Source organism: Spermophilus citellus, assembly GCF_964194105.1.
Source record: "Spermophilus citellus genome assembly, chromosome: 9".
Lineage (NCBI taxonomy): Eukaryota > Metazoa > Chordata > Mammalia > Rodentia > Sciuridae > Spermophilus > Spermophilus citellus.
Genome location: NC_138191.1, coordinates 42514825 through 42575772, shown reverse-complemented (window position 1 = coordinate 42575772; position 60948 = coordinate 42514825). Strand labels below are relative to the sequence as shown.

At 41.0% G+C, this 60948-nt stretch overlaps 2 pseudogenes across 2 annotated transcripts; both read left to right on the top strand.

Annotated features, from left to right (window-relative positions):
- Positions 1–5639: 5639 nt before the first annotated feature.
- Positions 5640–40413, top strand: LOC308656778 (protein FAM50A-like; annotated as a pseudogene). Its single transcript has 6 exons — positions 5640–5652; positions 6545–6606; positions 6638–6838; positions 6929–7042; positions 7169–7301; positions 39349–40413. The product of its transcript is annotated as a protein FAM50A-like (transcript).
- Positions 40414–52328: 11915 nt separating this feature from the next.
- LOC308656052 (pantothenate kinase 2, mitochondrial-like) lies at positions 52329–52762 on the top strand (annotated as a pseudogene). Its single transcript has one exon. The product of its transcript is annotated as a pantothenate kinase 2, mitochondrial-like (transcript).
- The last annotated feature ends 8186 nt before the right edge of the window (positions 52763–60948 follow it).

Here is a 60948-nt window from a genome sequence, read left to right as displayed (position 1 = left end):
TTTCTCAATATTTCAGTACAACTGAAGTGGCACCCTCTTTCTCCACAGCAAAGCCCTCTTCACCATGGCTGATTTTAGGACTGTCAGCAAAAGAGTCCACTGTAGATAAACTTCCTATTTTCATGTCGCCCTGTTTACTTGGCCACTGGCCGAGAAGATACCAGCACTCACCCTTACAAACGCATCCAGTTATAGTACTTTAAGAAATGTGCAAACAAAACCTCTAGCCTTGAGCTGGGATTCACAGAGATGTCTACATTTTTAAGATAAGTTACAATTGGGCTCCATGGTTGTCAGCTGGCAGGGGGAGGAAAGAAAGGGGAGAAAAAGCTCTCCCCTTCTCAGGTGCTGTCCTTGAAGAGTTAACTTACCCAGAACAGTGAAAGAAAAAGCTGCTTTTATGTGAACTTCTGCAGACTGTGAACTTCTGAGCCCCTCCCCTTACATGCTGGGTATAAAACTCTGAAACTCCCTGAACTCGGGGTTCAAGGGATTGATTGATTACAGCAAAGGCTGTACACTCTGAACCTGGCTGCAGCCAAATAAAACTGTTTCCTGCTGTCTTCGGTGCCTTGCCTCATTTGTCCCTACAACACAACTAAAAATACAATCAACCAAATTAGTGAGCAACAAGACTCAGTGTAAAGCAACTAAGCTATTCCTACCTGTCTTTCCCTGAGAGCTGTCACTCCAGTGACTAGAAAGGCTCTGTGGACCAGCCAAACCATTGATATCACTGCCCAGTATGGTAGCCACCAGACACGTTGCCAGTTATATTTAAAGTAATTAAAAGTAAGGGAACTAAGAAACAAATTCATCAGGACTAAAACAGATATCTCTTCAGTTATCTGCACATCCAAAAGGTGAAACAAGTCCACATTTTCATTGACAGATGAATGGATAAACAAAATGTGGTATGTATACACAGTGGAATATTATTTGGTCTTAATTAACTCCAGTGCATTCTGCAAAATGGATCAACTTTGAGTACAGTATATTAAGTGAAATAATCTAGTCACAAAGGACAAATATTACATGATTCTCCTTATATGAGGAACACACAATCATTGTTTAGTCCAAAGTTTTATGTACACAAGATGGAAAATTCTGAGGCTGGGGTTGTGGCTCAGCAGTAGAGTACTCACCTAGTAAAGTTCAAGTGCTTCCAAAGTAATTTCAAGTCCAAACTCTAATTAACTGGACACCATGAAAGACAAAAATCAAAATGGGTAGAAAAAGAAAAAAATTGATGGTCTAAAATGATGCTGTCAATATGCTGCCAACTGGTCAGATATGGTAAAAGAGCACTGGAAATGAGAGTACATCTCATCTAAATTGAGATGTGTTATAAATAAAAATAGATACCAGATTTCAAAGAAGAAGAGCTGCTATACAAGTAAATAAATAAATAAATAAATAAAATACCTCATAAAATACTAGATATTCGAAATGCTAAATAATATATTAAAATTCACTTCACCTAATTTTCAAATTTTATGTTGCTATAGAAACATTAATATGAAGGTAACATTGTATTTCTACAGAGGTTAGAGGCTAAATAGAGAAAAGAACCCTTAACGAGAAAAATCTACGAATATCCACAATAAAAGAGCATAATATAATCATTTAAAAAATGTTATCAAAGGAATAGAAAATCAGTCTTCTTGAATGGAGTAATTTACATTATTCAAGAAGAAAAAGACAAGGAAATGTCTTAGAAAGGTTTTGAAGAAAAAAAGAACAATACAGGAAAGGTAAAGGAACTAGAGAACATGTATGCTTGCCAAGCAAGTACAAGGTCCTGAATTTTTCATTCTCAGGACTACAAAAAACAAATTTGTAAATATTTATATGTGTGTTGTGTATGTGCATACACACACACGTCTCCAAACAAGAGCTTCAACTACAAATTACAAAGACAGAGGGTGGGTGGGGAAATAGGCAATAATAATCAAGAAAAGTTCCAATAACTAAAGTGCTCACAACTGACAGAGCTCATGGAGTGGCCAGAATACTAGATGGAAATATATCCACATCAAAGTACATCATTATAAAATCTTAGAATAATTGGGGGGCAATATTTATATGAAATATAAAATATTTTTGCTCTTTGCATTTGATGGTAGGTTTAGAATAAAAATTTAACCTGTTGAAGGTATAATTTTAACACTTCACAGATGTCATGTGAAGTAAATTGGGACAGATCTACTAAATGCCTACTGTTTTCCAGAGCTTGACACAGTCTTGCCATTTTTGCCTTGTTGCCACTGACTCGATAGATTCCCTTTAAGAGAAAAGAAAAACAGTATGCAATATTTTACTTCAGTACAAAGGGCTAAATACAGATATCTAAACAGAGTTGATGGATCTACTTCAATTTTTATTAGTATTTAAAAAAATACAAGTTGAAGTCAAATAAATAAACATTTTCCAAATAAATATGAATGAATTCAGTTATTACAAAGGGAGAGGGCTGATTTTCTTAAAGTCTCTTTTTTCATTAAAACAAATCAAAAAGGCATTTATGTTTTTAGAGTTTTAAGAGTTAACAACATACTTCTATACACAAGGCTGTCTTTTCAATCTCTGTAGCACACATTTTTATTATGAAAGGAATGCCATCTGGCTCCTTTTTGGCAATGCATGAGAATTCCGCTCCAAATAAGTGAGTTTTCCCCCAAATTATCCGATGTCCGCAAACAATGGCTAACTTTACCATGCATTTTTTTATGGCAGACAAGATGACACTCTAAGAAAATGATATTTGAAAACTGATTGACTCACCTTAAAATTATTCTCAACTAAGCAAAGTACAGGCTGACTAATAACGACAAAAATAGGTTAAAAAGTACTACTTGTGGTTTGTGAATTACATTTAACAGCAAAACCAAGTGGAAAACTAGAAATAAACTGTGGGACTTTATTAAAAATCTACAGGCAGAGTCAGTTGTGATGGCATAGCCTATGATTCCAGCTACTTGAGGGGTTGAAACAGGAAGATCACAAGTTGAAGGCCAGCCCAATCTAGCAAGACCCTATTTCAAAACACAATTTTAAGAAAGGGGTACAGTGCTTGCCTGGCATGTGTAAGACCCTGAATTTAGTTCCCAGGAGTACAAACAACAAATTTATATATATTTATATGCACACACACATCTGCATATAAGTAAGGTCATAACAAAAAAGTATATAGCAAAATAAAAAATTGTGATTCCAAAAAGATCTTATCTCTTCGCATTTAACACCTCGAATATGACAATGCGTTCACAGCATCTACATCTTGCAGGAAATCTCCATTTTCTGAACTTATGGGTGGCAGCTGCTTTTGCCATTACTGGTTGCTGAAATGTTCCAAGGGAACTGGGTCCTTACAACAGAAATGTTAGTATATAAGAAGGGTAAAATGACAAAAAACAACAACAACAACAACAACAAAAAAACAACCATATACCACATGATATTGTACTTGGAATAATTTTTAGACTTTGCAATTTTTATATATTACAAAAAGCTATTATTTTGCATTTCTAACAATTTAGACCCTAACTTGGCATCCTAAGGCCATGGTTGAAAAAAGGTGAATGGAAACAGAAGGGCAGTAATAAGGGAAGGACAGAGAAGAGGTAGGATAGAGATGCAACAGAGGGGGCTCTCAGAAAGAAAGGCAAGAAGGGTGCCCCTGCACCTTTAGGCCCCCTTCCCCACCCAAAGTAGTCATCAACCAAGGTAAAGTGTGTAAAGAAAAAGTACAAAGGGAACAGCACTTGTTAGTTTCTTTACCTAGGTACTCATCAGAATGAAATTTCAGGAAATGTCACAACACTTATAAAAGAGATCCCAGTGGGAAACACAAACCTGAAGACCCCAAAACCAAGAAGGAAAAGTCAAGTTAACCTCTATCCTTCTGGTCGGCAGCTGCCAAAGCGTGGTCCTCCAGCTCCAACTGCTCACCAAGGACCACAGTGTACTGGTTCCCATAGTACCCGCTCCTGACGTCTACCCCTCGTGGGCGCCCATCCTAAGGTTCCAGCCTCCTGGAGGACCCCCCCCCCCCCCGCAGCCGCCTCCCCTCCGGGACCACCGCGGGACCCCCTGGCCGCCCTGACCCTGGATGGCAATGGCCACCAGCCATCTCTGCGCTCCGGAATCCAGACCAGCGCCCAAACGACCACCGCCATCCCACACTCATCCAGGCTCTCCCTCTAGCGTCCAAGACACAGACTCCAGCCCAAATCGCAGCCAGAGAGGGCCAGAGCTCTCTGCCTCCATCCCCCACGCATGGCCCTTGGATGCCCTGTGAAGCCACCTGCAAGAACACCCTGGCCACAGATGCTCCATCTCCACCGCACACCACCAAGGCCCCCAGAAACCAGCTATTGGCCAGCACTATTGCTGGCATTGCGCAATCCATCATTGAGTGTGTCAAACAGATCTGCCTGGTCATGTTGGATTCCCCCCCCCCCCCCCAAAGGCGTGACCAACCCGTACTGGCCCAAGCTGTCAAGTTCTCCATTCATCTTTGCAAGTGGTCAGGACAGATACAGCACAGGCAGCGACAGTGCAAGATTTCCCCACACCACCCCATCCATGTGCCTCAACCCTGACCTGGAGGGACCACCATTCAAGGACAGAATGCCATTCCACAGCCAGATTTGACCAAGCTGTAAGAGTCTCATTTTCCTATGACGCATGGCAACACTGGATTCAGTGCAGGTTTGGATGCATCTGCTCAGACTACTTCTCATGAACTCACCATTCCAAAGGATTTGATTGGCTGCATAACCACCATTCCAAAGGAATTGATTGGCTGCACGTCAAGGCGCCAAAATCAATGAGATCGTCAGATGTCTGGGGCACAGATCAAAATTGCCAACCCAGTGGAAGATCTACTGTTAGGCAGTTTACCATCCCTGGATCTGCTGCCAGCATTAGCCTGGCTCAGTATCTAATCAACCTCAGGATTTCCTCGGAGAGGGTGGCATGGGGAGCAACTAGAGCAATGCAGATTCATCCATAATCCATTTCTGCTGTTCACCGCCACCCATGATCCATCTGTGTAGTTTCTGAACAGTCAGTGATTCCAGGTTTTAAATAGTTTGTAAATTTTCAGTTTGTACACACTTTATCATCCACTCGTGATTTTTTAATTAAAGCGTTTTAATTCCTTTCTCTGTTCAGCTGTTAATGCTGAGATCCATATTTAGTTTCATAGGCTTCTTCTTTTTTTGTTGTTGTTTTATTTTTGGCTCAGGATTTTTTTCTGTTTGTCATGGAAATGTAAGAGTGGACTATTTATACATTTTGGTTTAGTTCTGTAATGTCAGGAATTTTTCAAAAAAATTAAAAGATGGACTGGAGCTTTTTCTTTGTGGCTAGAAACTGGATGCCACAGTGATTCATGTGGGTTTTATTCCTATTGACTTCCTGTTATTTTTGTACCTTTTATCCCTTACAGGACCCTGATTGGGTTTTGAATAGAAGATTTTATTGCAATTAAGATTTTTTTCCTGTTCACCACTCCCATGTTTTTATTCACCCTCGATCCTTTCTTCCTACATCCCTGTATTTAGTTGCCCCTTGTGAAATCTTATGCTCAGATTGAGGATTAGACTTTGCTAGGACTTAACTGTAGAATAGGTATGCAGTTCCATGGTTGGAGGGGGCACACATACATATACATGGAAGCAGTTGACCTGTATCTGGGATTCAACTTCATGGGAATATTTGTTCTTGTTCAAGCTTGCATATTTTAAATGAAAACTTAAGTCTCTTGTTTAAAAAGAAAAGAAAAGAAAAGAAAATCTCGAAGGTATCCATGACATTTCCCTCTCCCTCATCTTATACATACAAACCACCACCAATCAAGTTTTCTCTCCACATGTCTCTTGAATCCATCCCATTCTCTCCATACTCACTACCACACCACCAGTCTCCAAACTACCATCATCTTTTGCTTAGATTGCTGTAGTAAACTATTATGAACTCTTTTTATTTTTTCCATGCTTTAACCAAAATGAACCTTTTTTGTCCAATAACTATGTTTATTGTTTTTATATTTTTTTAAAAAAACTTATTACAAGAGTAATGTGTAGGGCATTTTAAGAAATTAGGAAATTCAGAGAATAAAAACATGAAAAATAGTACCCACCCTCCCAAAGGTCACCAAAGTTGAACGCCTTAGTATACATCCTTTTAGGTCTTTCCCTGTGCTTCTGGGCATAGTTTTTACCAAAAGGCCATATTTTGATAATCAGGTTTTGTTAGCTGCTTTGAGGAGTATTGCTTCTACTTTTCCATGAAAATAGGTTTCCTTTGCTAATACTCATTTCCTATTCAAATGTCTGTTTCCTAAGAACAGAGGGATCCAACCTCTCTGCACCCGTTCTGTCCCTTAGCCTCCTCTGATCTTGTCCCCCATGGAGCCACCTTGAGACATGCTGCCCTCCCATAGCTCTACTAAGCTGTGGTTGACACTCCTGCCCACATTATGTCTGAAGGGCAGCAACAGTGGGCGTAACCCTTGTCCCTTCTGCCCCTGCTCCAGGTTATCCACAGGAGCTGAAGGTCTACTACAGCTACAGCCAGATTAGCCACAAGCACAAGTCCGTAGTCCCAGCTGCCACCCCTGCCCTGCAAGGAGGCCAAGGCCCCGGGCTTCGCCCTGCCCGAGCTGGAGCACAACCTGCAGCTGCTCAACGACCTCACGAAGCAGGAGATCATCCAGAACGACCAGCAGCTGCAGTATAAGCAGGACATGGTGGTGAACCTGTCCCACAAGCTGGAGAAGATGACCGAGGTCCTGGAGCACGGGAAGCGCATCATCTCCAGCCTGAGCAGGGTGCTGGAGATGGTGGAGGAGTGCGAGGAACACATGCAGCCCAGCTGCCTCAACCCCCTCACCCTGGACAAATGCGCCCCCGTCTTCTAGACCCTGCAGGACAAGTACTATGAGGAGTACCGCACGTCGGACCACGTGGACCTGGCCGTGGCTATGGTCTACCCGCTCTTGAAGGACTACTTCAAGGAGTGGGATCCCCTCAAGGTGAGCTGGGGAGCTGCAGCCCGTCCTGGCTGGGGTACATTCTGCCGAGGAGGGGCAGGGCGGGAGGGCCAGCTGATGCCCACTTCTCCTCAGGACTGCACTTAAGGCACAGAAATCATCTCCAAGTGGAAGAGCCTCCTGGAGAACAACCAGATCCTGTCCCACGACAATCAGGACCTCTCCGCAGATGCCTTTCACAGGTACCTGGCGGGCGCTGGGCTCCTGGCCTGGTGGTCACTGGAGGCAGGGGACAGAGGAGGTGCTCTCTGTGTTAACCTGTTGTGCACTGGTTCTGCTCTGGGAATTTAAACCACTCTCCAGTTGCTCAGCCTGGTTGTTAAGTGTCTGTTCAGGGCCACCCACATGCCTGGTGCTGGGCCTTGCCTGGAGGACTGCAGCCAGCTCTGGTCCATGGTGCAGCCCACTGGATAGAAAAGAAAACCTCGAAGGCATCCATGACATTTCCCTCTCCCTCATCTTACACATACAAACCACCAGCAATCAAGTTTTCTCTCCACATGTCTCTTGAATCCATCCCATTTTCTCCACACTACCAGTCTCCAAAACACCATCATCTTTGCCTAGATTGCTGTAGTAAACTATTACCAACTCTTTTTATTTTTTCCATGCCTTAACCAGAATGAACTTTTAATAATGCAAAACATTGTTACTCTCCCACTTCAGTAATTACCATTAGGCTTAAAGACAGTATGATCCAGCCTCTGTCCCCTCTCCACACCTCACTCAGACCACTCACTTTCTGTACTCCAGCCATACAAGCTACTTTTCCCTTTCTCAAGTGTCCCTTGCATGTCTCTTCAGACAAATGGCACATGGTTTTCCTTTTGCCTGAATGTTATTCCTTGCATCTTTGCCTTTTTAATCCCACCTCAACATTCCTTTCCCAATTCAAGCAGTGCTTCCCCAAGAAAGACCCCTCCCTTACAGCCTGTAGAAAACTCTGCCTTTGTAGCACTTATCATAGTTTATAACTAAACATCTGTGTAGAGAAATTTAATTAGTATTTATCTTCCCTACTAGAAATCAATTCCATGACAGCAGGGACCAATGTCTCTTTTTGTTTACCTGATCACCATATGTCTGCCACATTGCACAGTGCCTAGCAACATAAATTCTTAAACTCTAGCTAGCATTTTTCTCTCTAACTCTTCTATCAGAATCCTTAAATTGAGTCAAAATTAGTAGAGAACTGAAAAAGTATCCTCTGTTTTACTCTAACCATCTCTATCCTTCTCCCACCCCACTCACAAATTAAATAATCCCTCTAAAATCTAGAAAAGTTCCCTTGAAAATTTAGAAAATATTTACCTGGCCATAGAATTTCTTAAAGAATGTTCTATATGCATTTTTTATCAGAAGCTATACATTCACTCCAATTTCTATAATTTTGTAAAGGTATATGAAACATGATTATTTTCTTCTAGTGGTAAACCTACTTTGATCATTGATTTTCTTTCCTCAAATTATTTTGAATATTATAAATGTCAGAAAGAAAAGCACAATGAACATTTGTATACTTACCTCCTAGATTAAAAATGGGACATTTTGCCATACTTAATTTATGTTTCTTCCTCTTGCCAACCTATACACATATGTAAATATGTATCTGAGACATCTCTTCCTGTCACTCTTAAGTACCCCAACATCTCCTAAAAGTAAGAACATAGCTTACACCTTCAAAATGTCATAATTACATCTTATAAAATTAAAATTCTCAAATTCTCAAATGTCCAAAAAATGCCACTTAGCTTTTTCCTTTTTTCCTGGCAAAATACTAAATATATTTATAAGTAATCTTAACAAACAAATGAAAGAGAAACAGGTGCAGAGGGGAAGTGGGAAAAGATGGGAGGGGAGATCTAAAAGTTCCAATCCTTCACATAAGACATAAGGCATCTCTGATGGCAGCACTGAAGCAGTCAGCTGTGCCAGGTGGACTGTCTTGGTTTGCAATAAACCAATTATGTCCCAACAGGAGCCTCAAAGCTTTGATCCTCACTGGTCCAGGGAATCCAGGTGGGATTTTGACTATTGCTGCTGTTGCTCATTGTGTTCTTGGCTGGTATGTGAAATACTGCAACTTTAAGGAGTGCTGGTTATTTATCTGGTGATGTACATGTGCATTTGAGAAGAGGAACTGGACAGAATCCCATAAGGGGTTGTCAGCTTGGGAAGCTGGATGATTTAGGAAGTCCCAGAGGATGATCCTATTATCATGTAACTAATGATAATCTGGAATTCATAAAACTGAAGTCAGAAAACTCTTCCAGAATGTTCCATAAGGGTCTGTAGACAGTCTCTGTAGGAGCATTGGGGGCCCAAAGCAGCCACAAGTCCCTAAAATTTAATTTTTCAACCAGAGTCCACACAGACTATCCTCTTGCTATCAAATCAAATATAATGCACCAATTCCTCATGGTCTTCTAACACTCTTAAACAGGCACCATGTCCTAAGTCCCATAATCTGATAGTGTTGTTCAACAAGCCACTCACTGCCAGCCTGTCTCTGTACTGCAAACAGACAATGTCTCATTTGTGTCCATTTAGAGCTGACAAATTCACACCCTTATAGTTGTGTCCAGATGCAGAAATAATGTACTTCTCATTAAAGTCTACAACACTGATAGCAGCTCGGTTCCAAACAGCAGCCTCTGGAAGGTAATAACATTAAAGGAAGCTAATGAATGGAGTGATCTTTGGAGCAGGTCCCGTGATGCTATTCAAGTGCAGAACTGCTTCACAATGGTAAATCAATGTTTAGCATTTCACCTGTATTTACATTCCATACCCTGACCCTGGAATCTGATGATCCAGATACCAACACCCTCTCATCATACTGGAAGCATGGGACATAACCTGTGAGCTGTGAAGATTCACTTGATCTTCAAGTGAATGTGTATTTATCCATATCTTGATTGTGTTGTCTCAAAGGCTGCTTATTATTTTCTACTTGTCAGATTGTAACAGACTGTAAGAGTTGGGAGGAGCATTCCAATCAGAAGGTTTGTTTCTGATAAATACTGTCCCCACCCTCTTTATTTTGCTAGGCCTCTCCACAAAGAATCTGTCCTAACCATTGTCTTGATGAGCTTCTTTCAAAACATGCCATCCAACATTACTCAGTACCATTCTTTGAACACAAGTTCAGCAGCACAAAGTGACGTGGCATCCCAATCTGACAATGTTCTCAGCAATATGATCCAATCCTGAAGCTAGCAGAGCAGTTATGAAATCCCTTTGCAGCACTTGTTTAAGATATCAGTTTATGTGCCCACATTGGTAAAGACACATTTGAGATATAAGATGTTGCACAAACTCAATTTAATCAGACTCGGACCACTGCTCAAAATATTTGACCACAATTCCTTTTCCTTTCCATAGGTTGCTGAGTTTCCATTGCTTAGGGAAACCATACTGGAAGTGTCACTGGCAAGTTTTGGCCACATAATTTTCAGCCTTCAAAGCAGTGCTTGCTAGACAAACTGTTTCTTGGATTAAGCAGAGTGGCACAACTGTTGTAAGTCTTTTGAGGTAGAAGCAGTGAACAAAAAAAAAATTCAAAGAATTCATCAAGAGTGTCCTTTATTTCTAAGTTAATTCTTCTCTGGTATTACTTCCTGTGGGGAGTTGCTATTCTTACAGTCTTCTCTCTCTGTGGAATTCATAAACTTGAACACTTCTCCTACATCAATGTCTGGGCTAGGTCCATAATTGCTGGGACCACTGAGTCTGCCCTCCACCAGTCCACCCCTTAGTGCTAGGCCACAGCCAACACAGTGAGGGAAAATGTAATTTTATTTTAATTTTGTGATCATTAACAATACAAAGGATTAAAAAATGGCATTCATATAATAGAATAATACACAACAAAGAAAAAGACTGCATGCAACAACACAGATGACTCCTCCAGGAGAATGCATAGTTCTCAAGAACAGGCAAACTTGTTTATCAATGGTGATAAAAACCACAATAATATATAGCTAGGATTGGGGGCATTGATGGAGGAGCACAAAGCAACATTCTGGAGTGCTGGAAATGACTGTCTTCATATACTTAATGTTACATGATGAGAGTATATATTTGTAAAAATTCTTACAATTAACTTCCATTATATAGATAATTTTTTGTAATATTTATTATCTTATTGAGCTGTTTTAAAGTAAAATAGACTGAATGTATCTCATGTTGCAAAAAATCTAGTCATTTTGATTTTCTTAGTGATCATAGCATACTTTATTTGAGTGCTTTTAAGTGAATAAACTCATTGGGTCTCAAGTTGCAAAAAAATTTATTCATCATGATGGAAATAATCACAATCTTATAAATGCTAGTTCAAGAATAGACTGGGCTAGGGGCTGGGATTATGTCTCAGCGATAGAGCACTTGCCTCACATGTGTGAGGCCCTGGGTTGTATCCTTAGCACCACATAAACACAAATTAATGAATAAAGCTATATTGGACTACTCCAATGTAAAGTCACTTGTGTCCTCCAAGGCACTATGTTCCATCTTTCTGTATTATAAAGTTTAAACTTGATTTGAAATAATTAGCACCATTAACACTCAACTGACAAGAACTTCATAATTTCATATTTTCCAGAAACCAAGCACTGATAGAAATGAGGAAGATCCCAAGACACTCTCCAGAAAAGAAAGTAAAAAGAAATCTCTAAACTAGGTAGAGGTTTTGACATGGTCATCCTCACAAAAACTCACTTGAACCTGCATGAGAGTTCTTACTAGGAACAGTAGGTAGCTGAAAAATTGACCACAAAAATTAGACAGGGCACTACATCCCATCAGTGTCACCAACTCAGAGTTCTCTGCATATGTGTTTAACCAAATGTCTTTAAAACCTAACAGAGAACAAAATGATAATACACTTAAACAACAATTACAAGATGAGCCAAAATAATAGAATAATTTACATAATTTCTTATGCAGGCATAAACTCCTGTCTTCTGTGTTATATCATAGCAAAGATCATAAGACATAGAATGCAGTACTCCAAAGTAGTAAGACCTACTGGATATATATTTAGGACACACCAATTTTGAGCAACTTAATGAAAAGTTTATATATAATAATTTTCATGATCATTTAATAATAATTTTAATCTAAAAATGTTAGACATAGCCAGTGACTTCTTTTATGGCCAAATTGTGTCCTCTCAAAATTCTTATATTGAAGCCCTAATATCCAGCACCTCAGAATGTAACTATATTTGGAGGCAAGGATTTTAAAAGAGGTAATTAACCTAAAATGAGCTCTTTTAAATTTTTTTTAGTTGTTGGCAGACCTTTATTTATTTACTTATTTTATTTATATGCAGTGCTGAGAATCAAACCCACAGTCTCACACATGCTAGGCAAGTGCTCTACCACTGAGCCACCACTCCAGCCCTAAAATGAGCTCTCTTAGGGTGAGTTCTCATGCAATATGACTGGTTTCCTCATAACAGGAAATTTGAATAGAGATATGCATGCATACAGAGGAAAAGCCATGTGAGGACAGAGAAGGTGACAGTCTGCAAGCAAAGGAAACAACTCTCAGAAGAAACACATCTGCTAGCGCCTTGACCTTAGAATTCGTTCCTACAGAACCATGAGAAGTTCTGCTGTTTAAACCATCTACAATGAGCATTTTGCTATGGCAGGCCTAGCAAACACATACATTGCTTTTAAGGATTTCTTCATTCAATATTTCCCAAACTTGACTAATTGTCAAATTCACTTGGGATTTTACTTAACTTTGAACTGCAAGTCAGGGACTAGAAAATAGACTTTAATCATTTAAGGAAAGCATAAAAGTGAGGAAATAAAGTATAGATAATAAAATATATTTCATATCCTTTAGAAATACATGAATGAGAAATTCATAATGTTATCCAGAATGGCTGCATTGTTTTACATTTCCACCAGTATTTCCACCAGCAATAGTAGTCGCTAGTGATAGAACAGTTAAAAAGAAGATTTGTGTTTTGCTATATTTAGTTGTTGTTTTATGTTGAAAATAGACCTGAAGGTGATTGCCAAACTGAGATAAGAGAACACTGATGGATCAAAGACCTGGATCAAGAGTCAAGGTAGAACAACAAGCCTCAGCAAAAGGAAAGTTATCTCTGACACATAATTGAAAATAATGATGATATTTCACATAATATAGAGAGCTTTCCATAGGCTTGGGAAGATCTGACCATTTTACACATATTAATTATATTCATAAAACCTCCATGACATAATAATTCTATTATTATCCTATAATTCCCTTGTCTATTTTTTCTCTCTTTATCATGTTGGCATAACAGAAAAACCTGTTTAAAATCAGCTCTGCTTTCTCTATGCCTGCTCCCATTCAGCTAAACATGGCTGAAAAAAATCCAGACCCAAGCTTATTGGTTTCATTTAAAATTTGATTATCACATCTTAAGTAGACTTTCATTTTTCCCTGGAATTATATCACATTCCCTTACTCTCCCAGCATATCAAGACCATTATTTCATACTTTCTCTATTTTCGTAAAATTAACATCAGATGATCCTAAAGTTCACATTCAAGGAAGCCAGAATAGCCAAATAATCCTGAGAAAAGAACAAGATTGGAAGACTCACGCTTCCTGATTTCAAAATATAACTACCAAGCTCAGGAATCAAGGAAGAATGGTGCTGGCCTAAGAACAGAAATACAAATCAATGGAATAGACTCAAGAGTCCAGAAATAAACCCTTACATTTATGATCGATTTATTTTTGGCAAAAGGGAGAGAAAACAGTCTTCTCAACAAATGGTGTTGGAACAACTGAGTATTCACTTGCAAAGAATGAAACTGAACTCCCGCTTATCACCATATTCAAAAATTAATTCAAAAAAGATTATAAACCTAAATGTAAGAACTCTTAACTATCAGAGTCTTATAAGAAAACATAGAAATTAATCCTCTGTGACCTTAGTTGTTTCTTAGATATGACACCAAAAACACATGTAAAAAAAGAAAAATAGATAAATTGGACTTTATCCAAATTAAAATCATTTGTTTCAAAGGACACCATAGAGAAAGTAAAGAAAAAAGAAGCAGAAATGGAAGGGAGAGAACATTTTAAACAATCTTATATAAGATTTGTATCTAATATGTACAAAAATCTTACAACCCAGCACTTAAAAGACACACCAATTAAACTAGTATCATCTAAAATAACTATACTCAAATATATAGTAACAAGTGTTTTATAGGATATGGATGTAAATTCAGGTGACCTCTTTGGAAAACAGTCTGACCTTTTTTTCAAAAGGCTGTGGTTGTAGCTCACTGGTAGAATGCTTGCCTCAAATGTGTGAGGCCCTGGGTGCGATCCTCAGCACCACATAAATAAATAAATAAATAAAAATAAAGATGTTGAGTCTTCCTACAACTAAAAAAATATTTTAAAAAAGGCTAAAAAGTTAAACTTAGAATTATCAATTGACACAGCAATTCTGCTTCTAGACGTATAGCCAAAGAAAGAAAACATGTTCCACCAAAAACCTGTTCTTATATTTCATAGCACTATTATTCATAGTAGCCAGAAGGCAAATAGCCCAAATGTTCATCAACTGATTAATGAAAAAGTGCTATATTCATGTGATAAAATTTTGTGAATTATACTTCAATAAAGCTGTTACTTTGAAAAAAAAAACTTGTCCTATATGACACTTCTCTGCTCAAAACCCTCTAACAGCTTCCCATTTTACCTAGGGTAAAAATTAAATGCCTTTCTATGATGGACAAGGCCCTGCTACATCAAGCCTCCCACTTGATCTCTTACCCCATCCCCTATAGTCCCTTCGGGCTCTCTTCATTCCTGCTGCATATGCTCTCACCCTGAATGTTCTCCTTGTAGATACATGCATGTCTTGATCCTCACTTCCTTCACACCTTCAAAAGTCAGCTTCTAAAAGATCCTCCTGAACCATCCTCTAAAATTTCAAGTCTCTAGTACTATCCATCCTCCTTCAGTGCCTTGTTTTTTTCTCCATAGCTCTTATCATTAACATGTTTCAAATGGTTATCATTTGTCTCCAAATAAAATAATACAAGATTCCCAAGGGCAATGTCTGTTTTGTTGTTGTTGTTTTATTTTATTTTATTTTATTTTGTATTTTGTTTGGTGCACCTAAAACAGAGCCTGGTGCTTGCAACAATAACTATTTAATGAATGAATAAATCCCCGCTTTTAAGGTGAGATAAACCAAGCCCAGAGAAGTTAAACTAAATGTTGCCATAGAAACTCCAGCAGTCTGAATCCCTCATTCTAAAGTAGAGTACATGATGCTACCCACTACCCCAATCACTAGTAAAAATCAAAATGTCTGCCGCAGTGGGAGGTACTCAGGATTACCAAAAAGGGAGGAAGCTGGATAAGGAAGGCCATGCTCAATAGTTATCAGAATCAGCTAGAGAGAATTATGAACTCTAGACCCTACCAACATAGAAAATAGGTCATTATCATTTTGCATCCCTTCGCACTCCAAAATAAGATGACGTTCATCCCTTACTTTTCTGTTTTTTTTTTTTAGAATCAAGTGGTTATAATTGATTTGTAGTAGATAGTCATTATTATGCACAAGGAAACTCAGAACAAAAGTGACAACAAGTCAAACAGACTTCTGATGATAGAAAGAAAGCAAGTCAATGTCATTTAATATCTCTGGTGATCTGGCCAACTAGAAATGGAGTTAAAAGTCCAGATCTCTAAGTGTATGGTATTGAAAGACAGCAATAGATAGAGTCACCAAGGGGGAGCAGTGATGTGCAGGGAGAGAAGAAAGGCTGAGATCAACACTTTTAGGAAATTAGCATATATTCCTGAGGAAGAGAGAAAACAGGAAAATAGACTATGAAAATCTTATTTTTGATTAACTCTGACTTAAATGTATGATTTGGTAAAAGTTTATAACTTGTATTATGTTTTCAGACCAAATAATTCTAATGTCACTCCATCATGGAAACCCACTCACCTCATTAGCCGTAATGTCTACACCTGCATATGGTATGACAGCAAGAAGACTAGTTACAGGGCCTCTGTAGAAGCCTCCAGATTTTTCAAGCTTCCAACTATTCCTGGCACAATCCAACATCCCAGAGTACTGTCCAGTTTTACCTATGGTCAAATTAGTATTTAAACCTGAATGTGATAGAAAATAATGTTATAAGGTCACTGATCAACTATCCAACCCAGAGCATTCTGTGCTAAATTAAATTTAAATTGTGTACTATAAGAGTTCATTTATTATTAAAGGATGTAAAAGAAAATAGCATTTTAGGTCAAGCTATATTTTCAATGGCAGTGTATCTAAATATTTCCTACTGTTTCTAAGGATATTTGAGCTTCACATAAAAATATTTTACAAGTATAGTACTTAAAATCTTTTACCAAATTTCTGAGTTGAACTTTGCATAAAATAGTGCCTGTCTGAATTCAATTATATTTCTTCTAACTAAATAATGTAAGGGTATAGCTACAGGTACTGACCCAAAGACCCCCCAAAAAAAAGAACCCAAAAGAAAGAACCAAAAAGACGCTATTATAACCCCCATATCATAGTTGGCTTTTACACACACACACACACACACACACACACACACACACACACACACACCCCTTGTGAATGGCCACGGACATTGAGGTATTTTGTTTTAATGCTTGCCTTAAAAGTCAATGAACATTTTTATTCAATCAATATTTTCAAAACTGAACTTCTTTCTCAATCTGCTCTACCTGCAGTCTTATCCATCTTAATTTAGTATAACTTTATCAAAGAATATAATAGAAGAGAGAGAAAAAGAGAAATTGCTCTTTCCTAGATAAAAAGAGTCAATACTGTAATTCTGGTTTCTTCCAAAATCCTACCTTGATTTTTTTCAGCAGGGAATGGGGAGCACAATTTTAAGTTCCTTTGGAAGGAAAATGTGAAAAACAAAAACAGCAACAGAAATGCCTGCTTAGATGTCATGGCTCTGGAGATACATCTCTAGCAATTGGTCTTCCCTACTCTGTATAATTACTGCTAATGATAAAAGCATATTCTGAGTTTCCTTGTGAGGAGTTCACTGAAAAATCTCAGATATAATTTTCATTAAAGACATCAATTAAATCATATTTTTTTCTATAGTACTTACCTCCAAGGGGTAAATAAAAGACAGTGATGTAGCACCCAAACATGCAGAAAAAAGTTTCTCAGCAATGTCAAACATGACTCCTTCCCTAAAAAGAAACATCTTATACTGCATAAACAAAAGGTCAAAACTGTATCAGTATTCAGAAATCTCAAAGACCATAAAATTTATTCACTATCAATATATACCTGGATATTTATAGTTAAAAACTATAATGCACATCGCCCAGTACCTATATAAAATTATATACATTCAATAAGAGTTACAAATCTTAACAGTAGAAACTTCATTTTATAGCTTTTTTTTTTTACCTAGAATGTGATCTTGTTATACAGCAGACATTTAATAAGTGTTTATTATGGTTAGGAATTCATTTAATAAGAATAGAAACCATTCAGATGGAAACTGACAATCTTATGCAATAAGTTCTGATAACAACTGTGTCCATTTTTTTTTTCTTTTTCTGGTTCTGGGAAAGAAACCCATGGCCTCATAATATACTAGGCAAAGTGCTTTGCCACTGAGCTACATTCCCAGCCCTACTGTGTCAAATTTTAATGAGGCACCACTGACCTGGATTCCCATCTGCCAAGCCCTGTAGCCAGCCTACGAGTCCCTGCCTAGAAGAAGCAGCAGAGCAGTGGAGCAGCAGAGTGGCAGCCCAGGTAGGTTGCAGGAAGGGTGGCAAACACAGCCTTCAACCCCATGGACCTCCCTCCCCCACATAGGCCCAGTGAGCCAAGGTGCTCTGACCTATCATCCTTCTCCCACCAGGCCTGGTATGGAGGACTGCTGCAGAAGCCAGCTCCACACAGTGCTGCAACCCCCATCCCATGACCTCGACCTCCACTTCCTGACCTGTGAAGAGAAAATGGAAGTGGGGCAGATCTGAATGGAAGTTGGATTCAAGAATTGACCAATAACATTAGTAGGTTTCTAAACCCTAATTAGCATAAATGTGGACCAATAACATTGCTACTTTTTCCAATCTCTAATTAGTATAAGTTTGGACCAATAACAGTGACCCAAATTCTATACAAACCCTTAAATTAGCAGTCAGATGGAGAAAACCTGCTGTCGGGTCCCCTCTCATATTGCCAGAATTCTGTTCCTGTTTCTATTCTTCAATAAATCCTGCTCTTACAGGCGGTCATCCGGTCTGTGGATTTCATTCTTTGAATTCAGGAGACAAGAACCCAGAAAGAAGGAGAAATTGATGGCGAGCTGCTGGGGTCTGCTGCAACCCTGGAGGGAACAGCCCACCATTAAGAGCTGCAACACTTCTCACCTGCATAGGCCTGCAACCTATGGGCAGAGGTTAGAAAAACTCCAGACTCACCTGCCAGTAGAGGCAGAAAATCATTTCATTTCAAAAGTCTGGTTTCACCATAACATGATAAATAAAACAGGTTTCTTGGTTTGCTCACTTAGTATTCCAGGACAAATTACCTAACTTTTCTTTCCTCCTCCTCTACCTCCTCCTCTTTCTTTCTGATTTCCTGTGGCTATAACACAGAGGCACTCTATACTAAGCTATGTACTCATCCCTTTTTAATTTTTATTTTGATACAGGGTCTCACTTATGTTGCCCAGGATGGCCCTGAAACCATGATCCTCCTACCTCATTCTCCCAAGTAGCTAGGATTATAGGTGTGCACCACTACACCTGGCAAATTACTTAATATTTCTGTAATTCAGTTTCTTCACCTGGAAAATGAAGGCAAATGTCTTCGCTATTCTGGTCACTAGTACACTAGCAGTTCCTATTTTCTGAAACTATTGTGAAGATTGATTGCAATAATACTTTATGTGTAAGTGCTTACCACATAGAAACTGAAGAAGTGGTAATTATTATTAAACCTTTACTGATCAATTTTTCCTTACAGAATTAAATTTCAGCAGAATACTTCCTTGGCCTCTGGGGTCTTTATTTTAACTTCTTGTTCCAATCAGTGCATCCTATCATTCAGACATAGTGATTAGTTCAAGGATGGACATCTGACATAGTCTGGACCATTAAGACCCAAGGAAATTTGGGTGGGACATTTCTTAAAAGTCTTTGGAGGTACAGGGGCATATGTAGCTCAGTGGTAAAGTGCTTGCCTAGCCTGCTCAAAGCCCTGGGTTCCAACCCCAGCACTCAGAAAGAAAAAAGATAAAGGAAAGTCTTCCTGGAGAACTATAAGAAGTCAGCTGTCTTCTGCTTCACATGAACAAGGACACATAAATCCCTGGAAGCTTCCTGCTGACATTTTTCAACCACAAAGGGGAAAAATTGGGAGGATAAGACAGGCAGTCAATGCCAGAGAGCAGATAGGAGGCAATGGAGTCTTTGGTGACACTCTTGAACCCCTAAACCAAGTCTCATCAAATGTCTTCCTCATTTAGAGGCCTTCCAACAATATCAGGAAATTATTTCCTTTATGATGTAAGCCACTTTCTGTAACCTGAATATTTCTTTCTGATAAAGGCACTTCAAACTCAACAGGCTCCAAATTGGATACACAAATTCCCCACTTTCTCCAAGATAGAAAAAAAGAAAGAAAGATAGATAGATAGATAGATAGACAGATAGATAGATATTGTGATCTTTTTAAGTGATAACAAAAATAAAAAGTACATACATTGTTAATGGTGCCCTGTGGAGGGATGTGTCTTCCCAGATCTTCCTTATTACAATAAACAGACAAATAGTCACTGATGAACAAACTAGAAATTTCCCTTTCTAGCTTACATTCCAAAACAAAATATATATATATTGCATAATATAGATAAACCTTATCTTCTCTATTCCCTAAATATATTCAATCTTTCCACTGATCTATTTCCACTGGCCTCACTGTCATCTCCCTCCTGGGCTCCTTCATACCACCCTAATTTACCTCCTTGCATACACCTTGCCCCTTCCTTACTTTGCCTGCCCACCTCTTCAATGTCATTTTTTAACCACTCTCTCCACTCTAGCCACACTGCATTTCTTTCAGTATCTCAAACATACCTTGTTTTATTTATTTTTTTTAATTTCAGAGCTTTGGACATGTTTCTCCCTCTACCTGGAACATTCCATTTTCTGAGTTTTAATGAAATTTTCCACTTATTCTTTGGCTTTTCATGTAAACATAACCTCCTCAAGGAAGCTTTCCCTCAACAAGTTTGGGTCCCTCTGTATCCTCCTCAGACAGTATCCTGTACTATGCTGAATGTAATACTAGGACCACCATTTACTGAGTGCTTCCTATATGTCAGGCCACTTGACAGAGAGTTTCCACATTTTGTGGATGAGACAACTGAAGTTCAGAGTGTGGAAACTTTTCCAAGGGCATGTAGTTAGAACATGCCAAGCTAAAATTAAAATACAAATCTGTTGTCTCTAAAGTTTTTACTCTGCCCACTTCATTTTATCTCCCTTGATTCACTGATATTCCTGTAGAATTCAGTGAACTTTAGTATACTCTTGTAAAGTTTCTCTGTAAAGTCTCAAATTACCTAAACTTATATTTAGTAAATATTGACCAAAAAGAAGGTCTTTTAAAAACAGTATTATAAGAAAATAACCCCCAAAAAACAAAGGCCGAAAAGTTTCTCTGATAAGCAGATGCTGATCCATAATGGGGGGTGGGGGTGTGGAAGGAAGAATGAAGGAACTTTGGATTGGGCAGAGGGGTGTGAGAAGAGGGGAGGGGAGGGAGTTTGGAGGTGGGAAGGATGGTGGAATGAGATATTATTACCCTATATACATGTATGATTACACTACCAGTGTGACGCTACACCATATACAGCCACAGGAATGTGAAGTGCTCCATTTGTGTACAATGCGTCCAAATGCATTCTACTGTCAAGTATAACTAATTAGAATAATTTTTTTACAAAATAAAATAATGATGTTATAATAATGACATTATAATAATATTACCATATAGCCATTAACAACTTTCCTTTTGTTTTATAATAATATGATTCTTTAAAAAATACAATGTAATCACTTTTCTTTGTTAATGAATGTCTGGGGCATATGGCTTTACCTATTCATATGACCAGACCTTAACAGCTGTCTCAGGAGCAATCTTGAGAACTTCATACCATTTCCTCTCCACAAAGAAATGACGCCATCCTCTTTCACCATCACTATTAAATGGCTCACCATCTTCACATTCTTTGTTTCTACACTCTGGGCCTTTGAAAGGAAAAGAAGAACTCTAAAGAATCACAATACGATTTGAAGAACTTTGAGAGTCTAAAAAGTGTTGCATGTTTCATCTGTAGGGAAAGCCTTGCTATTCTGTTCTGGTGATCAGACACCTTAGGAAACATGTATATTTTGTTTAATTCTGCAGTTTCCAAAGACATGTTAGATTAGGGACACTGCCCAACATGCCATAAATGTGACTGCGATATAAACTAGAGGATTGCATAGAGGCTACAATACCAGTAAATGGCCTTATGAAAATAACTTTTGTAGTGTACTGGTGGGTAGTGGGCTGCCACAATCTCTGAAGAAAAATGGATACCTAGAATTTGCCTGTCAGAGTGCAAATGTCACCATTATGGGTGCATCTCCCCTGTCTTAGTCTTTAAGAAAATGAGAAAATAGCTAACAAGTGGCTGTGAGACCTTTAACAAGTGTGATCAGTATGGTCTGTGTGAGCAGAGGAAAAAAGATGGAATCTAACTAAATCTGTGACCAACAGACCAGGGCACATATTGGAAAAAAGATATTCAGTTTAGCTTTGAGAGAGTGACAGAGAATGTGCTCTATACATTGAACACATTGAGCATTACAGAAGAAAAATCAATCCCAGAACAATGTGATCCAGCATGTGAGCGAAGACAGCAGGAGAAGAAAACAAATTAAATATAGTCCAGAAAGAGAAGACGCAAAACTGGTTTTTAAATAAGAGGTATTGAAAAGCTATTTGTTAAAAGGCGCTAGGATTCAGGCCCTCTGTCACCAGGCCCTAGAGCACCTCAGCAACCGTGACTGGGCTGCTGAAGAGGAAGTTTGACCAGCTGGAGGAGGACTCCTCCTCATTCTGCTCCTCCACCTCCTCAGACTGTGTCTCTCCTTCCTGCTCCCCAAGCTCTTCAGTCTCAGGTGAACAGAGCCCCTGGGGTCACATGCCTCTAGCTGAATGGGATTTCTGTGGTTCCCAAAGTTTTACCCTTCGGTCCGTTTTGAAGCCAGCTCCTTGGGATTGCCCAGGCCATGTTGCCTTCACTGGGATCACTATCTTCTACTTCCCATGATGCCAGGGCTTCCCCAGTGTGCCCAGCCGTGGTGGCTGTGCTCTGGGCATGGCCTCTCGCCACAGCGCCTGCGCCACTTCTCCTTGTGTGAGTTTGTTCAGGAACAAGTCCAGGCCTGGTGTGAGACATTCCTCCAGTGTTTGAAAGAGGAGAAGCTGGAGATGCTGTGATGGAAGCTTTTGGCCTCTGGAGTACCTGAGGGGGAGGCAGGCCTGCCACTTAAAGTGGATGCCATCATTGATGCCTCTGTGGAAGAGGACTTGGCAGTGGCTGTGGCAGGCGGCCGGTTGGAAGAAGTGAACTTCCTACAACCCCACCCAGCTCAGGGAGGAGTACTCTGTTGTGGACTGCGGGTGTGCAAAGGATCCACCTCAAGTAGAAACAGGAAGTGCAGGCGCTGCACCAATCCCGTGAGAACTGCAATAGGGTCTGTGACCCTGAGACCTGCAGCTGCAGCTTGGCGGGTATCAAGTGCCAGATGGACCACACAGGGTTCCCCTGTGGCTGCTGTAAGGAGGCTGTGAGAACCCCAAAGGCCTTGAGGAATTTAATCAGGCGCATGTGCAAACCCATTTCATCCACACACTCACTAGACCTATGGGTGGCTAGATCCTCTGGACTGTGAAGACTGTAATTTATTTCCATAATTTATTTGGAGTCTGAAGCAGCTTTAGCTGTGCCTTTTTGGCTGGTAGGTAGTGCTGGGGGCAGGGTCCCTTTTGTCCTGCATCCTGTCCTGCCTGGGCTTTGGTGTGTACCAGGTGTGGATGCAAGCCCTGTGATCTATTAATTGCCGGGTTCAGAGATGGCTGTGTAAGCAGGCGCTGGGCTGCCAGTTGTGACCAAAACCCCTTTATGCCTGTCCCACCCAGCCCCTCTGCTTCTTGCCCTCTGATCTACTTTCTCCCCTCCAAAAGGAAGTGGCCTCCATTCCCAGCCCATAATATAGGAGGGGGATACTAGATGCCCAGAAAGGGCAAGGGGCTTGCCTTGGTATGAACATCCCCCTGCAGGGCTTTGGAGCACTGCCCTCCATCTCAGCCCACCATATACCCTGAGGCCAGTTGCTAAGGGGTGGCTCCTTAGGGCTTTTATGCCCTTTGCTGATGTTGAATTATGAATTTTGAATTTTACATCAACTTTTATATTGTCCCAGTGTCAGAACTATAATTTATTCATTTCTCTGTGTGTCTTTGCCAAGAAATCTAGGCTCTGGGCTTGCCCCTTTACCTAGGCAGCCTTGCCATCCTGTGCTATGGGAACACATTGTACATGAGCTGACAGGTACCAATAAAGAGGCTCTATTTAAAAAATAAAAAAGCTATTTGTTTCTAGGGGCTAGAGCAGGCCACCAAATCTTGCACTCTGACATTTGGATACTTAGTGATTGTGGAGGAAATCAGCAAAATCCCTGCAATATATATGTGAGAGGAAAGGAGGAAAAACTGACTAAAATATGAAGAACAAAAAACTAAGAACCAAAATGAAAATATCTTGCCTTGTCCATTGTAGCTAAAAGACAATCACCAATTCTATATTGAAGACAAAAAGGTGTTTAAACTCAGAATGAAATACATGTTTTGTATTGCAACAATAATAAGTGTGTTTGATTTAATTATATAATAAATCTACATAGGGGAGCCAATATACAAAGCCAGTATACAATTAACATTCAAAACCAATATTCAACAAAAGAACTTGTAGTACATAATCATTGAGTGAAGCTCTTGCATACACACTGCCTATTGCACTAGTTTCTCTAGCCCCAGGAAGTTTCAGGGGGTTCCACATTGAAGGAGTCCCTGCTTGGGTGGCCAGTAACCAGTCTACATACTTCCTTCCTGCCCAGTTATCTTCTCATGTCATTGCTGGATCTGTATTCAGAACAGATCTAAACCAAGACAGGGGAGATGCACCCATGATGGTGACATTTGGACTCTGACAGGCAAATTCTAGGTATCCATTTTTCTTCAGAGACTGTGACAGCCCACCACCCACCAGTACACTACAAAAGTTATTTTCATAAGGCCATTTACTGGTATTGTAGCCTCTGTGCTAGCCTCTAATTTATATGGATTACTAAAAATTTTTAAAATCGCTCCTCCTATTGAGTGAATTCAAAACATAATTTAAGTGACATTCTTTGAGTGACATTAAAAGGTATGTCAATTAACCACCAAAGCATAACAACTACCCTACAATATTTAGTGGCTTGAAACAACCATTTTATTTGCTTGTGATTCTATGGATTAGCAATGTGGACTAGGCTGAGCTAGACAGTTTTGCTATTTTTTCCTGTGGTGATCTTTTTATGTGACTATCATTTGGCCTCGTGATATATAAAAGAAAAACTGACAGCCATAAGAAAAGGCAAGTTCTAGAAGGTATCTATAACTTGACCTTGGTGGCTCAGCCTCAATGTGAGAAGTCTGAGAAATGTGATGGAAAGAAGAACCTTGATCCTGCCACACAGAGAGGGAAAGAGAAACTGGCAAAGGAAACAATGAGACTACAAAAACATCTGTGGAATATTCAAGAACATAACCCACAGGGAATTTATTCAGGCATTTCTTGGGACTCTTTGCCTCATAAGGGAGAAAACATAAACAGGATGTTATGTTTTAGATATGAGGTGTACCCCAAAAGCTAATGTGTGAGATAATGCAAGAAAGTTTAGAGGTTAAATGCTTGGGTTATGAGAGCCTTCACCTAATTTGTGCATTCATCTTCTGATAGGGATTAACTGGGTGCTAACAGTAAGAAGGTAGGGTGTAGCTGAAGGAGTTGGGTCCTTGGCCTTTGGACTTTATATTGTCCTTGGTGAGCAGAGCTCTTTCTGTGCCTCTTGGTGCCCTGTCCTGAGCTGCTTTCCTGCACACTTTTGCCATGATGTTCCGCCTTACCTTGGTCACAGAGCAATGGAACTGGCTGTGAATGGACTAAGACCTCTGAAACCATGAGCTCCACATAAACTTTTCCTCCTCTAAAATTGTTCTTTTCAGGTCTTTTGGTCACAGCAGAAAAAAAAAAAAAGCTGACCAAAACACAGGATGTGCATACTTCTTATATATATATAAAACTTTTGTGGGAAAAACATATCTATACTCTATAGAAAATCCATATCAGCTTCCTAAAATATCCAGTGCTTCATTATTAACTATGAAAGCATGACAAAGAATCATTGTTTATCTAGGGAAGAGGGGGATTACAACATAAAAAAACTGAGATAAACAGAATTACTAATTCCAGAAAAAATAATTACAATTCGGGAAACTACAATTAATTAAAACACAACAATATAAAGTGGCCTCTAGTATACCTAAAAGAATTGAGATGCTAATGAACATGAAGGTAGAGGAAAGCAAATTCATTCTATCTTCTTGAGCTGGGACATCTTTGTCTTCATGCTGTCAGAACTTCATGTCTCAGGACTCAGAGACTTAGACCAGTAGACTCACACCTCAGCCCAATTCTCCAGTCTTTGGTCATGGACTGAGAGTTGAACCATGGTCCTCAGGCCTGTGGATTTGGACACTAGCAGGTCTCCTAGTTCTCCAGTTTGCAGACAGTACATCACAGAACTTCTTAGCCTCTATAATCACATGAGCCAATTCCCATTATAAATCAATCACCCCCTTCTCTCATTCAATAAGTTATAGGACTGAACACAGGTGACAAAATATGCACAGTGAAAAAAATAAGACTTGAGCCCCTTTCCCCTGCTTCGAATTCAGAATATCTGCAACCAAGCACACTTGCTTCATCTCTATTTCTGTAAAAATTAGAGAGAAATGTGTTCCTCAGTGGCTCAAAAAGGTAAAAGTAGGTAGTGGTTGTTGCTAGAGGCCCATAATTTCTGCCTTAAGTACAGCAATGGAAAGAGTGGAAACCCTCCTCACCCCCTGCCACAGCTATATCACGAGATCCATAGAAAGTAGGCCCCAAGGCACAGGCAATCAATTTAAGGCATGGCCTACTTCAAAGGGACCACAACCAATTACAGGTTCCTGGGAGAGAACAAAGGGTTAGTTTAACTCCTGGACCAGCCTCTGTTTCTTCAGGTCACAATTTTTGATTCTCTCCATGAATCAAAGATGGTGTAGGTCCATCACCCACCTTCAATAAAAGGGGAGACTTTCTAATTTTGCCCCTCCCTAGAACACTAGTGCTAGATTATTAGACTGTGTTCAATGATTTGTTTACATATCAATCTCCATCCATAAAAATTGTGCATGCATAAAAAAACAGTATATTATTAGGTTTTTGTAACCTCAAGATGAGTTCAACACCTGGCAGCTACTGAATAAATGAATCCAGATAACTGGCAATAGTTTGCACATGAGAGTATAAAAAATAATATTGACCTGTCTAAAATCTTCTCTATGAGAAGCATCACATATTATTCATGTTACTCAAAAACATACACATGAGCCATGCAACACACCTGCATTAGGATGTTTAGACATTCCATTGGTCCTGTGCATGTTTGAGCACAGGTAGCAGCTATGCCCCCAGCCAACAGGTATTTCCACAACTGGCCAGGTTTTCTTTCCTCATCAATGATATCCTGAAAAGTCCATCTTTCACCTATATCAGTTCCCTGTTAAAACAAAATAAGTAGCAACTAGATGGTCTCAAATGAAAGTTTTATCTCCTCATAAGATCTAAGGAATGGTGTATATATCTTTCCTCAAATATTGTGCTCTACCAACCAGTAAAAATTTAAATAACTCATTACATTGTCAATTATAAATTAATAATAACTATATTATCATGTTTAGGATAATCTTTACCAATTTTAAATATATTGCATTTTCAATTGAAAGTTATTTGTCTAAGATTGAATACAAAAAAATAATCTTTCAAATTCTCATAAATATTTTTAGCTATGGCAAAACTCAATTCAAACAAACTACTAGTGAGGTAGTAGCTATTTAATTGACAATAATTTCAGAGTCTCTTTAGAGTTCAAGATCTAGTGAATTGCTATGTTATCTTCAGTCAGACTATAGTTTAACAAAATAAATATGAAATATATAATACATATTTAAAAGAGTTTTCTTTTAAATCTTGACCTACAGTAGAAGTGGTGAAGTCTGATCATTTCTACGTAGTTCCTAAAGCAGAAAATAAGTTCTGCTATACATGTATCATAACTTGGAATTTTTGAGGGGCCAGAAGATTGGTCACATAGATTTTGATTAAGAACCTGGGCCCAGGAATTAGATGGTATCAAATCCAGACTTCCCTAATCCTAACTGAACAACTTCTCTGGGCCTCAGTTTCCTCAAATGTGAAGTAGAAAAAATATTAATTCCTTCTTTGTATGATTGTTAAGATAAATGACAATCCAGGTACAGTGGCACACACCTGTAATCCCAGGCTGTTCTAGAACTTGTGCTTTCCCTCCCTAAGTCTCCCAATTACAGGTACACCACAGCCCCCAGCTACAACACAGAATGTTAAGAGAAATTTCAAGTGTTGAAGAAAGAAACAGATTTCACGAAGAAACAACAGACATCACAGCTTTGAAATATCAGTTTCAGTTAAAGTCCTTTATTTTCTACTGGTAATCATAACAGCTAAGAAAGTATGGTGCTTAACATGACAATTTTTTAATAACAAAATTTTTTAATAACAAAAAATTGTTATTCTAAATGCTTTATATTTTTTAACTTCTTTAATCCCCACAATGACCTAAGGCACAGGTCACATTGACATATAATTTTACAGACTGTGTTACATTTTTATGCCCATGACCCATGACATAAAATAAATAGTAAAAAGAGACTACTTACAGTAAAATGATTTCAGTAATGAACAATTTCCTCAACATTTCTGACAGATTTCAATAGGAAATTCTTCTTCCATTCATCCCAGTCCACTGTCATTGACCCATCAAGATCCATGTTGTATATTTTTTTTTTAAAAAGAATATGCTCAAATAGAAATTGTGATGCATAAATTTCAAAAACATCAACAATGACATCAAGTCAGAACATCTGGATTATAGTAGAGCTGTGTCCATTGTTACTTTTGTGATATGGGAGGTCACCTAACAGCCCTATACTCCAATTTATGTGGGGATAATTCCTACAATAAGGAACTATTCAAAGTATTAAATGAGACGATATATACATTGTCACCATAAATTATAAAGAACTGCAGAAATGTAAGTCTGTATTATTACGTCCCAATCTGCCAGTGCTTCTTCTTCAACATTTCTCCTTCTTTCTGCTTAAAACATCATCTTTTAACTTCTTTTCATTGCTAATCTCTCTAGCAACGGAGTCATGCTGACAAATACCCTTTGTTGTTGCATATCTTAAAAGACAAATTCCATTTTTATGGATCTAAAATATCTAATATCCAAAATGTCAAAAGAAATCTGAATAGCCATGGAATTATAATTCCCATTGAGATGATACTGTTCAAGCCCATTTCAAGAATTTTAAAAATTGCCATTAGAGTGAGGCACAGTGGCAGAAGCCTATAATCCCAGTGGATTGGAATACTGAGGCAGGAGGATCACTAGTTCAAAGCCAGCCTCAGAGAGACCTTGTCTCTAAATATAAAAAATGGCTGGAAATATAGTTCAATGGTTAAGCACCCCTGGGTTCAATCCTCAGTACCTCAGTACAAAAAAAATTCCCATCAAAGAATTTATCAAATAACTAAATGAAATTAAGAATTTGAAGAAAGACAGTGAGATACATTGCTTTACTAATTTTGGTTTTAAATTTTTGTCTCAGCCAACTTGAATCCTCGTTTTTTTTTTTTTTCAGGGATTATTGCTAATCCTAAAGCATCTCCTCAAGTCACCAGTTCAATTCCTAACACTCATTCTCAGGCCCCAAGTCATCCCAATTCTTCCCAAAACATGAGTGCTCAAGCAGTTTCATCATAAATAAAGAAAAACAAAAAGACTCTTGTCCCCACCTTCCCCACTATCACTCTGTTTCTGTCTCTGTCCTTACCTCCATTGTCTCCAATCTCTCCTTGCCATTTTTGAACCCACTAAACTCTCACCACCATTACTCCACCAATGGCTTCCACAGGGCTAAATCCAGTGGTCTATCCCCTGTCCTTGTCTTAGCTTATCAGAGTCATTTGACAGAGAGAACTACTGGTTTACCCTTTTATCTCTAGTTGCTCCTTCTGGGTCACTTTGACTGATTCTGCCCATCTCCCGTCTCTTAACATTGGAAAATATTAGGACTCAGTATACTTTATTCTCTCCCTGATCATCTCTCCAGCCTCATGGCTTTAAAGACTTTCTGAAAGTAACAACTCACAAATCTCTAGCTGGGGTGTTCCTTTGAACTCCAGACTAGTAGTTCAAGTTGCCTACTTGACATTTTTACTTAGATGTCAGATTAGCATCTGAAACTTAACAAAAACAAAACTAGATTCTGATATGCACTCTGTCCTAACCCAGCTTCTCTCACAATCTTGTCCATCCTACTACATGGCAGCCCCAGTCTTCTAAGTGCTCATATCAAAACTCCTGACTACCCTCTTTTGTATCACACACATGACCCAGAAGTAAATCCTGTCGCCATTTCAAAATATATCAATAATCCAAACAGTTCTTACTTTTTCCATCCTAATACAAGCCACCCTCAAATTTTGTCTGTTATGTAAAACTGTCCTAATTGCTCTTTTTTATTTCATCCTTACCCTAGCTACTCTCAATACACCAGCCAGAGTGAGGGTGTTACAACTTAAGTTAGATCATGTCACACATCTGTTTAAAACCATCCAATAATATATCAGTAAAAGTCCAAGTCCTCACAATTTCCTGCAAGACCTCATGTGATCTGGCCTGTTACCTCTTCAATCACACACCTCCTATCATCCTCTTTCTCATTCACTCTATTCCAAACCCCCTTCAGCCCCTATCTCTTCCTATTTTCTTTGTCTGGAAAGATCTCCCCCAGGATTCATCAAGTCTTCCATGTCACCTCCTTCAGATCTACTCAAATGTCACCTTCAAGGTCTTCTCTATTTACCATGTGTAAACTGTAGTTTCTTCCTCAACACACACACACACACACACACACACACACACACACACACAAACACACACACATCTTGAGCTGTTGGTTCCAACCCCTCCCAGTCTGCTATAAGCCACCTCCTCTTTCTCTACATCATGTGCAACATGTCCTTCTCTGACAGATATTCTTCCTCAAAGCTCACCTATCCTTAAAAAAATAAATAACATTTAGACTTGCTCATTTGTTCTTTCTTTGTCTCATATTTCTAAATCAATAAACCCAATAACAGACCTCACCTCCTCACCTCCCTATCATTCAATAGCCCTCTGCAGTCTGATGTAGCCCTTTGTCACACTGCTGAAACCGCTTTCACTGAGAAATCTCCCAATGGACATTTTTCAGTATTGATCTGTGGCGAGCCGCTTCTGCGGACTGTGGTCGCCATTACAAGATGGCGCTGGCCTTGTGGTGGTCTGTGATAAACAACTCCTTCTTTGGGAGAGTTGGCACATGGTTCTTTGACACCCTACGAGAAAGCTCCACGTGGCAGCTTCGCATTGGGTGTTTGGATACTTTATTAAGGCTGGGAGGGGCTTCTGGGAGATTAGAAGAACTCTCGAGAGCTTGAATAAACAGCTGTAAGAAGATTCCCGGTGTTGCGTCTTCCTTGCGGGCAAGGGGGTCGCGACAAGTGGTGCCGAAACCCGGGAAAATCAAAACTTGCAAGTCGTCAGAGGTGGTGCACTGAACAGTCCCGGTAAGTGGGACCCCATAGTCCCCGTGGGTGGGACCCGACAGTCCCGGTGAGTGGGACCCGATAGTCCCGGTGGGCGGGACCTGATAGTCCCGGTTAGTGGGACCCGCAATCAAAGCGGAGTCAGCTCCTCTACAAAGACAGAGAGAGCCTCATATTTTATTGCAGCTGCACTGTGTACTTTTCTTTTGTTTCTGTGTACTTTCGTTTTGTCCTCTGTATCTGTTCTGTTGCTGTGTCATGGGTGTCACATCTTCAAGCCCGCTTCTTCTGGCACTAGACGGCCTGTTACGTTCCAAAGGCCTGAAAGTGAAACATAGTATCTTACAGAGATTTTTGCAGAAAGTAGATGTTGCTGCACCGTGGTTTGCATATTCGGGCAGCCTTACTATGCCTTGTTGGGATAAATTGGGCAAGGATCTTGACTTTGCTTGTGAGCAGGGCATATTGGAGGGTGGGGTGATTCCCCTTTGGAAGATAGTCCGTAGTTGCCTCACAGATGGCAGATGTCATGACGCACTTGCTAAAGGACAGGAGGTTTTAGAAAAGTTACATGAGGAGAAATCGGAGACAGCAGGCAGTGCGATATCTCAGGAGGATGGGAGTGTGCGGAGCGTGAAACAGGGGAGGAGACGATTATCTCTGACAAAAGGTGAGGTATCTCGGGAGGATGGGAGCGTGCGGAGCGAGAAGCAGGGGAGGAAACGCTTGTATCCAGATCTCAGTGCGCTGCGCACACCCCCATGTGGAAGCGGGTCAGAAGAAGAGGAGGATGAGGAGGAGGAGCTTGGGAGGCTGTCTCGCCAGCTAGGGAGTTTAGCTGCTGGAGAAGGGAACGAAGATAGACCGGGGCTCAAGAAATGTGATCCTCCAGACCCACCGCCGTATGGTGGGGGTGTTTCGGGGAGAGCTTTCCATGCTCAAACATGGAAGGCTGTTAACGCTGAGATGGGTCTTGCTTATCCAGTTTTTCAGGATGAGAATAGGGGAAGATTTTCGGAGCCTTTAGATTTCAAAATTGTGAAGACCCTGGCAGAGTCTGTACGCACTTATGGGGTGGATGCCGCCTTCACATTAACTCAGGTGGAGAGTCTGTCTAGATTCTGTATGACTCCCTCTGATTGGGCTAGCCTTGTTCGGGCTTGTGTTTCTCCGGGCAAGTATTTGGACTGGAGAGCATTTATGCTAGAGGGCGCAATAGAGCAGGCCGCCCAAAACCATGCAGCAGGACATCCTCATTGGGATAAGGACATGCTTTTGGGGCAAGGTAGATTTGCTAATCAACAGACAGGATTCCCTCCTGAGGTATATGATCAAATTAATAACATTTGCATTCGGGCATGGAAGTCACTTCCAAATAGAGGAGAAGTGTCTGGTAATTTGACCAAGATTTTACAAGGCCCTACAGAACCCTTTTCAGATTTCGTAGCAAGGATGGTGGATGCTGCTGGAAAGATTTTTGGGGATCCTGATAGAGCCATGCCCCTTGTTAAGCAATTGGTCTTTGAGCAATGCACCAAGGAATGTAAAGCAGCAATCGCTCCTTATAAGAACAAAGGCATAGAAGTATGGATGAAAGTGTGTAGAGAGATTGGAGGGCCTTTAACTAATGCAGGTCTTGCAGCTGCTGTCCTTCGGATTGCAAAAGGGGGCAATCCTGCCGCCAGAACATGCTTCCATTGTGGTCAACCCGGTCATATCAGACGTGAGTGTCCCAAAAATGTCAATTTTACTGGACCTCCTCACGGTGGCCCTTCCACTGGCCTTCGATCACCGGGATTGTGTCCAAGGTGCAAAAGGGGGAAGCATTGGGCAAAAGAGTGTACATCAGTGAGGGACATCCATGGACAGCTTATTTCAGCTGGGCCAAAAAACGGCCGACGGGGCCCCCGACCCCAGGGCCCGCAAATATATGGGGCAGTGGAGAATGTCACACCCGAACCCGAGACATGGCCATCTCTACGCCATCCCATGAAACGCGGAGAGCCACTACAGGTGCCGCGGGATTGGACCTCTGTTCCACCTCCAGACTCGTGTTAACACCTAAGATGGGAGTCCAATTGGTGGAAACTGAGTTCAAAGGGCCTCTACCACCTGGCACTGTAGGTTTGCTAATTGGACGTGCATCTTCCATTTTGCAAGGTCTTCATGTTTTCCCTGGAGTCATAAGTCCTGATACTGTAGGGATAGTAAAGGTTATGGTGGAAGCTCCAAAAGGCATTGTGTCCATCTCCCCAGGAGATCGGATTGCTCAATTACTGGTTTTGCCTAGTTTACATGATCATTTCCCTGCAGACTCAAAGTCACGGACAGGGAATGAGATTGGTACCACCGGAGGGAATTGTGCTTATTTGTCACTAGATATGAGTAATCGCCCTACTTTGGAATTAAGCATAGAAGGTAAATCAATTGTGGGCTTACTTGATACAGGTGCAGATCGTAGCATCATTGCACTTAAGGACTGGTCTAAGGGATGGCCAGTGCAGACTTCTGATCAATCTCTGAGAGGACTTGGATATGCCCAGGCTCCTCAGGTTAGCTGTAGACATCTTTCCTGGAAGGACCCGGAAGGACATCATGGTACTTTTCAGCCTTATGTACTTAATTTACCTATCTCTTTATGGGGCCGTGACCTGATGAAAGACATGGGGTTCACTCTTAGTAATGACTATTCCCCAGTGTCCCAACAAATTATGCACAATATGGGGTATAGGCCAGGTTTAGGACTAGGAAAACATTTACAGGGACGTAAGCATCCTGTACAAGGTCATCAAAAGCTTGACAGATTTGGTCTGGGTTTTTCCTAGGGGCCGCTGAGGCTCAAATACCCATAACATGGCTCACCGAGGAGCCTGTTTGGGTGCCTCAGTGGCCTCTTCCCTCGGTTAAACTGGCAGCAGCCCATGCTCTAGTTAAAGAACAACTTGACTTGGGTCACATCCAACCCTCTACTTCTCCATGGAATACTCCCATATTTGTCATTAGGAAAAAATCAGGGAAGTGGCGCCTACTGCATGATCTACGAGCGGTTAATGCTCAAATGCAACCTATGGGGCCCATTCAGAGAGGGCTGCCTCTGCTCTCTTCTGTTCCTCAAGGCTGGCACATTATTGTTATTGACATTAAAGACTGTTTCTTTTCTATTCCTTTACATCCTAAAGACTCGCAGCGTTTTGCCTTTACCCTTCCCTCGTGTAACCACGAGGAACCAGATCAAAGGTTTGAGTGGATAGTGTTGCCGCAGGGAATGGCTAATAGTCCCACAATGTGTCAGATGTATGTAGGGAAGACACTTGTGCCCCTCAGACAAAAGTACTCCTCCATCAAGATCATTCATTATATGGATGATGTATTATTGGCTGCTAAATCAGAACAAACAGTTCATGAGGCCTATGACGACCTCGTGAAGTTGTTAGCACAATGTGGGCTGCATATAGCACCTGAAAAGGTTCAAACAGGAGATTCTATTAAGTATTTGGGAGCAACAATTGGGTATGACAAATTACAACCACAAAAAATCACCATACGAACTCAGGATCTTCAAACTCTAAATGATTTTCAGAAACTGCTGGGAGATATTAATTGGATACGAGGATATTTACATATTTCTAATGTTGTACTACAGCCTTTGTATGCTACTCTTAAAGGTGATCCAGATCTTACTTCCCCTCGTAGCCTCACCAAAGAGGCTAGAGCGGCCCTTATGACAGTAGAAGAAGCTATACAACATGCCACTTTATGCAGGCTCCAGAGTGATAAACCTTTTCAATTATGTGTGCTTGCCACTATGCGGCAGCCTACTGGAGTACTATGGCAAGATGGACCTTTGCTATGGATACACCCACATGTATCCCCAGGAAAATCCTTAGAATATTATCCTGATGCTGTTGCAGCATTAGCACTTAAAGGGATTCAACAAAGCATTCAATTTTTCGGACAATCACCTTCTTCTCTTATTATACCCTATACTAAAGCTCAACTTAATGTTTTGTGTGCTACTCTAGATAACTGGGCTATTCTATGTTGTTCGTTTCAAGGGGATATTGATAATCATTACCCTTCTCATCCGTTACTCCATTTTGTTAAGGAACATCCTATTATTTTCCCTAAAGTAACTTCATCCAGTCCAATTCCGGGGGCTGTTAATATTTTTACTGATGGTTCCAAGTCTGGAATGGGAGCTTATGTCATTAATGATTCTCCCCCTGTCCAGCATCAATTTGCTCCTGGAAATCCACAATGGGTAGAACTGCAAATTGTTATTGAGGTGTTTAAACAGTGTTCTTTTCCTTTTAATCTCATTTCGGACTCCATCTATGTGGTGCAAGCACTAAAAATCCTAGAGGCTGTGGGAGCTATTAGTGATGCCCGTAATGTATCTGCTTACTTTAATCAGCTTCGACAGCTTATCTGTAGCCGCACTGCTCCCTTTTATCCAATGCACATCCGGGCTCACACCTCTCTCCCTGGTCCATTATCACAGGGTAATGCCTGTGCGGACTCAGCCACTCGAGGTCAGTTGATCTGTTTGGCTTCCTCCTTAGAAGAGGCTAAATTGTTTCACCAAAATTTCCATGTTAATGCTTTAACACTGCGCAGGCGTTTTTCCATTTCTAGAGCAGATGCTCGGCAGATAGTATTGCACTGTCCCCATTGTGTCACATTTCTTCATCCCCCTACTTATGGAGTGAACCCACGGGGGTTGAAGCCACTGGTTGTCTGGCAAATGGATGTGACACATATACCTGACTTTGGTAACCTCAAGTATGTCCATGTTTCTGTTGATACGTGCTCTGGAGTTATTCATGCTTCTGCGTTATCAGGAGAAAAGGCACGTAATGTCATCACTCATTGCCTGGAAGCCTGGGCGGCGTGGGGTGCGCCCACGTCCCTTAAGACTGACAATGGACCTGCTTATACTGGCAGACAATTCACGTCCTTTTGTTCTACTATGGGAGTGCAACTTACTCATGGTCTGCCTTACAATCCTCAAGGACAAGGCATTGTTGAGCGTGCTCATCGCACCTTAAAGGAAACTTTACAAAAACAAAAAGGGGGAATAGGAGCTGGACATACTCCTAAAGAATGCTTGTCCTTAGCTCTCTTTACTATTAATTTTTTGAATTTGGATATTCATGGTCGCTCTGCGGCCGATAGACATGTGTTCCCTCAGCCCTCTGTGATTGGCTATGTTAAGTGGAAAGATGTTCTTACGGGCCAATGGAACGGCCCCGACCCCGTGCTGACATGGGCACGAGGATCCGTATGTGTTTTTCCCCAGGATCGCACGGAACCATTGTGGGTCCCTGAACGCCTGACAAGAAGAGTCCTGACGCCAGCTACTCAGCAACAAGAATTACCACAGCAATCCCGTGATGAGGATCTTCATTCTGCTGAGTGCTCTGGCTCTGGTGCTGATGCCGATGACACAGACGACACCAATGCAATGGTGGGCGGTGGCACGGGCTTGGCCAATGCCGATGCCGGTTCACGGTAATTCCAGTGTCCTTCCCACTCTTTTCTCTACCTCGTGTGAGATGTCTGCGCCCTGTGCCTCTCCTAGAGGGGACGTGGAACGCATTTACAATCAATCTCAAGTTAATCTCACAGGAGTGTTTTGTTTTAGCCTTGGGAACACTCATTGTATCCGTCTTAAGACCAAGAATTTGACTAACTGGGACAATCCATTGCAGTCCAGTCAAGTCTCAGGGAGCATTCTCAGTACTGTATTGGGCCAAGTAGTCTCAGGGGAACAATCAGGCTCAGGAACCTCCGTAAATAGCTCTGCTTTAACCATAACTACCTTGGCTAGTATCTCCGAGGTACTAATTCCAATGCCCCCATATTCTAGTGGACTTCCTTATGCCACTCATTTTAAGGCTTCTCCTTACTGTACCCCTAATCTTGGTTTCCCCCCAACATTCACGCCTTGTCAGGATTATTCTTGGGAGAAACGTCAAGTTGCTAAAGGTTTCTCCCTTTCCCCCTCTCTTAAGAGGTATGTTTATGACTTTAGCAACAGTGCCAACTCCTCTACAGGAGTGGGTTGGTCCTGGTTTCAATGGCTGATTTCCAACACAAAGGGGGCTTCAGCTGATATTTCTGCACTGGCTCAATTGCTGGGAGCCAAAAGTTGGTTGGCTAATGTTTCTGGCACTGTTTACGAGAGTGAGCGAGGTAGTAGACTCACATCTGTTTCGTTCAACTCTCTGTTGGATAATGCCACATTGCCCCCTGCAGCGGTTTGTGTTCAATCTCCGTTCTTACTCCTTTTGGCTAATGACACCTCGTCAGAAATGCTGGATTGTTTTAATGTTAATTGTTTCTTATCTGAATGTTGGGATGGTTCTTCGGCTGTAGCAGTGGTTATGAAAATTCCAACCTTTGTTCCAATCCCAGTTATTGCGGACCCTGATAAATTCCCCATTGTTGAGCTACTTAGAGTCCGCAGGGATTTTGGAATCACAGCTGCTATAGTGACAGCCGTGGCGGTATCTGCTGCTGCAGCGGTCGCGGCCGGAGTGGCCATGGCCAATCAAGTGCAGACTGCTGCCTCCGTTAATCAAGTTGTTCAACAAACTTCTATGATACTTGAGTCCCAAAATGCAATTAATCAACATATTTTGTCAGGGATCTTAGCTGCCAACCAAAGAATAGATTTACTCCAAGCTCAGGTAGAAGAATTGGCTGATTTGGTGCTTTTGGGCTGTGTTGATCAACGTGCACATTTATGCATAACCTCTGTCAGATTTAATGATTCCAGGAATGCCTCCCGTATCATCGGAGAATACTTGGCCGGAAATTGGTCCATGGCAGCGGAAGACATGATCCAGTCTCAACTAACCCAGATAGCTGTCTTGAATAGTACCCACGTTGATCCCATAACGTTGGGTCAATTCACTGATTGGATATCTTCTGCCTTTTCCTTTTTTAAAGAGTGGGTGGGGGTAGGCATTTTTGGCGCAATGTGTTGCTTCGGTATGGTTCTCTGCTTGTGGTTTCTCTGCCGCCTTAAGGCCCGCAATGCTCGCGATAAAGCTATGATTATACAAGCACTTGCAGCTTTGGAAACTGGCAACTCACCTCAAGTTTGGCTTGCACAAATTAAACAGTAAACCTTTGACATGGTCGTTGCACCCCAAGTTTTACGGACATTGCACTGGGAACGACATGTCCTTCCTTGTTATTCTCCTAGTGTTGGAAAGCCCTTGCACTCTGCCGGCTTTACTGCCATTGCACACAGATGGGTTTCCACGCTAGTACTTTTCTATCGCTCTATGACCCGTGCCTTTCTTTTAGGGTGTTGCCAACTTGTTTGTCGTTGTATTTCTATACAGCCACAGTTCAGCCTCAGAGACCTAATCATGACTGGCTGAGTAGATACCATTAAACGCCTTGGCAACAACGAGCTGATCTTGTAGTACCCAGAGACGGGCAACTTTCACGCTTGCACTGCAACCTAAGACAGGGGAATGGGGCCTCCCCAAAGACGGGTAAGCAATGTAAGGGCAGTGAACGACCTAAGACAGGGGCTACTTGATTCCCTTTGACGTGCTATAAACAGAAGGAAAAAACTGCTGGCAGTGGATTCCCCCCGGCCCCCAGGGCTTGGATCCAGCCCTGATTTGTATGCACGTCAAGGAGGCCAGCTCACAGGGCCTTAACAGCTTTGTGGTGTCTGTTTTCATATTCAGCCAATAACGGTCATGTGGGAACGTCCTGACCTGCTTGGGTCTGATGAGGTTCCTGGTTGAAGGCTTCGTATGAGTAATGGCGATTCACCTCTACTCTTGCCTGTTTTGTTTTTAGTAAACGAAAGGGGGAACTGTGGCGAGCCGCTTCTGCGGACTGTGGTCGCCATTACAAGATGGCGCTGGCCTTGTGGTAGTCTGTGATAAACAACTCCTTCTTTGGGAGAGTTGGCACATGGTTCTTTGACACCCTACGAGAAAGCTCCACGTGGCAGCTTCGCATTGGGTGTTTGGATACTTTATTAAGGCTGGGAGGGGCTTCTGGGAGATTAGAAGAACTCTCGAGAGCTTGAATAAACAGCTGTAAGAAGATTCCCGGTGTTGCGTCTTCCTTGCGGGCAAGGGGGTCGCGACATTGATCCCTTCTGTTAAAAAAAAAATCTAGGATTTAGCAGGGCTGCTGTCACAGTTGTTGCCGCAGCCCCCACCTCTGCCGCTGCCAAGGCTCAATACAAGGGTGCCCCAAGTGAGGCAGGACGCACCAAAAATCTGATGAAGAAATGGGAAGAGCAGCGGGAGCAGATGGAGCAGAGGAAGCAGCGGGTCACAGAGGAGAACATAATGAAATCCAACATTGACAAGAAGTTCTCTGCACACTATTATGCTGTGAAGGCAGAGCTCAAGTCCAGCACCGTCTTGTGACCCTGAATGACATGAAAGCCTAAGAGGAAGCACTGGTGAAGGAGCAGAAGAAGCAGCTGGCCAAGAGGGAGTAGTCAAAGGAGCTGCAGCTAAAGCTGGAGAAGCTGCAAGAAAAGAGCGCCAGAAGGAGGCCAAGCAGAAGATCTCTAGCCTGTCCTTCACCTTGGAGGAAGAAGAGGAGGGAGACGAAGAGGAGGAGGAGGTGGCCATGCATGAGGAGCAGCTGGAAAGGGAAGATATCACCACAAAAAGAAGGAAATTGGGGAAGAACCCAGATGTGGACACCAGCTTCTTGCCTGACCAAGACAGGGAGGAGGAGGAAAATTGTCTCTGGGAAGAGCTGTAGCAGGAGTGAGAAGTCAAGCAGGAGAAGATTAAGAGTGAAAAGATTGAAACACCTTCAGTTACTGGGCTGGCTCTGGACACCAGCAGACAGTCAAAATGAAAAAGGGCAGTACAATGCAGCAGTTCCTCCAGAAGGCACTTGAGATCCTGCGTGAAGACTTCAGTGAGCTCAGGTCAGCAGGGGTGGAGCAGCTCATGTACATCAAGGAGGACTAATCATTCCCCATCATCACAGTTTCTGTGACTTCATTGTTACCGAGGCACGTGGGAAGAACTAGCCACTCTGTAACTTTGATGTTCATGATGATGGGCGGCTACTCAGCGATGCCACTGTGAAGTATGAGTCTCATGCAGGAAAGGTGGTGCTGAGGAGCTGTTATGAGAAGAACAAGCACATCTTCCTGCCATCTGCTGGGAGCCCTATGACCCTGAAAAGAAGTGGGACAAGTATAAGATCCAGTGAACATCTAGAAAGTGGTTTGGCCTTGGCTGTCCCTGGTGCACCCCCATGTCTCCAGAACTCAAGGGTCTGACTCCCCTGCGACTGTGCTGCTGTGTCCTAGGAGGATGGTAGCCACTCATCCCCTGGAACTGTTATTGCTTTTTTCTTTTACAATAAATAAGTGCTCATGTTAAAAAAAAGAACTAAATAAATGAAGATGTAGTGTTTATGAGAGAAAATTTAATATTATAAATTTGCCAATTCACCAGCACAGTGGCTTACAAAGATGAATGTCTTATTCATACATGTGTCCTTCATAGTTTAGCAGTGGGATCTGCACTTGGGATGTCACTGTCCTTATTCTGGGACCAATGTATCCACTATGTGGAACATGGTTACTACCCACAGTAAAAGGAACAAGAAAATGTAGAAGCAAGCTCAGTTCTTAAAGCTTCTGTCTGTAGTGGCATGTACAATTTCTGTGCACATTGTATTAGCTAAAGCAAGTGACAGGCCCTCCTACCTTCAAGTTATCCTGCAGGAAAGGAGAATAGTAGTGAACAATAGACAATATGACATGCTTTCCAGGAACCATTTGAGAGGTTTGAGCTGAAAGCTAAATGTGGTGGCACATACTTTTAATCCCAATTACTCAAAAGGATAAGGCAGGATCTCAAGTTCAAGACCACCTTGGCAACTTAGCAAAACCCAGTCTATAAAATAAAACCTAAAAAAAAATTAAAATTAGAGGGCACAGCTCATTGGTAGTTTGCTTTCCTAGCATGTGCCAGTCCCTGGTTTCAATCGCCAGATCCTCAAAAAGAGAGAGAGATTTAAGGAGCATGATTTAATTCACAGTATAAAATATCCCTCTAACTGCTGAATGAAGAATAGAAAAAAAAATCAAGGGCCAGAGAAGTGAGATCAATTAGGAGAGTCTAAGAGTGGTCACCTTGAACTATGATAGTGGCAGATAGAAGTGGAAAAGAGAGAGAGAGAAGCAGACAGATCATGACACATTTTAAAATTAGAATTAAAAATTTTTGTGAGGGATTGGATGAAGGGAGAAAATGGTACCAAAAATAATTATCAGGTTTCCGGCATGAGACACCATATAGATGGAATTGCCAATCTCTGAGATTGGGAATAATAAGATCAAGGGTCCAATTTTAGACATGCTAAGTTTGAGGCACCTATGAGTCATATAAATTACATGCACACCTCAAGAAATAAAGGGCTGGGGGGCTGGGGTCGTGGCTTACTAGCAGAGTGCTTCCCTAGCATGTGTGAGGCACTGGGTTCGATTGTTAGCACCACATATAAATAAAAAAAGTAATGATCCATCAACAACTAAAAAAATACTTAAAAAAGAAATAGGTTTGGGATGAAAACATAAATGCGTAAGTCATTTTGGTATATAAATAGTTTTTAAAGCTGTAAAAGAGAATAGGATCCTAGACCAAGTTATGACAACTCCAAAATGTAGATATTAGATGAGAGCAACAGCACTAGCACTGTAAAGCATTTAAGAATTCAAACTCAAATTCAATCTGCCTGGACTTGAATACTGGGTTATATAAATCCTCTGAGTCTTAGTTTCCTCATCCACACCGTTTCTGATGGACCAGTCGGTTGTGAGGATTGCATTGAAAAAAATGTACAAACATACAGCCTACCACATAGAAAAGTACTTTCTAAATCATGGCAATTGGTACTTCTATTAAAGGAGAAAGAGCCTTGAAAGAAGTGGGAGAAAATAAGGAAGTGTATCATTAATGAAAGGATTTGAACAATGGATTTTAGGATGAGAGAGGTGCCAAAAATGCCAAATGCAACTGAAAAATTGAATAAAATGAAAATCTAGGACTGAATTGTGTCTTCTGAATTTGGCAAAAAAAAATGCATCAGCTTTTTTTAAGCATCTTTGATGAATTGATGGGGCAGTTAATGAGCATTAAGGACTAGAAATAAAAATACATTTCAGGTGAAGACCTAAATTTAAAAAGGTTAACCTTTAAATTCTAGAGGAATTTTAATCTCCTAGATTTAAATTAATCCTTTAAAATCTCAGTATAGAAAAGGAGTTCCAAATTCACACATAAAAAACAAATCATAAAATATAAATTTGGTAAAGTTTAAAACATCTGTGCATCAAAATATATCATAAAAAGTTGTGAGGAAAACCCCAGATAGAATAAAAATACAAACCTTACAACCAACAAAAGATGATGCTCAGAACATACAAGAAATTCTATAAATCAATAAGAAGAACACAAATAACCTAATAGTCAAAGAAAAAGGACCTCACAGGACCTACAATTTATTTTTTATTTTATTTAATTAATTTATTTATTTTGAGAGAGAGAGAGAATTTTTTAATATTCATTTTTTTAGTTTTCGGTGGACACAACATCTTTATTTTATTTTATGTGGTGCTGAGGATCGAACCCAGGGCCTCACATGTCCTAGGCAAGCCTGTTACCACTTGAGCCACATCCCCAGCCCCCTTACAATTTATTAATGTTTCTATATTGTCACAGTCCTCACTTAATCATGTCCTCATTTCTCTCTTTAGTCCCACTTAGAGATCCATCATCTGTAAATGGGACTAGAGATCCATCATCTTAATTGGTATCTTACACATTCCCCTATTCCCTGCTCTATAATCCATTTCTCTTATTCATTTTCAAAACTGTGTCCTTGAGAAAATCCAATTCTCTGTATTCACACCTATAGCTGACTTCGGCTGTAGATATTCCTCCTTCAATGCAAAAAAAAGAAAAAGAAAAAAGAAAAGGTGCAAACTCTATTGAGAATTTGTAGATATGACCTTGGTGAGAAAGAGCCCATTTAGTAGCTTCCATTTCTTAAATTAAAACATGAAGAGCTACAGGGAAAATGAGGATGTAAGAGTGTGAAGCAGAAAGTATCAGAAGGACAGGATGTGAAGATCAGACATTTGAGGAAATAAGAGATTCAAGATCATTACTGTGAAGAATGAGAAGGCTGTATTACAAAAGAAACAAGATATTTGGGCCCTATGAGTACCAATTTGGGGCTATGAATTTATAGAATATCAATTTCTCAAATTTACTGGGCATCATGTAGCTCAGAATTGAGCACATCAGCCCTGACACATGTCTATAATCCCAGCAGTTTGGGAGGCTGAAGCAGAAGGATGACAAGTTTAAAGCTAGCCTCAGCATAGTGAGGTCCTAAAGCAACTTATGGAGACTCTGTCTCTAAATAAAAAATAAAAAAGCATTGAGCACAGCAATCTTATACAGTTGTAACAGACCATTACATCACACTTTCTGTCAGAATACCCATATGCCAACCTCCACTCTTATGTGGCATACAGATGTCCTAATGCACTCTCACAGAGGCTCTGTGCCTCCTCATGCCACTTACTACACATGGCTGATACATGACAGACCTATAAGACAGAAGGAGTCAGGATACTGTAGACAATGGAAACTTCAAGTCACACCTGACATACATAGATTTGTGTGTAACAGAAATAAACTCAGACCTTAAGTCACTAGTATTTCAGGTTTTCTGCCTCCCACAGTTGATCCTAACTAACCAGCAAAAAATCTCCAATTGACTAATCAGAATAACATAGCCACAAAAGTACCCATGTTAAACCACAGTCAAAATGTCTACAAATAAAGGGTTTGAAATGGTAAGTTATGTCAATGTTAAAATAACTTTAATTCTTTATGGAATTAATATATTAGAATTTTTTTACTAATTTTATAAATATATGGTAATGATATTTATAATAGGGAATTTCATAAAAATGATAAATTAAGACATGAATAATTGCACAGATTGACTCAGCATTTTCTTTACCCAACATTTATTGAGTACTATACCATGCTAAGCAGTATGTTGGCTGCCAGGGATATGAAGATAAAACAAAGAGTCCCTAACCATTGAGGAGTTCACAGAGATATAAACACATGATTTTATGTATTCTAATTTCCAGTATTATTTATTTTTGAACATAAGTAGTTGATTAAGCAAATGGACAAAAAAAAAAAAATTTTCTTTTTTTTAACCTGTAGAAAAGAAATCAACTTTGGTAGAGAAAAGGGTTAACTGTAATTTGTCTCTCTGAGCAGTAGAGGGCGACACAACATCAAAATGACAGCTTGAGTAAGCCCCTGTGGACCGTGTTGTAGGCCTTTTTCTATAAAAGTAATTTATTCAACCAAGTGTTTTTTCCCCAGACTCAATGACATATTTAGCTATGAATATACAAATTGCACAAATTCATTCTGAATAAAATACATCCATGGTTTGACAAAAATAACAATTTTGTGGGGCTGGGGTTGTAGCTCAGTGGTAGAGCACTTGCCTAGCATGTCTAAGGCATTTGGTTCAACTCTCATCACCACATATAATAAATAAAATAAAAGTTCATTGACAACTAAATTTTTTTTAAAAAAGTAATAATTTTAATTTATTCCTGTGGCATTTCTCATTTTTTATATTTTTTTCTCCATGTTATAAAATCATGAAAATTCATCATTCAAGAAAATACATTTAATCTGTTTTTTTTTCCTCATAAGTACTGCAGAACACTTCTTTCTTATTGGTATCTTCCCAAGATTAATTAATAAAACACAATGTGGGCACCAGCTGTAGGTTTTGACAGAAGAATAAAAAAAAACATTCTTCAAGTTACTTGTGAGTAGCATCTCTTTGCAGCATAAAATTTGATAACCTTCATTTATGTCATCTCCTTTTACTATAATTCATATAAAAATATTCATGTGATCAAAGCTTTTAAATTGCACTAAAGCATTTTATATTAATCCACAGTGAGTTTTCTATGAAAAAGAAGGGGAAAATGGCTTTTATTCATCATAAGGTTTTCTTTAAGATTACTGTGGAAATGCTCCTCTAAGTACCAGTGAGTTAGTTAACTCTCATTTGGAAAGTTATCAGCTGGCAGTTATTTGTGGAATTCCACTAAATACTCAACAATACTCAATATTCACAGAAGGAGATGTTTTAAATTTGAGCTAGGGCAGTTGCCTAGGATTTCTGTAACAAATTACCAGAAACCCCATGGCTTAAGGCAACACAAAATTACTCTGTCCTAGTTCAGGAGGCAGAAGATCAAAATAAAGGTGTTGGCAGAGTAGAATCCTTCTAAAGGCTCAGAGGAGATTCTGTTGTTCCTAGCCCCTTTTCTGACTTCTGGTGGTTGCCAGCAATCTTTGGTTTTCCTTAACTTGTAGCTGCATCACTTTAATCCCTGCGTTGTCATTAGAGGTATTCGCCTTATACATGTCTTTGTGTCTTCCCATGACCTTCTTACGAGGTCACCAATCATTGGTTTTGGGGGCCCATCCTAATCCTGTATGGCCTCATCTTAACTAATTACATTTGCAAAGATCTTATTTCTAAACAAGATCATATTCTGAGGTTCCAATGGACATGAATTTTGCAGATTCCTTCTTCAATCCACTACAAATAGTAAGGCTATTTTGTATGTCTTCAAAGAAATCTTTAAAAGGAAGAAAAGTATTTTCTCTATGGAAATGAGTAACAAATATATTATATTCAAAATAGATACATACCAAAATGTACTCAACTGAATTTTTTTATTTACTTTATTTTCATATTCATGTTATTTATATTATCTTGTACAGGAGTTTTGAAGTGTATAATAAAAGGACCCATTCAATATATAATATGTATAACATAAAATGTATGCTGTTCATTGTCAACAAATAGTGTGTACATTTTATTAACCCTATAGAATTAATAAATAAAGGAAGATACAGTAAAATCTTACTATAAGTAGAGTCCAAAAAGTTTTATCATCTGGGAATCATGACCACAGTATTGCAAGGGTGAAAAAAGCCACAAAATTCTCAATTAGCTTTCCAGTTAATGTGTATTTTCATTTATGTTTACATTTATAAAATGTGTAAGAAACAGACAAATTATTTTAAAATTGTACCATACATTAAATTAAGAAAGCCGTAAATAATCACAGAGCACTCATTTCCTGACTCTTCACCCTGCACACCTTTATCCTGTCCCATTTGAGAATTGCAGCTGGGTGAAGTTTGAAGTCAATTACCAACCCAGTTCAACCTCAATTTATATTATTATTATTATTATTAGTTGTAGATGGAAAAATACATTTATTTATTTATTTATTTATTTATTTACTTACTTACTTACTTTTATGTGGTGCTGAGGATCAAACCCAGTAACTCACATGTGCCAGGCAAGTTCTCTACCACTGAGCTACAACCACAGCCCTGAATTCCCATGATCTTAGAGACACTTTCAGAGTTTTTAGAGAATAAAATCAAGACTAAAGAACTTTAAAAAGATGATAAAGGGAAATGCCATCATGTTGCTTAATGACAGAGTGGTGTTTTGAGAAACACATCCTTAGGCAATGTTATTGAGTGAACACCAGAGTGCACATACACAAACCTAGGTGGCATAGCCCCACTACACAAGAGGCTGAATCTTCTAGCTACCACATATGCGGTTTGTCTTGTTGATCAAAGTATCTGCATACAGCTCATGACTCTACAATGATTTGCACAATTCTCATTATCAGAAAGGAGGGAATGTATTTGGGTTTTGAAAAAAGTCAAGTTTTTGTAACAATGAGTTGTTTGAAAAATCTCTCTCTGAAAGATGAAGATATCAGATAATGTCTCTTAAAATTTCCTAAAATAATCACAATAACAGGCTTAATAAGAGTACTATGTTGTTTTGTTAAAATGAAGGTCATAATGCTAAACCACAACTCATTCAAGGCAGCTATGGCTAAGACTAAGCCAATGATTGTTCCAACTTATTTCAAGAGTAGAGGTTAAAGAATTGAAACAAATGTCCTCCTTCAAATATCACCCTCCTGCCTGGCCTTTTGGTAGGCAGAGGATGACAGACTCTAAGAGCCATGCTCCCTGATGAAAACCCAAAGATAGTAGTCTGAGCTGCTAGTTCTGAATGTGCTTTAAAACAATTAAGCAGACAGAGAAATGACCTTTTAAAGATAATATAGCCAAATCAAACTCAGTTTGAATACATGAAAGATTCCTGCAAGGAAACTTCTGGGAGCTTCAAGACCCAGCACAAGGCTTCTTCTTCCCTACCTTTCTAAGGCCTAATGATAACATGGGAATTAATTCAGAACACCAAGGAAAGCAGGAGGAGAATTGTCAGTGCAGGATGGAATATGCAGGAAGTGATGTTAGTGTAGGAGAGATCAGTCTCCATGGCAGAAACCCAAGGAAGCTCCAGGCTCAGTCTGCAGGTGCCTCTAAGGGCAGGGAGCTGAGAGGCTAAAATGGAAGGGTTGTTTGAAAGTGGGCCTAGCACATGATGGCACCAGATATCTGCCTACACTTCCTGCCTTCCTCTGCCATTTTTAAATACATGGAATACCAACTAGCATTTCACCTCTGGGAAAAATAAAATAAGGTTTCTTCTTCTGAAAAACAGAATAAACTGAGGAGTATTAGGTATGCTGAGGATGGACATCAGTGTCCCAAGTAAAGCCCTCTCACTTCTTCTTTGGAGTTCCAAACCTCTCCCTGAAAAACTAAAAGGCATCAACATTCTTATCCCAAGATTAAGGCAACCAGTGGGTAAATCTGTTTATTAAAGCTGTGGTTAGCTAGAGCTAGGGTTGTAGCTCAGTGGCAGAGCACTCGACTGGCATGTGTGAGGCACTGGGTTTGATCCTCAGCACCACATAAACATCAATCAATAAATTAATTAATTAAAGGTATTTGTCCATCCACAATTTTTAAAAATATTAATTTTTTTTTAAAAAAAGCTATGGTTAGCTATGTTCCAAAAACTTGGCTTCCTCATTCCTTAATCTGATGCTTTCCTAGGAAGGGACTACCAGACTGGGTGTTTCATTTTCTGGCCTCCCTCATATCCAAATGTAGCCATTTAACTACATGGAATGTGAGTAGAAGTGTTGTGTGTCACTCTCAGGCCAGGGCTTTTAAGAAAGCAATTGTGGACCTGGGGGTGTAGCACAATGGTAGAGCACATGCTAAACATTTGTGAGGCCATGGGTTCTGTACTAAGTGGATGGTGGGGTGGCAGGGAGGAAGTGGGGAAGAAAGGAAGGAATAAAGAAAGAAAAAGTGCCTTTTCACATTCTCACTCACCCTCTTCCAGCCAGAAGCAGAAGGCACGAAGATGCCTGTAGCATCAGTTGAAGGAGCCTGGGTCTCTGAGTCACTGCATGAAGGAAAGCCATCCATGAATCAGGAACATCTGAACTATGCTGCAGTTGAGAAACAAGCAAATATCATAGAAAACCAATGAAGTTTTGAGGCTTATTTTGATAACGAGCATTACCATAATTAATTATCCTTTCCATATACATGGAGCTCCCAGCACAGGCACTTAACCTGTGGGAGGAAAGACCTATATATTAAGAAACCTATATAGTAAGAAACTCCGAAAAGCTATCTAGAAAAGTCCCATATGATGGACAACTAAAGATCACAAGAAAAAAAATAGCAGAATAAAAAAACAAACCCAAGATTCACTAATCCAGAAAGAAGAACAGAGATTGTAGGCTTATGGAATAGGAAAAAAAACTAAAATATTTGAATTGTGTTTTTAGAGAAATTTGAAAATGTATTATTACTTCCACAAAACTAACACTAGATAATCCTACCCCTCGCCCTGTCCCCCCCCCCACACACACATCAAAATAAAAATACAAAAGGAAATTCTTGTAAATTAAGCATATGATTGCTAAAATTTTAAAAATCAATTGAAAGTTTATGGGACAGTGTTCCAGGTTTTGTGGCACACACCTGTAATCCCAGGAACTCAGGAGGCTCCGACAAGAGGATCCAGGACAGCTCTAACAACTTAGTAAGACCATGTCTTAAAATAAAAACATAAAAAGGACTAGGTATGTAATTTAGTGGTAAAGTGCCCTGAGGTTCAATTCCCAGTAACCCCCCAAATAAAATTGAAGTGTTGAAAGACAAAGCCTAGGACCCCTTCTAGAACATAAATCAAAAGATTAGAAAAAGAAAGCTTCAGTAGAAGGTGAAGCAAAGAAAATAAGTCTAGAAGTTCCAACATCCTGCAAATAGAATAGAGAAGAAAAATAGCTAGGGATATAGTTGGTAGAGTGCTTGCCTCACATGTACAAGGCCCTGGGTTCAATCCCCAGCACCACAAAAAAAAAAAAAAAAAAAATGTTGGGCCTGGGGTTGTGGCTCAGTTTTAGAGCCCTTGCCTAGGACATGTGAGGCCCTGGGTTTGATCCTCAGCACCACATAAGAATGAAATAAAGATAATGTGTCCAACTACAACTAAAAAATAATAAATAGTAAAAAAAATTAAAAAGAATAGAGAAAAAATAAAAATAAGGAAGAATGAAATGGTAATAATTATAAAGAGATCTCCTCCAAAGTTAAAGACATAACTATTCCTAGTAAAGGGGATAAATGAGTATCAAGAAAAAAAAAAAGACAATGTCACATCACCATGAAATTTTAGAACACTAAATGATTAGAGAAAGGATTTTATTTTTATTTATTTATTTATTTTTTATTGTAGTAAGAACATATAAGATGAGGTCTACCTTCTTGACACCATTTTAAGTTTATGGGACAGTGTGTTCACTGCAAGCTCAATGTTGTACAGCAGATCTCTAGAACTTACTTATCCTGGTTACTGAAACTTTCTAGACATGGAACAGCAACTGCCCATTTCCCCCTCCCCCAGTCCCTGGCAGCCACCATTATATTTCTGCTTTTACAAATTTGACTGTTTTAGGAATCTCTTGTAAGTGGAATATTGCAGAATATGTCCTTCTGTCATGAACTCACTTCACTTAGCATAATGCCCTATACGCTCATCTCTGTTGTCGCAAATGGCAGGATTTCCTTCTTTTTATGGCTGAATAGAATTCCCATTGTGCACATACCACATTTTCTTGATCCATGGACATTTAGGTCGATTCCATATCTAGACTGTTGTGCACAGTGCTGCAATAAACATAGGAAAAGTACATTTTTTAAAAGTCTCTCGAGAAGAAGAGGGAAAAAAAGGTCACTTACCAAGAAACAATAATAAACTGGCATCAAACTCCTTATTAGGAACACTCTGTGCTAGAAGAGAATGAAACAATGTTTTTACAGTTCTGAGGAGGGAAAAAAATGTTTGAATAGAGAATTGTGTGCTCTGCCAAACTATAAATCAAGGTGAAGGCATATGAAAGACATTTTCAAATTTGCAAGTACTCATAAATTTCATCTCCCATCTATTTGTTTGTTTGTTTCTGTTCAATATGCCTTTGGATATATTCCAGAGAAGTGAGGTACAAACCAACAAAGATGTAGAATATGAGGGAGTGGAACTTGGAGTGAAGTTTAATCAAAAACAATTCCAGGGTGAGAGTTGTGCATGGAGTTTGCTAAACTATCTAAATCAGAATAGTAAGCTAGTTGGCCCCCAAATACAATGCCTTCAAGAACAAAAACGAAATGTGGTCTACATTGAAGATAGAATAACTATGGAAATGGGTGATATCCATGATATAGTAAAGAAATTTTCTCTCAGTAAAAATAAAAGAAAGACAAATGGAAATTCCAGGAAACACAAACAACAAAAATTGTGTAAAATAAGTCATGAACCAAATACAAAGCTCATTAAAATGCAGCATCATCTTAAGCTTTTTCTGAAATGATAAAAGAGAATTTATTTCATTTGGACACTAGAACATTCTTCTCCAAGGATTCTAGAGATCATGACTTTAAGCCTATAACAAATTGTAATTGTTGCACATTATTTGACTATGCAGTAAATGATAGTTAAAAAGACACAATAATATAAATTAGGGAAAGCACTAATTTTCAATTTTCCAGATCAACCTATAAGCAACATGTGAAAGATGGGTCTCAGTAAAGAATGAATTTGGCATTGACCTTGAAATACAAAAAGAAAAATACAGCTGACAGAATGTGGGGGTTCAGGTACAAGCATGTGGAAGATGGAAGAAAGGAGAAAAGGTCCAATTGCCTCATCAAAGCATATCCAGAGGCTCAGGCTGGACTGCGGAGGAGGAGGCAGGAGGATTCCCGCGCTGGGGACCTGGCTCAGGCGGCAGCCCTGGCTGCTGCTGTTGGGAGCGGGCCAGCTTAGTGCGCCCCTGGAGCGCCATGGCAGGGCCTCCACCACCTCACCCTTTTGGGCTGGGAAGCCAGCGCCCATGGGGCTCCGGAGGACGGTGGGAGCCACTGTGGCGCCCAGAAAGCAACGCTACAGCGCCTGCTGTCTGGGCCTTAGCGGATGGTGTGTGGCAGGATTAGCCCAACTCCCGCAGCGGCCCTGCCTAGGTCCCCCGCCCTGGGGTCGAAAGCCTCCGGAAAAAGTGGTAGCTTTTGGAGATTGGTGGAACCCTGGTCAAGCTGGTTTATTTTGAACCCAAAGACATCACTGCTGAAGAAGAAGGGGAATAAGTGGAGAGTCTTCGAAGCATTTGGAAGTACTTGAACTCCAGTGTGGCTTATGGGTCCATGGGCATTATCGACATGCACCTGGAGCTGAAGGACCTGACTCTGTGTGGATGCAAAGATAGGTGATCTTCAGCTTTGCAAACTGCATGAACTAGACTGCTTAATCCAAGGAATTTTATGTATTGACTCAGTTGGTTTCAATGGACGGTCACAGTGCTATTACTTTGAAAATCCTGCTGATTCTGAAAAATGTCAGAAGTTACCATTTGAGTTGAAAAACCCACATCCTCTGCTTCTGGTGAACCCATTGGCTCAGGGGTTAGAATTTTAGCAGTGTAGTCCAAAGAAAATTACAAGAGGGTCAAAGGCACAAGTTTTAGAGGAGGAACTTTTTTTGGTCTCTGCTGTCTTCTTACTGGCTCTACCACTTTTGAAGAAGCTCTTGAAATGGCATCTCGTGGAAGTAGCACCAAAGTGGATAAACTAGTTCGAGACATTATGGAGGAGATTATGAGAGGTTTGGATTGCCAGGCTGGGCTGTATCTTTGAGAACATTAACCAGGTGGTATTTGTTGGAAATTTCTTGAGAATTAATAAGATTGCCATGCGGCTTTTGGCATATGCTTTAGATTATTGGTCCAAGGGACAGTTGAAAGCACTTTTTTTCAGAACATGAGGGTTATTTTGGAGCTGTTGGAGCACTCCTGGAGCTGTTGAAGATTCCCTGATTGTTACCTGGGAGGGCGTCCTGGAAATTTCTACAATGGGATCTATGAACTTTTGTTTTTTAAAAGCCTTACTTAGTTTTATGATCATGTATTATCCAGATCAAAGAGAGAAATGATGTGTATTTTTCTAAGTCATCAAGATAAATCCTTAAAAAATTCATTATAAACTAGCAACCAGTAAGGAAAGAAGCATTGAAAAACAAGTGGACTGCCGCAGTCTGGCTGGGTACAAAATCACAACCACTCAAGCAGGAACAAACTTTATTTCCAAAACTCCCGTGAATGCCACGCACTTGGCCTTCTCCAGGGACACACTACACCAACAGCAAATCCCTCCTCCAGAATTCCCTCCTACCGCAGTTCCCCAACCAATGGGAACACTCCGGGAGTCCCTGGAGAGCTCCAAAGTAGCAGGTTGAGTGGGACAGCAGGGGTCTAATCTCCAATTGAATGCACATCTTAACATAATCATTATCATCTCAATGGCTTGCTGGTGTCACCTTTCAAGGAAAAATGCCATGTGTCATTCCTACTTGGCTATGGCTCTCAGCAGTGGACCACCTTCAGGCAGTGTAAGGATTGCTGTATTTAAGTTGCCCTTCAGGGTAGCGCTGTTACACCTGTGGTGTTTTTGGAAATTTCGGCATAACTCACTGCAGACACCTTGGAAGAGCTGTCCCGTGTTGAGCTGGCTGTGGTTGTGCATCCTTTTTTGACTTGCTGTGTGCAAGACAGGCTGCTTTGTGTGATAATCTAATCACTATTTTCTCAGTAAGGCCTTAGAGATCACCTGTGCATTACTCTGGTTTGAATTTAGCCTTTGTGTATACATATTGAAAAATGGTTTATTTTAAGCTTCTGCAAACTTAATTGGGTGGGTTAATTCTGTTCCTGAAAAAGCAACTTTTAGAAGGGCAGCTCTTTGTTACTTCTCTAAATCATGGAAAGATCCCTATGGAAGGAGAAAACTTCTGGCAGAATTTCCTAGGGTAAGGGACATAATGATATGACCAAAGTGGGTGAGCTAGTGGAAAAAGCAGAGGCTGGCATTTTGACACCAAAGAGCCTCTGGAATTGACAGCTCTTCAAAGTGTCATCTAGAGAGTATCCTTTCAGGCTTCATAGCAAAGGAGGAATTGAGGTGTCTGCTGATGAACTCTGGGAGCCTCTGGTGCTTGTGGGTTTCAGACTACTTGAGTGTCTTGCTAAGGGCTGGACCTTTTCTTTCTGCTGTGCAGAATAATTTAAGAAGCCTTCCCCTTGGAGACAGTGCAGCTTTTATATCTAATGTACCAAGTGATGTGGGAATCACAGTTGAAGTCAAGGAAAGGCTTGGTATAAAGCAGCCTTGTAACCAGAAGGAAGGTCTCAAGATTCTCCCTATTCTGTGATTTCTACACGTAGCTCAGTTTCTTTCTGGGGTGGAAGGGAGGGGTGAGTAGGGTAAAAGATTTGTTATAGGCTGTGTGATGACAGCAGAGGGCTGGACACACAGGGCATCCCATAGCTTTTTCCCAGAGGGACACGTGCCTTTATGCATGTGCCTTGACACATCTAGAGGGTGGGTCCAGCTGGGCTGTAGCCTCCTGCAGCAGAGTAAGAGGGATGCTGCTGGGATGGCAGTTCACCCTTATTGCAGCCCCTCATCTCTAGGCCTTCCACTCTCAGTTGTCTGCTTGTTGGCTGCACTTTCTCCTTGCTACCCAAAACACCACCACCATCTATCCACTTGTACTGGGACTGGAGTTGGGGATTTCTCAGCTCCTGTGCCATTGGCTTTGCTGCTCCTCTGGGCAGATTATTCCCATGAACTTCCATGTCATGGAACACATGAGATTATGACAGTGCTCCACATGCGTCTCCTCAGCCCTGGCTATTCCTACAGTGTAGCATAGAAGGAAATTGAAGCCCAGAAGAGAAAACATACCCAAGGTCACACAGCTGAAAATGGTCAGAACTGGAATCAAGCCCAGATCTGTCTGGACCCAGAGCATGAGCTGTGAATGTCTCGCTGGCCTTCCTTCAACCCACTGCTCCTCTCTTTTTTGAGAAGCTGTTTTTCCTCACTTTTTACCTTGTGTTCAGCCCACCCTGTCATTCCATGGGAGTGTTCTTGACAGGCCACTAATGAATCTCAAGTTACAAATCTAATGAGTGTTTCAGGATCATATCTGTGTCAGCTCTTTGCCAGCTTGTTCCCTGATGACAGATGGTGTCAGTCCTCAGACACCATCCTGGATCTCCTCAAGCCATCTCCACAATCCTGGATCTCCTCGAGGCGGCACCCCACCCAGACCTGGCCCTTGAATTCAAGCCCTAGACGCCGTTTCCCCTCCTGCTGTCGACTTCAAAGCTGTCCCTGCAGATGTGCACTTCCTCATCCAAGCTTCCTTCCATCTCACCACCTCCAGCCCATAAGGTGCACTCAGGGTGGTCACCATGGCCAACACACTGTCTGCTCTCAGTGGTTGTCCTAGTCTGCTTTCCATCTGGTGGCCTGAGTGTCTCACCTTATCCTACCCCCAGTAGAAGCAGCATGTGAGCTGTGGCTATGGTGCAGCGTAAAATATATGGCCTGAACTGATAGGAGGAAGGTGGCTGGTAAGGGGTAGGAGGTGGCTGGGTGTAGGGAGATGAGGGCAGTAAGGGCACCTATGCTTGATTTTGGACTATCAAATAGACAGCTGAGTTTAGGTCAGAGATAAGGAGCTGGATAATGTGCATGCAGATAGGAAAACCAAGGGGATTTTGTGAATTCCAAAAGCATGAGAAAAAATAATAGTAATGAAATGGTCAGTGAAGGAATAACAGGCAAAACAAGCTATTCATAGGGGCCTGTGGCTCAGACTGAGGGCAGGTCTTCAGGCACCTGGTGGAGAATGGATGAGGCTGTCCAGATTCGACTATAAGGTCATAGATGACCTCAGAACAAGTTTTCCTGAAGCCATGGGACTGAACCTAACCTGCAGATGTCCTAATGAGGAGTGAGGAGTAGCACTGGCTTAGAGGACTTTGGACCAAGACTTTTTCTCTTCAAGACAAATACTTTCAGGTCTGGGATATTTAGCAAGAGGGTTGGTTTGGGGGTGAGTCCTTGGGGTCATGTGGGCTGAACGGGAAAAAGCCTAGTCCTGCTACTTCAGGCCACCCTGAGTTCATGGTTGGAGACTGTCAACATGTGCCTGTATAATTGAAGCCAGGGTGGTTGGTAAGGCCTGGACTTCCACTGTAATCTCCATTTGAAGCCTAGCATTCTCACACTACTGCCTGTTACAGAAGTGGACAGGCCAGAGGCATCAGCACCTACCTCCTCTGCTTGAGCATAACCTTTCTCTTTGTATTCCAAGTCTTGCTACCAAGGCAACTACTCTGAGTTGAAAGGCACACACTTGAACACTAAGTATTTTCAAACCTGCTTTTTATTTACATGTATTTCAGTCAATTACATGCATGTTTTGTTTTTAAATGAGTGATTAGCAAAAAAAAAATACATTAAAATTTTAAAATACCAATTAAATATACAAAAATATACCTTAAAAAAACATATCCAGAATGGGCTACTTCACTAACTCAAAGAACACTGCCTGCTCAGAAGGAACCTCATCTTTCTGGGTTACTTACGAGCTGCATGGTCAGTGCCCTGCCTCCACCAATGTCTTCTTGCACCTCTCAACATGGAAGGCATACACAGCCTTCTAAACACAGGTCAGACCATGTCACTTCTCTGCTCAAAACCTGCAGTGGTTTCCCATTGAACCTAGAGTTTAAAAAAAAAATCCCTAAATTCATCCTTGTGGCCCTCCACCTTTTCACACTCCTCCTTTGAGGCTCTTGCTGTTTCCCCTATCTGGAACTTTCTTCCAAAGGTATTCACATGGAATATGAAAAGTGAATAGATAGTATCTTTCATGGTTTTGTTTTGTGGTCCTAGAGATACAACCCAGGGCCTCCTGCATGCTAGGCAAGTGCTTCTCCCCTGAGCTATACCCCTAACCCTTATTTATTTTTATTTTGAGACAGGGTCCCCTATGTTGCCCAGTGTGGCCTCAAACATGCAATCCTCCTGCCTCAACCTCCTGAATAGCTGGGATTATAGGTATGAACCACCATACTCAGAAGACAGTAACTTTTAAATTGAGAAATAAAGAAATATCAGCAAAAGCATATAATTGAATGTCTGGAGGTAATTACCAGAATACTAAAAAGAAAAAATAATTATTTTTTGCAGTACTGGTGATTAAAAAGTGGCTGCTGGTACTACATATGTACAGTCATGTGCTGAATAACACAGCAGTCCACAAACACAACGGTTGCCCTAAAAGATGATATCTAGTGGTTATTGACACGGTAGTTGTCCCAGTTTGTATAAGTAGATACTGTGGTGTTCATACAATGACAAATTGCCTAAAGATACATTTTTCAGGAAATAGCCCAACCATAGGCAATGCATGATCATATGTATGTTTGTGATGAGCTGAGAAATGAATTCTTGAAGGATACACAGCAGATTATTTGCATACGTAATTTTTCAGGGATCAGTTGAAAGGAATATAGGAATAAAAATCAGTATTAAAGGTTTTAGTCTTTTTAACCTGCCAAAAAGGGGGAGAATATTTGCCTTGGCAAGTGGGACTAGGAAGAGGGCAAAACACTTGTTTTTCTATAAAAACTTTTCAATAGTATTTTATTTTTACTTTGATGGAAATTAAAGAAAATCAAATTTTTAAAAGGAAAAGAATAAACAGTTTTCAGTTCAGTCTAGCACACACAAAAAATGTACACTAGAACCCCCAAAGTACCATCACAACTGAGATGATGCTAGATTTGGAAATTTTCAAAGTATTACCAGCTGCTCACTAATATAATAACATGAAACATTTGGTTTTAAGCATTTTAACTTCTTGATGTCAACACGCAAGGATTTCATAATGTCCCTCTATTAACAACATAGCCACTATATGGACATCAGGGCCTCTTCTCTTATCCACCTGTCAGCTGCTGGGGAACTGGTCCAGTATTTTAGCATTTGATCTTATTTTCTCCCTTCTGGATCACATGGTCGGCTTGGTCTCTTTATGAGATTTCCAAACGTAAGTGTAAAATGCCAAGCCAAACATCTGTCACTAGGTAGCAGAACATTTATTGGTCTTACCTAAAAGAGTATTTTCTACACCAAGAACTCTGTTGTCATTAAGCCAAGATAAGGACCCAGCCGGGGTGAATGGTGTGGCTGGACTTCAAGGTCTCCGAGAGCACCTGTTAGACCAGGACACAAGAAAAGACCACTGACTCCAATTAAAATCAAATTAAAGCAAGCTTATTATTTTGACCGGTCGGGCTGCCTCTCCCTCCCAAAACTGCAGGAACAAGACAGCAACCCCAGCTTTCCTGCAGCCCAGCTTTATAGCCTAGAAAGTTACACAAAGGGGGGATTACAGATAACAGAACTCTGATGAGCATAACACTGATGGTAGTTTACATTTTTTTCTGGCCCAACTGATATACCTAGCCTAGTTATCTCACTAGATCAGAAGCCAGCTTGTCACAAGTTATGAAGGATTCATTTCTGTTTTATGTAAAAATATCAGGATGTCTGTATGGCCTGGCCATTAGTTGATGTTGTAAAGCTGATTGGAATGCCTGCCCATGCCCTGAACTCACCCAGGTACGGTTTTCCCTGACCATATAACAACCCTTTCCTAAATCTTAGTGACTCCTCGTAAATTCTGGCCTTCCTGGCCGGATAACGACCCTCTCTGAGTCTCTAAGATCTCCATAAACTCTGATGCTAGGGCCAGCAAAAATGTAAACTTGTGTTATGCTCCTCAGAGTGTTGTTATCTGTAACCCCCCTTTGTGTAACTTTTTGGGCTATAAAACTGGGCCACAAAGAAGCCTTGGGGCTGTCCTTGGCTCCCACGATTTTGAGGGGCAAGGCAGCCCGGCCGGTCGAAATAATAAGCTTGCTTTAATTTGATTTTAATTGGAGTCAGTGGTCTTTTCTTGCGTCGTTGGTCTAACATACTGGGATTGAATCTCGTGCTTCCTTGTCCTTCATTCACAAAGCTACATTCCCAACCCTTTTAACAAGTGTGATGAGATGTATCCATCATACAGTACCATGCAGAATGTATCCATCATCCAGTACTACTATGTAGTGCCAGGTAGAATAGTTCCATTACCCTAAAAATTCACTATGTACCATCTTGTCTTCCTTCCTCTACTCCAACCCCAGATCCTTTCACTTTCTTTTTAGTTTTACCTGTTTCAGTAGGTCACAGTTCATAAACTGATTTTAATTTCCTATGTCCTCGCAGGTGCTGCAGTCTGGCTGGGCACAAAATAACCAATCCCCCACACAGCCTTGTAGGTTCAAACAGCAACTCTTTATTCCCGAACTCTCACCAGCACTCTACACACACTTCCCAGGAACACACTCCCTCCACCAAGGTCCCTGGCCAATTTTCCGGAACCTGAGAGAACTCCAGGGGAACTCCAAATCATCAGGTGCCAGAGGCAGCAGGATCTGCCCTTATCGCAGAGCCGCCCTATTCCCTGCAGGATCCACCCTAATCCTGGAGGCCCTAAGCCTGGAGGCCCTATTCCTGGAGCAGGGTCACCTTTCAACCATTCCCTCTGGCAAAATGCCAGGAGTCATTCCGACTAAACTGTGGCTCTGGACACGCAGGATTTTTAATCTTATTGAAATTGGGGTGTTTTGTTTGATTTTCTAGACTGGGTGTGTGTTCTCAAAATTTCATTATGAGGTCTTCCCTTGGATTAATCTAGCAATTTTTGTTTCATTTTTTATTGTGTCTTCTGTGTCTGTATTGTTCTTTCTAGAAAGTGTGGAATTGATGAATTTGTATAGCTGTAGCCAACTGAATTTACTTTCTTCAATGAGTTTGACTTTTAGACTCTATATAAGTGAGATCGAGCAGTATTTGTGTTTGGGTTATTTCACTTGCCATAATATCCTCCAGGTTTATCCACGTTGTTGCAAATGGCAAAATTTCTCCCCCTCAACCCAGTTCATGGGGCTTCCGCCTTCCTGCAGAGCCCTGGTGCGGGGGCTTCAGTAGCTTCTGGTGAAGTGGGAGTATGGGCGGGGGTGAGGGTGGGGTGGGGGACTCTGCTGGCCAGGTCCTCGCTGGCCACTCTGCCACCACCCAGTCTGCCACCAGGCACCACATGACCCTGGGAATGTCCAGCATGTGTGAAGCCGCCACACCCAGCCACTTCGCCTTGGCCCACTGTGTGCCCAGGCCCCGAAGTCCCAGACAGGCCCCTTTCAGCACCTTGTCATGGAGCATTCTTCCAGCCCAAGGTGCTGGCATCCAAGGCACCCTGCCACTCCCGGACCCGATGCTCCTCCAGCCGCGGGTTGTGCTCGGCCCAGTCTCGTCCCCCTCAGGGGATGGGGGAGGCCCCGGCCTTCTGTTATCCTCTTGTCAGAGCTGTAGCACCCCAGCCATCACGGGAGTCCTAGCCATGGCGCTCTGGAGGTCCTCCATGGCCAAGGAGGTCATCTGAATAGTGCTGACTTTCTCTCTCTCCCCTGGCGCTGGCGGCATAGGAGTTCCCCCCCACACCCAGGTTATGGGGTCTTCCACCTGGAGGGGCAAGTCCCCTCTACACGGCTGCGGGGGTTTACAAGCTCCCCCCTGAAAGGAAAGTGACCACAACACTCGGAGCGACCAAAAGATCTTTATTGCAGCAGTGCAACAAAGAGAAAAGAAGGAAGGAGAGAGAGAGAGAGAGAGAGAGAGAGAGAGAGAGAGAGAGAGAAGAGAAGAGATGAGATGAACAGGGAGAGAGCAAGAGCAAGAGCAAGAGAGAGACAGAGAGCGCGCACAAGAAAGATAAAGAGCCAGAGAGAGAGAGCAAGAGAGAGAGAGCATGAGAGAAAGAGCAAGAGAGAGAGGGGCCTGGCAGGAGAGAGTTTTTATAACCCAAATCTAATGGGGCCTCTGGGTCTGCAAGCTGCCTTGTTGGCCCAAGTGGGGTTGAGTGCTCAGCCTTGAGCGGGACTTGACACAAACAGGTGATAAAGGACCAGATAGAGGAGGGTTTGAGTGTGTGGGCTATCTTGCAGCCAGCATCTGTTCAGCCTGCCCTGCAGACAACACAGTTCAGCCTGCTCTGCACCCAACATCCCCAACACCCAGGTGGGAAGGGTCTCCCGCCAGAAGGGGAAAGTACCCTCTACCATGGCTGTGGTGGTGTAACAGCTAGCCCTGACACCAAGGTGGGAGGGGTCTCCTGCCTTGAGGGGAGAATCCCTCTTCCCTAGATGCTGTGGTATATGAGCCCCCCCCCCCCATACACACCCTAGTGGGA